This window comes from Sminthopsis crassicaudata, chromosome 2 (assembly GCF_048593235.1).
Source record: "Sminthopsis crassicaudata isolate SCR6 chromosome 2, ASM4859323v1, whole genome shotgun sequence".
Taxonomy (NCBI): Eukaryota; Metazoa; Chordata; class Mammalia; order Dasyuromorphia; family Dasyuridae; genus Sminthopsis; species Sminthopsis crassicaudata.
The window spans coordinates 478888810-478960898 of NC_133618.1; the positions used below are offsets into that span (position 1 = coordinate 478888810).

Genomic DNA, 72089 nt, shown 5'->3' on the forward strand with positions numbered 1-72089 from the left:
GTATCAGAAGCTTAAGGCTTTTGCCTTCCAAACTCCTCTCCTATTCTTCACAATCAAAATTTTGATCCAGAATATGCCTTGTTCAGTCCTACCATGCATGTTATAACCATAGAATTTCAAAGCTGGAACAGAATTTTGCCATTTATTCCAACATGAATAGCAGTCTCTTGACTAATGTCCTTAAGAAATAGCCATCTAATCTATATTTGAAGATTTTTTGATGGGGAACTCACTACCTCATAAGGCAGCCCTTTCTGGTTTTGGATAATTCTAATTATTAGGGAGTCATTTCATTTCTGCTTAGGTAATTTCAGCCTGTTGTTCCTAATTCTTCTCTTTGGAGATAAGCAAAATAAATCTAATCTTTCTTCTACATGACAATTCTTCAAATAGTCAAAGGCAGAAACTATGTCCTTTCAAAGACTCCAAACTAAATATTATGCTCCTAATTCATCAAAGAACATCACTGGATAATTTACTTTTGCTAATTTTAATATCAATGCCTCATCTGTCCAATGCTAAACAATTAACCAGATCTTCATCTATAAGCAACATTTTTTTTCATATTTTTGTCAGCACATTAACAATTTGGGATCCTTAAGACTATTTTTATTCTTTATTTTGTATTTTTAAAGCAATTTACTTTTCTCAAAGAGTTCACTTTAATTATCCACTGGGCAAAATCCACATGGGCAAACCATACTATTGTTTTCCTTTTCTACATATGTATAATCTATTTTTAACATCTACTTTAATACTACCTCATTTGCTATCTTGTTTTATGTGTTTGTGTACTGCCTTCTCAACTAGATTGTAAAATTCCCAAGAACAAACACTGTCTTTTTGTAGGGCTCAACACATAGTAGGAACTCAGGAATGATCTGTTGAATTTAACTGAAGACGATTTTAGTAGTATAAGTACCCCTTTCTGCATACTCCCACTCTAAAACTGTAGAATACATTTTAAAAAGAAAGGCAGTTTCCATAACTCCTTTAATTCTTCATGTGTCTGAGAGTTATTAGCAATTTGTCTTTTATGAATACGGACTGGTTCTCTTAAGGTGTGGTTCTCTTAGTGTACTCTTGAAAAGGGGGACCACGAAAAGAAGTCAGGTCTTCATCTGTATTTGCATATAGAAATGAAAAAAAGACAAACTTCATTTCTCCTGCAGGTTTGGATATGACTCAGCAGGTCTTCAGTTCTAACAGGTGTGATGGACATGATTCCATATGTTCCTAGGGTATTCTGGATAAATGATTTCAATACAAATCAGCAGTCTATCCATTAGCATAAGGTAATTCCTTATATCAATCCACTTTTCTCATTTGGCTACTGAGTCTGTATCCCTGGAACAGAAGGCATACTTAGCTTTAGGACCTTGTTCCTGAAAGTTGCTCATACTTTCTCCTTCTACAAAGGAGTTTGAGAAAGATGATTAGTCTCTTGGGAGAAGGCTCAAGTAGTTTATTGCCATGTCTTGTGCACAGTGCTGCCATTTGTGACAAATCACTATGTAAAATTGGAAATCTACCTTGACTCCAACTGTAGGCAAGAAAATGCTTCCAAACCAGGCCCTTTTGCTTTTCTCTCCAGCTAACCAAACTTATAGGTTCTTAGTATAGCCAGCATTTCTGGGGGGCGAAAGAGGCCAAATTACTGCTGTTGTAATGAAGATCCTGGCATTGATTGTAATGGAAAAATTGTATTACTGTTCTTGGGATTTCGATTTTTGTTGTACATGGTGTCTACAGTATTTATATTTAACTCAGAATCTGTACTCTTTCTTATTCTTTTCAAACACAGCAGGCAGCTATTTAACATGACAGTGCCTCACTGCAGGATCAAGTTAACTTTAAAAAAAAAAGATTCTTCTGGACAGATTCACTTTATCTAAAAGACAAGATGATTAAATTTATAACTGGGCTGTTACTGATCAATAAGGATGAAATATGAAATAACTTAATCTATCAACCAGAAATGGGGAGCCATGTTTACAGGTACCTTATTTCATCATAGCTTGGAGGTATCTCTGGTTTACTTAAAATCCACCTGACTTATTTTTACATTTTTCTTTTCCTTCCCAGTTACTGGAATTGGGGTATATTTCTGTTTCAATAAGAAGAGGTTTACAAATATCTAGCTAAAATCTAAATGTATTATGAGATTTAGATTTTTAAAGGAATCCATAGTAGATCTTTTTACATTGTGAATAATTGGGTTCATAATATATGATTTCCAAAATCTAGATTTTCTTTTTAAAAGGGAAAATCTTATGTTCCTAAACCTATTCAAGGATTTTGGAAACTTAAAAGTTTTTCATCTCCTGATCCACAGAGAATACAGGTATATAATCAGCCAGACCACCTTTTCAAATTGCTTCTTCGATTCAAGAGAAAAGCAAGCTGAATCTGTGAATCCAGCTTAATAAAAGACCTCCAACTATGGCTAAAAATCAGTTTGTTTAAATATATCAGGGAGGAATTTGTTCTTAATTTGCATTAGTCTTCTTGGAAGTCCCATTTTCTTCAGACCCATGAATTGTACTTATTTGCACTTTTTTTTTTTTTTTTTGATAGAAGGACACTCTGCTAAGAGACCTAGAGTAGACAATCTCCAGGAAGCTCTTTTTATAGTCAAGTGGCCACTACCTTGTTCACCTGGCTCCTGGTCTGAGCCCTGTGCTTGAAACTTCAAAGAGAATAGGCATCTACACATAGAATTCAGGTGATATGGGGATTCTGACCTGCAGAGGTGAAGAACTTTGAAAATGCATACATTGCTGTAGAAATGTTATTTCAAAGTCTTTTTTTATTCAACTGTTATTCAGCAATATACAATACAGTTTATAAACAAATGTCTTACCTTGTTTCCAATCTTTATTTAAAAATAAATATTATTGACAGTGAATATTAATTATGATAAGATGTGCCTTTTTTTTTAATCAAAATGTCTCCAAAGAAATAATTTACTTGAATCCAAAAGAAAAAACTCAACAGAAAGGGGAAATTAAAAAATAAAACATAACAAAAACCTAAATAAAACAAAATACAATCATCTACTAAAAATAGTCCCCTTCATCTGAAAGGCTTGGATCCCACATTTGTACATATTGTCGTAAAGATAACTGCTCAACAGTTCGTGCAAAATGAAGAATCAGGAAGAGTTCAGAAAAGAAAATGACATTGAAATAGAGAAATCATTGAAGCCGTGCATAGAGCAGGCTTACACATCATCTTATTTGGAAACTAGATGTGTTTATTTTAGGTGGTCTACTTTGTGTAACTTCCCCAAAAATATGATTTTTTTTCCATGTAGAATTTTTCATGCTTCTCTCAGTCTTTCTCTGTCTGTTTATGGGACACAGAAGTTCTTACCAAGGATTGAAATAGGTTCATTTTGTGTTTGGCTGAGGAATATTGGATACCGAGGTCCATCAGTGGTTTACTAACAAGTGTATAAGCTTATGCAGTGCTAACAGGAACATGTACAGGAATGGGTCTGTAGCATAAATAGGTCCCGTACCTACAAAAGAGAGAAATGAGCAAAAAGTTAATGTCTTATTTTAGACAGATGTGGAAACAGAAATAGATTAAAGGGTCTTATGCAATTAGGAACAAATCTCTCTTCCTTTGTAGCAGCAATTATAAAGATTTGGCTAAAGCAGGGTACAGAGCTTGATGTCACAAGCTTAATTTTATTTTTTTAAGTTTAAAAAATTATTGATATCAAAAACTTATTTTTACATTTCAATCAGTCTATCACTAAATATTTATTAAGCACTCTGTGCCAGACACCGTGCTAAGTGCTGAGGCACAAAAGGAGACCAGTTTTGTCCTCAAGAAACTCATATGTCCTTCCTTGCCTTCTTACTGAACCAGTTCTTATAAATAACAAGAATAAAAAAGAAAAATATATGCAGCAAAACTAAACATCATATCAATCAATGGAGATATTTTTTCTTTTTTATTTTTTTTTAAAGATGAAAATGCTATATATATTGTGATCCACACTCAGTCTCCACAGTCGTCTCTCTGGATGCAGATGAGCATTCTCCATCACGAATCTACTGGAATTGGCCTGGATCACCTCATTGTTGAAGAGAGCCACGTCCATCAGAACTGATCATTATATAATATTGACGTCAGGTACAATGATCTCCTGGTTCTATTCACTTCACTCAGCATCAGTTCATGTAAGTCTCTCCAGGTCTTTCTGAAATCATCCTGCTGGTCAGTTCTTACAGAACAATAATATTCCATAACATTCATGTACCACAACTTATTCAGACATTCCCTAACTAATGGGCATCCATTCAGTTTCCAGTTTCTTGGCATTACAAAAAGGGCTGCCACAAACATTTTTGCACATATGGGTCCTTATTAAAAAGGGAAACTTTTTAATGATTTCTTTTGGATACAGGTCCACTAGAAATACATGCAGATACTTTTTTTTTTGCTGAAGCAATTAGGGTTAAGTGACTTGCCCAGGGTCACACAGCTGGGAAGTGTTAAGTGTCTGAGGCCAGATTTGAACTCAGGTTCTCCTGACTTTAAGGCTGGTGCTCTATCCACTGCCCCTAATGCAGATACTTTTTCATACTTGTCTCCTACCTTTGTCATGAAAGATGGAGGCACAAGCTTATCTATTGACTAGTGTAATTCACGGTTAGATAGTCCTCGACTGTTTATAAGGCACCTTCCTCATGGCACCTCTAGGAAGTTGGTGGTGAAGTTATTAGTATTAGCATTTTATAAGGTGGTGCAAAGAGCCCTGGCTCTAGAGTCTGAGGATCTGGGTTCAAATGCTAGCTTAGTCCCTGGCTATCTGTATGACTTTTGGGAAGTCACTTCCTCTCATTGGTTTTCTCATCAATAAACTGATGGAGATTGAACTGGATAGCCTCTGTTTCCTTTTCAGCTTCCAATCTATGGTAGTATGAATTGAGGTTAAGAGAGAGGAAGTGATTTGCTGAAAAATCACATAGCTAAGAAGTCTAGAAATCAGTCAATAAGCATTTATTCAGTGCTTTGTACCAATCACTGTACTATATACTCTGGTCTTGAGTGTAAATTCTAATGGGAATAGAATACATAAATATCTTTTGTTGTTATTCAATTGTGTATGCCTTTTTGTGACCCCATTTAGAATTTTCTTGGCAGAAACACTAGAGGGGTTTGTCATTTCCTTCTCCAATTCATCTTGCAGATGAGTAAACTGAGACAAACAGGGTTAAGGGATTTGTCCAGGATTACATAGCTAGTAAGTATTTGATATAGGATTTGAACTCAGGTCCTCCTGACTCTGGGGCTGGCATTCTATTCACTATACCACCTAACTGCCCTTAAAAACATAAATACCTAAGTATATAAAATATCTAGATATGTACAATATTTAGAGGGAACAGCTAGGTAGCAGAGGATAGAGTGCCAGACCTGGAATTAGAAAAATTCATCTTCCTGAGTTCAGATCTGACCTCAGACACTTATTTAATCTGTGACATTGGACAAGTCACTTAACTTTGTTTGCCTGTAAAATGTAGTTGGAGAAGGAAATGACAAACCACTCCAGTATCTTTGTTAAGGAAATCCCAAATGGGGTCATAGAGACTTGGAAACAACTGAAAAAAAACTATTGAATAACAATACTATATAGAAAGTATTCAAAAGTAATCAGAAAGGAGAAGACATAACAATTAGGGAGCACAGGAAATGTCTCCTGCCAGTGGAAAATGGGATTTGATATGAGTCAAAGAAAATCAGAGATACTAAGAATTGGGAGATAAGGAGGCAAAGTAGTCCAGGCTCAGGGGGCAGATGGAGATAGGTCTAAGGATCTGCAGATAGGTGAGGGTGGTTGGAGTTTAGCATGCATGGAGGGGAGTAAGGAATAAGAATGTTGGAAAGGGAGAAAAGCATCAAGCCATGAAAAGTTTTTAATGCCAAACAGAGGAGTTTATTTTTGAGGTAATAGGGAGTGACTTCAGTTATTGATGGAATATGCCATGATCAGATTTAGCTTTAGAGACACACTTTTGAAGCTGAAACTTGAATCCTGGTCCTTCTGACTTAACTCCAGTGCTCTTTTCACTATAGCTCTTTTCTTCTTCTTTCTAAATACTTCCCATTTGTTAAGATCCAACCTCTATGAAGTCTTTACTAATCTCTTACTTCTCTGAACATTTAATTTACAGTGTTCACCTTGGTACCTAATTTTACTGTTACTTGTTCTTTTTTGTTACATTTGTATGTATCTCCCTAATAATACTGAAAACTCCTTGAGGACTGGGGCTAACTCTTATTCCAGGAGCATAATGGCTGTTCAGTAAATGTCTGTTTATTAATTGGTAATCTAGATACCATTCTGATTTCCTTTATTCTTATCAATACAAATAAAGTAGATGGCCTATCATTTCCTGGATAACCATCAATTTTGCACTACTGAGTCTCATCTTTCTCCCCCACTCCATTTTTGTGTATGGAAACACAAAAAAATGAACTACATAGTCTCTTTCTTTAAGGAGCTAACAGGCTAAAGAAGAAGGTAAGATGAATATTGACAACTAGGTGGTGCTAGGCCTAGGTGCTAGGTGATAGAGTACTAGGCCCAAAGACTCCATTTCCTGAGTTCAAGTCTGGCCTCAGACACTTATTAGCTATATGTCCTTGGGCAAGTTGCTTAACTCTGTTTGCTTCAGATTCCTCATATATAAAATGAACTGGAGAAGGAAATAGCAAAGCACTCCACCATCTTTACCTACCCCCATTTTGTCCCCCCAAAATACAAGCTCACAAAGGGTTGGACACCAATGAAAAATGATTTTAAAAGATGCATACTTTTGAAAGATGTTTAAAGTTTTTTGGAAAAATTAATAACCAATGAAAGAATAAGTTTAAAAACTACAACACTTATTAAACATTTACCACATGAAAAATATACCAAACACTGGGCACATTATTAGGAATTTTGGCTAATTTTTGCTCTCAAGAAGTTTAGAATCTATCAAGCTGCATTTATTAAATACCAATTATAAATCATGCATTGTACTAGTTGAGAGAAATACAAAGACAAAAGAGAAACAGTCCCTGATTCCAAGACATTTATAAATAAAAGAAATTTATAAGCATTTTCCCCTCCTTGTTCACTTTCTATCCTAAAGATAAGAAGTATCAATAGATGATGTAAAAGTTATAGATTTATATATACTTCCAGTAAACAATCACTCACGTTTTTATGATTCTTCAACTTTTCCCTCCCTCCCTCCCTCCTTCCCTTCCTTCCTTCCCTCCTTCCTCCTTCCCTCTTCCCTCCCCCCTCCCTTCCTCCTTTCTCCCTCCCTCCCTCCCTCCTTCCTTCTCTCCCTCCCTTTCTTTCAAGTGTCTGAAGCTGGATTTGAACTCAAGCTTTTAAACATTTTATATCTGTTATATCATTGGATCCTCAGATAGGCATTATTAGATCTATTTTATAAATGAGGAGATAAGATATTGGTTAGGATGTCTTTTTTTTATTATTGTTGATGAGGCAATTGGGGTAAAGTGACTTGCCCAGGGTCACACAGCCAGGAAGTATTAAGTGTCTGAGATCAAATTTGAACTCAGGTCCTTCCGACTTCAAGGATGGTGCTCTATCCACTGCGCCACCTAGCTGGCAGATTTTACTGTGAGATTGCACAGCGTGAACTTAGAGGATAGTAATTTCAGGTTTTTTTCTCCCATGCAAGGATGCTGTAACTAGGTTACCAGAAGACAATCTAGAAGGGGATGGGAGATTTAAGGGTAGGATAATGCTGATTAATGAAGATGTAGTTAGCACTGATATAGCAATTTGCAGAGCACTATATATATACTACCTCTTTTGATCCTTAAAACTTTGAAAAACAGGTGCTATTATTACTTCATTTTACAAAAAAGGAAATGAAGCAAACTGAGGTTAAGTGACTTTTCCATGGTCCAATAGCTTGCAAATATCTGAGAGGATTTGGCCCTAAGTCTTCCTGATTCTAAGTTCAGAAGTCCATGTGCTGTGCCCCCCACTAATTTAATAATAGCTGGCATTTATGATGTACTTTAAGTTTTGTAAAACACTTTACAGTTGTTGTTTCACTATCTTCACAACTACTACTAGTGAAGGAGTGATATTTCTTCATTTTACAAGTGAGGGAACTGAGTTTAAGTAACTTGCTCAGAATAAATGCCTGAGGCAGGATTTGAATTTAGGTCTTCTTGATGACAAGTCCAGAGCTACATATAGTGGATCTGTTGAAGTTCTTCCTGAGAGGCTCTTGGGGAAATGCTAGTCATAGCTTGGCTTCTCCATTAGAAGAAAAGCTTTCTATCAGTGGCCACCAGCTAAGTCAACAAAAATAAGTTTTTATTCAGGAAAACAAAATATATCCAACTGCAAAGTTGATAAACTAAAATAGTTGTTACTCATTTTAAAAACAATTCCCGACTTTATTATAGTCCCTTTAAGGTTTCTTATAGTGTGGCATGCGGTAGTAGAAAAAGCACTAATCCAACAAGCATTAGAACTCTTAATTAAAGACCCAGCTTTGCTTCCACTTCACCATATGATCCATGCCTCAGTTTCCCCATCTGAGGATAAAACCTCCTGCCTCACTCAATTCCCAAAGTTATTGGGGCTGAGGGATTGAAATGAGATCAAGTTTAAAGACTTAATCTAGTTTAAAGCCAAAGAAACACAGAACATTATCATTATTTGTTTGCAGTTTGCTCGCTGCATTTGAAATTCGACTTGATTTATATCAATTCACTTTGCATGCAAGTTCTCAGGAACAGTTCCATGCAGCTGTGTTGTTTGGGGGGAGTTCTTTATCAGCCTACACTTAGTTGGAGGCCCAAAGCCACTAAGAGAGAGGAGTTCCCATCAATATCTTAGAACCAGATGGAAAAGATGGAAATGAGCTTCAGTTAGCTAGTGCATCCTGCTGTCAGTACAGTGGAGCTTTCCAGTGGAGCGCCTAATGCTTGGCTGAGTCTATTTTTAAATGTTTCAATCAATGTGGATTCACCACTTCCCTTAAAAGGCTGAAGCTGAAACCGAGCCTGACACAAGCTGAAATGACATTCAGTTCCAGTGGTGCAGTGGGGGAAAAAAAACTCTCTACCTGTCCCCCAAACAAACCACTGGGCTTGAAAATTGAATGATATTTAATTATAATGACCTGCTTGGTCCCAGAGAAGAGATGAGAAAATGTGCCTCTCCTCTTCTTTGCAAAAGAATGTGAAGCACTGAAAACTCTTGTTTAGAACACTGATTCGTTTTACAGAACTCACCTTCAAAATAAGGGATTCTTTTTTTTTTCTTTGTCATAAGAGATGTCTCCTTGGGTAGGGAAGAGATTAGGGAAAGATTCAGAAATGAAGAGGATATGGATTGGACATGTGATTTAATTGGTATAGGGATCTATTGGACTTGGGACAAGTCATTTAACTTTTCAGTTCACTTAGTCCTAGACTTAAGTTTCTAAGAACAAGTTTCAGAGAAGGTGCTAAAGTTTTTGACAGTAGTTTTCTCAAGTGGGAGTTTCTTATACTAAAGAAAAACAAACAAAAAAATTGCTAAAGTTTTAAAGAGCATTCTGCTTAGAGTCAGATGACCTGGGTTTGAGTAACTGGGAAAACTGGCAACACTGGGAAAATCAGTGTTATAGGCAGCTCTCTAAGACTGAAAGATTCAGGGAATGTGCTAATTTAAACATATGCACAGCATTTTTGCTAATCTTAAAGCACTATATAAACACTAGATATCATTATCATTATTAACAACATTAATTTAGTGGAGGAAGTTTCCTCACCTGGGAGTTCCTTATATTAATGAAATGTTATCTATCTATCTATCTATCTATCTATTCATTTATCTAAATATCTATCTTTCCATCCATCCATCCATCCATCCATCCATCCATCTTTCCATCCATCCATCCATCCATCCATCCATCCATCCATCCATCCATCTTTCCATCCATCCATCCATCCATCCATCCATCCATCCATCCATCCATCCATCTATCTACTTTTCTATCCTTCCATACATCTACTTTTTTTTTTAAAGAGAGCACTGGGTTTGGTGTCAGATTACATGGATTCGAATACTGGGTTTGTGTGATCTTGAGCATATCATGTAACTTTTCTGGATCTCAGCTTCCTCTTTTGTAAAATGAGAATTGTTTAATTTTATAATCTCTGTGTTTCCCTTGAGCTCTTAAGTCTGCTCTTACATACCACATTGAATCATAAGTAAGCAGGTTTTGCTCTCTGCTTCTTCTTATGATCTTTATGAGAACAGAATTGGCTTCACAGTAACTATAAAAAATTCCCTTTATGTAGAAATTTCAAATTTTGCCTCTGACAGGAATATCTTCCCTTATCAATAGCCTCCTTGATTTGGAGAAGGTCTAAATTTACAAATTCTTTTGAGGCACCTGGCCTATAACCCCGATATACTTTGAGGTTCAACATCTCAAGCCCCAACATGTGGTGAACCATATGCGGAGTCCTGAAATACTAGTATATTTCAGAGGTTCAACATCCTGTGTATCCCAACATTTGATGGGAAGGCCCATCATTTTGGTGGCTAACCCCATCAGAAGCAACCTGGATAAGTCATTTTGCTTATCAGTCTGCTTTCAAGCAGGAAAATTCAGGAGTCATAAGTTTTTCATGTAAAGGCCAAAGGAGACAGCAATTGCTTTTCCCCACCTATTGTGGTAATTCAGTTTCAGTCACATCTGACTCTTTGTGACTCCATTTGGAGTTTTCTTGGTAAAGATATTGGAGTAGTTTGCCATTTTCTACTCCAGCTCATTTTACAGATGAGGAAACTGAGGTGGATTAAATGATTTTCTAGGGTCATACATCTTTTAAGTGTCTGAGGCTATAGATTTGAACTCATGAAGATGAGTCTTTCTGATTTTAGGTCTGACATTCTATCCACTGTCACTCTTTTCACCTAAGCCTCCAGGATTTTTTACATTCAACCAAAATTCCTTACAGGATTTGCTCAATCAGAGAAAAAACAGAATTATAGAATCTCTGAAGTGAAAGGGACTTCAGGAGCCATCTTTCCAACCCATACCTGTCCAAGAATCCCCCCCACCCACTAGATTCTTAACAAGTGGTCTTTTGGCCTTTACTTAAAGACTTAGAATGATGGGGAACTTCCTATGTTGGAAGCAGCCCATTCTATTTTAAATGAGGTCCATTCTTTCTTTACATCAACCCACTGCTGCTTATTTTATTTAGAGGTGAAGGGAAAGCAGAACACTAATCTTGTGTACCCAATAGCTCTTCAGGTATTTGAAGACATTCCTTCTGTAATGCTGGAGAAACTAAGGCAAGATAGAGATTAGAGAGTATTTAATAATTTATTTAAAAGGGAGAGATTTACTCCTTTCTCTATTTTGGTTGCCTTTGACTCCAGATTATTAATGTCCTTCATAAATCTCTCCTAATTCACTTTGGTTTATTCTTTAGACTAAGTATTTTTATATAATTTAATTCAATATGTATTAAATGTCTACCCTGTATGAGACAATCTATTGAAATGGATAGAGGGGCCAGCCTTGGAGATAAGAAGATTTGAGTTCAGTTTTTGTCCTTTACACATACTAACTGCCTAATCCCAAGCAATTTATTTAACCTCTCAGTACTCTAGGCTCACTAATACTATAAGTTACAGATGAGTTGCCTGTCTTCATCCTAGAGGAAGTTTCCAAGCTAGGAATTTCTTAAATCAATAAATTTACAGATGCAAAAAACAAAAACAAAAACCCACAGGAAATAAATAAAATGGACATTTGCAAGTCACTATGGATAGGTAGTTGTATCTATACATATACATACATACAAATATGTACATACAAAGATGTCAACAAAACAGTCCTAGTGATGAGGTCCTAGGTAGCTAGATGGGCTTTGACAGAGAACCTGAATTACAATATAAAGTCTGGAAGTCTATCTCAGCTTTAAATGAGTCTTTTGGCTCTTTTGTTCTTTTGTTCAAGTGAACTTTCTGTTGCAGTCCCACCCCTGGTAGAGATATTTAGAAACTCTACTTTTGCTGTATCAAAAAGTCAAGTTATGATGTCACCCTCCCCACCCCAGGTTATAGTTCCCCTATAAAAGATCTGCTCCTACTGTAAGTCATCACTAAACTCATTTTTAGGATTAGCTCTTCCTAATAGTGTGGCAACTTTCCCTTAAGGGTATGGTGTCTTTGCTTTAACGATATCTTCTTCTTGGTTATTGCTAGGGAACTTGCCTTCTCCTTTATTAATTACTAAAACCCTTATTCTTATTAAAAACCTTATGAATTTGGCCCATTTTTAGCAACATAATAAAATCATTGTCTCTTGATTTGGAGGATGTCTAAGCCTACAAACTTTTGAGATGACTTGTGCGATATTAGCCCATAATCCCAATATATTTTTGGAGTATCACCTTTAGGCCATCATTTTGGTAGGTAACCTCAACATTTTGGTGGCCTGGTATGGGGAGAGTTTGTATCCCCTTACCTCCTACTTGTCCTTAAGGAACTTTTATTCTGTTGAACTTTATTACTGAAAAATTTTCTAGCAAACCTCAATTTCTCCTACAAGCTGAACCACTCATTTTCTTATAGATATTTATTCTGGGCTATTGTCTCATCCCTAAGCATTCCAACTCTGCCACTAACTAGTTTTATGACTGGGGGCAACACTTCACTTTTCAGAGGTTTAATTTCCTATCTTTAAAATGAAAAAACCCTTAGATTAGCTGCTTTTTTAACTGTAATATGAAAGTCTCTAAAGTCCCTTCCTCATTGTAAAATAACAGGCAATATCTTACTGTCCTATTCAGGTCTAAAAGTCTATGATTTTGAGTGATTCTCATCCTTTCTAAGGCAATGTCTGCCCATGTTGTGACAAAGCACTTCACTTGACCATATGTTTTGTCCTCATTTGGATGTTTCTAGACCCATTCACAAATGTCTGCCAAAGAGATGCAAGGACAGGACAAATCCAAATATGAGAATGTTCCTTTTAAGATATTAATTTTTTTTTAAGACAGTCATTTTTCTTGAGCCTTCTTCCAGCCTTGCTGTCCTTAATAGTCTTTCCAAAAGCTCCCAGAGAATATAGTTGTGGACTATCGTTATTTCAAAGGCCTTTTAATAAGAATGGATTGAATTTCTATAGCATTTTACAATTCACGGAACAAAATTTAGAATTACTAACAACCCCTGGATGTGTGAGAGTTGGTGTTTCCAAAGCAAATTGTAGCCAGCCTCAATACCCGAGTGGCCAGACCTTCTGGATACAGAGTTCTTTATGTACCAGAGAGATGAGCACAGTAGCTTTGTGGATGTCAAATTGGAGCCCTCAGAGCACCTCCTACTGAAGCCAAGGTTTGTTGCCTCTTGGTATTTTTTTGAAGCCTCTGTGTAATAGGATTGTAGTTCTAGCCTTAGGAGACTTCTCAAAGACTATTTACTCTAACTTCTCTCATTTTACAAATTAAGAAACTGAGGCTGTGGGAAGTGAAATGGTGTTATCACCAAGGATACCCTGGTGATAAGCACCTGAGACTGGATTTCAACCACGGCCCTGCGTTCTTTCTCCTAGGCCATGCTATATACTTTTCTTTTTGGGTAGTAAGAATAAAAAGGTTCTGTGACCAGCATTTAGAGGCAAATAAATTCACATTCAGGACAACAGTATTACACAGCAGTGCACAGCATATTTTTATTTAACTCCTGTGACAAATGAAAAATGGCCCTTCTAGATGAGAAGGTAATCTGTCCTATGGCTGAAAGAGCTGAAGGCCATATCTGCTGGGAGAACCTTCACTTGGACTTTTTAAGCAACTGATTGCAGACTGCTTGTTTCATACCTTCAGCATAAATGATTCCAGATTTTCAAAAAATGCTCAGAGATTTCCAAAAGACCTGGTATAAATAACCAACAAACATAGCAATCTGCACAGGTCAGGGATGAAAAGCATTAAAAAGCTGTTACCTAGTAGGAAATAAGAGGTCAGGTCACGTGGCACCTGAGGATGAATGCAGAGTGGAGAGCAGATATTTTCTGTTTAGGATTTGGGACTGGTCAAGCTAAAGGTCACAATACCTTATCTCTAATCAACCATCCATAAAATAAACTTGTGACTACTTACATTTATATTAATTATTTTTAATGCTTATTAAATCAGAAAAATAAAAATGTCACTAAGGTTTCAGTTCTTCTGCCTAAGTAATTATCAGAATTCACTGTCCACTCTCATTTGCAACTAGGAGGCACAGGAAGACAAAACTTGAGTTCAAATAGTGAATATGCACTTACTATGTGACCTTGGGCAAGTCAATTAATTCAGTTTTCTTATCTTTAAAACAGGGATAATAATAACATGTACCTCCAAGGACTATTGTAGGGATCAAGTGAAATAATATATGAAAAGTACTTTTCGAAGTACTAAACAAATGTTAACTATGATTATTATTGTTTTTTAAGTTTATGTGAATAGCTCATTCTTGTGTTCAATTTTTTCAGTTGTGTCAATTCTTCAAGACCCCATTTGGAGTTTTCTTGGCAAAGATACTGGAGTGGTTTGTTTGCTATTTCCTTCTTCAGCTCATTTGACAGATGAAAAAGCTGAGGCAAAGCACGTTAAGTGATTTGCCCAGGGTTACATAGCTATTAAATGTCTGAGGTTAAATTTGAACTAAGAACATGAGCTCATTCTTTACCTGATAAAATATCATATAAAGAATAGACTATTTGATCCAGTAATAAGAGCCATGGGCTAACAGTAAGGAGGCTGTGAGAATCAGGTTCTGGGTTCTAGACCTGGCCAGTTGTATGACTTTTGGTAAATAATGGATCTTTCTGGGTCTCTGTTTTCTTGCTTTATAAAATGATAATGATAATACCCCTCTTTCATTGATAATACCCATCCTATCCTTAGGATGAAAGAGCTTTTCCCTTTCCATAGTTAGTGCTTAGAAAATGTTGAATTTGAAACATATAAAGGATGATACAGATAAAATGTATACAAATAATTTTACATATATACCTATGTATATATAGACATATGATTCATATATTATGTGCACATATATAAATATATATCATATATATATATATATTTCATAGGTTTATAAATTTAGAACTAGGAGGCACCTTAGATTCCAGCCCCCTCTTTTACAGAAGAAGACATACATAAAAATTTACTACCTTGCTCAGAGTCACATTTCTGATAAGTATCTGAGGTGGGATTTGAACCAGGTCTTATTGACTCCAATTTGTCTCTGTCTCTGTAACTACCTCCCTCAAATCCCAATCTCTCCTTTCTTCCTTTCTCAAAGGTTTTCTGGGTGTTTGTCTCTCAAAACATTTTCCAAGATAGAAATGTTAGAGGAAATAGGGGGCCTGGTTCCTTTAAAAACATTTCTCTACAAGTAAACCCCACAGATCTCAGACGAATGGAAGAAGGCTGCAGCAATGTCTTGCTGAGTCACCCATAGTTATTCTGGAGGCGTGTGTAGGCGCTGGACAGTTCTCCACTGATGACTTTCCTTTAGCTTCCCCAAATCCAAACAGCACTAAGTGCTCTAAGGAAATCTGAAATCTCACACTGCAGCAATTCAGAAGTGCCAGAGGTCACAGCAGACCTCAGATGCTTATCAGAAATGTGACTGGGCAAGTTAGAGAACTTCCTCTCTGTTTTTACCCACATGCTTGTCGAATGATGCAGGAGGAAGCCAGTCAACTTTGTTAACCAGGTCAGCTTTGAGTTTATGTTATCTAATTTCAATTGAGTTGTCATTGCAAGTAAAACAATTTCTTTATTCTCCACTGATTGATTTGACTGCACTTCCCACAGAAAATATCCTCAAATCTCCTATACCCAAGGGTATGCTGGTAAATGTTTAAACAATCAACTCTCCAAAAAAGAAAAAAAAAAACTGTTCATGACACGCTTGTAAGCTCGATCTGTATTGTTAACAGGCTAGAAGTAGTCAGCTCTAGTACATATCTGCCTATATCACTCCCCCTTACCTCACGCCCCAACTTGATCGTCTCAATAGATGATCAATAGATTACTTTCTGCTTTACTGAAGAAATAGAGACCATCAACTGTCTGTTCCCTCTTCTCCCCTATAAAACCCTTAAATACATTTTCTCCTTTGCTTCAGGTTCTGAAGAAGAGACACTTCTGACTAAGGAAAAGCATTCCTTCTCTCAAATTGTCGATCTGTCCTATATGTTGACTTCTTTCCTTTTGCCTATCAAGTATGCCAAAGTCTCTCCAGACACAAGAAAAACAAAAACCTTACTTAACCTTGCCATTCCCTTAAGCTGTTGTCTCTTCTTCCTTCTACAAACTCCTAGAAATAACTGTCTACATTCATTTTTATCAATGTTCTTTCTCCTGATATCTTATAAACGCCATATAATCCGATTTCCCACCCCATTAACAGACTGAAATGACTCTCTTCAAGGTTACTAATGATCTTTGTATAGCTAAATCCAAAAGCCATTTCTCAGGCTTTATACTTCTTAACATCTATGACACTTTATGACTCCCTCATTCTGGATACTCTCTTCTCTGCTTTGTGAGGCTGCTCCCTCTTGGTTCTCTCTGTGTCTGACAAATTCCTTCTTAGTCTCCTTTGCTTCTTTATCCTCCAAGACTTGCCTTTTAACTTTCAGTGTTCCCTGAAGTTTCATCCCAAGGCTTCTCCTTTCTCTATCTCTCAATAATCTTATCAGTTCCCTTGGGTTCAATGATCATTTCTATGTAGATGATGCCCAAATCAATATTTTTCAGCCCAAATCTCTTTATGAGCTCTAGTCCTACTCTACTAACTGCCAATTACATATTTGCCACTGCATCTGAGATCCCACAGGCATTTTAAATGCAGCATTTATATTAAAAAATTCGTTATCTCGTTTCCTAAACCTACCTCTTTTCCTAACCTCCCTATTTCTGTTGAGAGTTACTCCATCCTTTCAGTCACCCATATTCACAGGCTTGGAGTGGTCCTCTCCTCATTCCCTCTTATAATCCAATCCCGCCTTGACAAGTCAGTTGTCAAATCTTGTCAGTTTATCTCCATAATATGACTCCAATCCATTCCCTTCTTTCTAGTCACATGGTCACAACTCTAGTTTTGGCAGCATCACTTCTGGATGATTCCAATAGCCATCTAAGTGAGTGATTCCCTACCTTGAAATCTTTCCCTTACCAATCTATCTTCTATATAGTTGCCACAGTGATCTATTCAAAGCATAGGTTGAACTGCAACATTCCCTGATGCTTCTAGGATAAAAATGCAAACTCATTTCTTTGTCATTTAAAGTTCTTCACAATATGGCTCCAGTTTATCTTTCCAGATAAACATTACACATTATATCCCTTCATGAGGTTCAGCCAAAATGGCTTACTTGTTCCTCCCATATGAGATTACTTCTCCCATTTTTCTCAGACTCTCTTTCCCCTATACTTAGAATGTACTCCCTTTTCACTTCTACCTTATAGAAACTCTCTTTTTAGCTGCTAATCCCTAGCTAGCTAGATCCCAAATTACTGAACCTTTACTTTGTATATGTTTTCTATTTACTTATTATACTTATATGTGTATATACATGTGTGTGCATATATATATATATAATTTCTCCCAATAGAATATGTTTCCTGAGGGTAGAGAATGTTTAATTTTTATCTTTGTATTAATAGTACCTACAACAGTGCTGGGCCCATAGCAGCACTTAATAAATATTTGTGGATTGATTTGCCTAAACCCACTTTTCCCACACTTCTTTATTTCTGTTGATAATAACACCATTCTTCTAGTCACCAAGTTTTCTACCTTGTATTCACCCTTTTCTCTTCACTCACTTCATCCCCCTCCATATTTAACCCTTTGTTAAATCTACCATTATAATATCATTCATAGCTATCTCTTTCTCTCATTCAAGATGTCATAAACATTAATATCAAGCTCATATCATTTGCTGAACCTTACTTAAGGGTTGATTTTGGGTATCTTGAACTCCCTTAGTTCTCTACTACTCATGATTTTCTAAGTAGGTGGCTTTTCTGGATACTAGTCTAAATGAATATAGTGTGGACTTTGGAGTCAAGATGATCTGAGTTAAAATCCTGCCTCACCCACCTATTAGCTGTTCAACCATAGGGAAGTCACTTAAACACCTTCAGCTTCAGTTTTCTTATCTGTAAAATGGAGATAACAATAGCACCTAACATTAGGTTGTTGGAAGGCTCAGGTGAAAATAACATATTTAAATGCTATATAAATGCTAATTATTATTAAGTGATTTTTGCTTCTTAACAAACCAAAAGGAGGAAAAGGAGGATAAAAGGGAAGAAGGAGGAGGGAGAGGGAGAAGGAGAGAGAGAAAAGAGTGTGTATGGGGGAGGGGAACTGGATAGAGTTGTTCATACTTAACTTTTCCAGTTAAAGAGATGAACAATGAAGTTCCTCCTACTCAGACTTTCTTAGAATTAGGCACAGAAACAGTTTATATTTCCTAGCGCACCAAACATAGCAGAATGATTAGGACAGGGGCTGTTGTATAAACATATTCACTTAAAATGTTTTTGCTGGATTTTAATTGTTGCTTCAGCTATTTCATCTTTCCTGCAGTGGGTCTTGGATGCCACTGAAGTGTGCAGGAGGTTTATTTGTCATTATTAAATTGGAAAATTAGACTATGTGAATGATGAGGGTCAGTCTTCTGAAGGCTCATTATCTGATTAATTTTATTATATTAAACAACTACCACCATTTTGCTAATGATTGTTAAAAAAAAATCAAAGCTTCCTCCGTTTAAATGATATTAATTCTTATCATCTTCAAGATGATAAAATACAGGCTGAAATACAGAAACTTTTACAAGTTGAAACAGCCTCCCAAAGGGTGAAAAGTGGGACACCACAGCCCTGACCTGGGGTCCACAAAAATGTAACACTTGAAGCAGCCTCTGACTGGGAGCTTCCCTTTGAAAGCCGCCCAGCAATAGCTGAATTCGAACAGCTCTATCAGTAAGTCTTCTAAGAGGAATAACTTCTCTTGATGAACATTAAATAGAACTTATACTCCTGGTCAGCATTGACCCACAGTCAGGAGCAAAAGCACTTTTGAATGATTCTTTTCAGTGGCTGAGCTGGATTTGTATTGGGCCAGTTGTCCAAGCTCCCTTATCCAAATTCCAAGAAATCAAGGGTATGTATTTGAAATATACATAGTTGGGCCGGGGGCATAGTTGAAAATCAAGAAATAGAGTTAAATGGTGGCTTAGTCTCATTATCATGCTCTAATTAATCGTTGCCTAGATGGTCTCCTTTATCAGGTATGGGCTCCCATCTCACCTCTACTGCTCTGAATCCCTACCATTTTTCAAAGCTCCGTTGAGTTGACACATTCTGCATGAACTCTTTCTTGATCCTCACACTTTTGAGGTCTCTCTGCTTCTGTCTCTTCTTTCTGTCCCTGTCTCCTCATTCTCCTTCTCTCTCTCCCTCTCCTTCCTTTTTCCTCTCTGTCTCTTTCTCCATCTCTGTCTCTTTGATTGCTCTTTCTCTGTCTCTCTCCCTCTCTGATGTTTTGTATATATTTTATACTTATCTATACACATCAGACAGCTAAGTAATGATGGAGCACTGGGCCTGGAGTCAGGAAGACCTGAGTTAAAATAGTGCCTCAGACACTGGCTTTGTGGCACTGGGCAAGTCCCCATTTGCTTTAGCTTTCTCATTTGCAAAATAAATTAGAGAAGGAAATGGCAAACCAATCCAATATTTTTGCCAAGAAAACCCCAAATAGGGTCATGGAGAGCTGACACAACTAAAAAATACCACACACACACACACACACGCACACACACACACACACACACACACACACACACTACATTTTCCTAGTAGAATATAAGTAATTATGCTGAGGGCAGGAGTAGGAGTAGTAGTAGTAGTAGTAGTAGTAGTAGTAGTACTAGTAGTAGTACTAGTAGTAGTGTTAGGAGGGTTTATTGTTAACAAGGCCTAGTCAGCATTAATTGATTTCCCTCCCTTATCCCCAAAGCATCAAGAATAGTGCTTTTAAATTAAAACACATCTAATGGTGAATGGTTTACTTCTGGAGGGGAACAAAGACATGGCTAATTCAGATGGCCAATAATCTAAGAATAATGATTTCTTCTTTTAGAATATGAGTGTTTTAAAATTTTTGAATGTAAGGATTGTGATGTACCTTCAATAAAACAAGGAAGATGACCAGGAATAGATAGCATCACTTTTCGATTGATACACCAAAGTGAATAAAGTTTGAAGCCTCTCAAACTTCCCCTAGAGCAGGGGAGATTTGTTACTTAGAGATTCAAACAGCTTCTCTGGTAGGTTGTAGGCTTCAGGTAAAGTGAGATAAAATTGGGATTTTTAAATATCTGTAACCTAAATAAAAAGGGCTAATGTGAAGAAGCTTGAAAACATTTTTTTCAAGATTTAATTTAGATAAAGGCCTATATTATGGAATGTTAACGTATGCAATGGAGATATAGTACAAAGGAAAGCTTTTAGCAAAGTCTCTCTTGCTATACTTGTGGACAAAGTGGAGAACTATGGACTGGTAGAGAGGACAGTTAAAGGAACTCAGAATTGGGTTGATTACTGGAGCCCATGAGTAATCAAAAGTAGACTGATGACGACCATCCCTAGGGGATAGCCCCAAGAATATATCCTAGATCTTGTGCTCAACTTATTTTATCAGTGACTTAGATCAGTGAAAACACATATTGCATACCTTGTCAAATTTTCAGATGGAACACAAGTGGGAGGGATGACTAAGCAAAGGAATACAGAGTTAGAATATAAAAAGATGCTGACAAGCAAGAATGATGGGAAAACTAGGATGAGGATTAAACTAAATAGGGACAAATGTAAAATTTCACACTTGGGTTCAATAAAGTAACATTGCGAGGACAAGATGGCAGAGGTATGGTTAGACAATAGTTCTTATGAAAAAGATCTAAAGTTTTAACATAATACAAGCTCAAAATGAGTGTGATATTGTGTGAAGACCAAGTTAGCACCCTACATACCTTAGAATCAGCCAGAGTCAGGATAAGCAAAAGACCTTGATCTTTATTCTTGGCCTTTTGGGGTAGCAGTCAGGGGAATGGGCACAGGAATCTCTACACCTTCTTTCTCTCTCTCCACTGCCAAAAAGTGACCCCAGCTTGTCTTATTCCACCCTCTGATCCCTTTCCCAATTCTCTGTCTATACTCACAGATCAAGCCAGCACAGAAGAGTTGGGCAGGGCCATTCTCCAAGCTTATGTTAGGGTATTGGCCAATTGGTAATTAGCCTCAAGTGCTTGGACCTCAGTGCAACTCAGTTTCAGCCCTTTACAATATTGTGGCTGAATAAAGGCTCATGTAATGGTAGGTCACATGAAGAAAGGCAAAATATCCAAATTAAAGAAGGTAATAGCTCTCTGTGGCAAAATCTGGGGTGCTGTTCCCGAATATCTAGAATACTGTTTTCAGCTGTGGGTACCAAATTTTAAGGACAGGGTCCAAAGGAGAATGACCAAGATAGTAAGAGAACTAGACAATATACCAGACAGGTATATATATTTAAGGACAGACAGAATGCCTAGGGAAGGGAGGATTTGGACAAAATTGGAGGGGGGGAATAGTAAATGAGAGGAGGTGAGGATAGAATAGCTACTTTCAGACATTTGGAGTATAGTTACTGTTATATAGAACAAAGATTAGACTTATTTTGCTGGGCTCCAGAAGGCAGAACTAGTTGTGGCAGAAAGATTTTGACTTCACATAAAGAAAAATTTCTTAATAATTAAGGCTGTCAAAAATCAAGGTAGGTTGCTTCCAAGGTAGTGAGAGATGGATGGATGGGCTTAGATGTCTGCAATATTGTAGAGGTGATTCTATGTTAGGTACAGGTTGCAAAGATGGACTCTGAAGTCTTTTCCAATGTTGACATTCTGTGATCCAGTGACCTTTCAGAAGCCTTTAATATCACATGGATTTTCTACAGAGCAGGTCCTCAGACTAGCCTGCTGCATTCATTGTTTGCTGAAGGCAAAGGAAATCCTTGTTTTCTGAAGTGGAGAAAGATCAGGAAAGAAAGAAAAAGGACATAGATAAGAAGAGGAGCTATTCTAGAAGCCTGGTTACCACCATCTGGCATGAGTCTTTAATGTAGTGGCAACTGGGGGAATTGGCAGTGGAAGGAGAGACAGCAGTCTAGGTATTTCTGCTGAGCTGAAGGAATCTCTTTGCTGGGGCTGTTTTATTGTGGAATTGCTAAATGGCCCAGAGGGCAAAGGTGGAAAGCATATAGGAAGAAGGCCAAGTGATTAGAAGCCATTCTCTTTTCAGAGTGGACAGCTTTTCAGAGGATAAGCCTAAGTACACTTAACATAGCACCTCAGGATATTAGGAGGTGGTTCCAGCTGGACTTTCCAATGCTCATGAAGTCCTTGAGCCAGTCCAGTGATCTTTCCTGTCTCTCTTCTTCCCCCTTCACACCCCTTTATATATTGCCCTCCTTCATCTAGAAACTACTAGGAAATGCAGGTCAGTTTTAACAACTGACCAGGGACTTTTGACAGGAGAGCAATTTATGAAAGAGACTGAATGGAAATGAAACTTTCTTATTGAAGCACTGCCAGGCCTGAGTCCCCGAACCTTGTGTACCTAAGCTCTTCCTACTTGGACCTCAGAGTCTTCCTCAGAAGAATTACTGGCAGTGCAGACACTTAGCTGGTACTCCCCAGGTTTGGAAGATAGGGCTTGCAAGGATTTTCCTTTTGTCAAAATATCCTTGTTGATATTTTAATTAAGGCCTTTTCATGTGTATTTGTTAAAGGGGAGTTGGGGAAGGGACAGATGAGTATTTAGAGAATTTGGACAGAATTAATTTCCACCACAGAATTAACAAATGCTGTTAACTAGGGCAAAAACTAGGAGCAATTAGTGCAATGGGTTTTTAAAGAAATTAGGGAAATATTTGGGAGAAAAGTAGAGCAGAGTATAAAAATGGGATTTCAGAGTTGTAGATGGGCTCTTCATCTGCCCTGCCATTCTTTTCAATGCCCCAATATAACCTCCTCCTTATAAGTTAGACAATGCTGCATTTTGAAGCTTTTTTTCTATTGATCACTTTTATTCCCCAAGCTGGGCAGTGGCTGAGCCTTCTTGGCTCTCAGGACACATCGTCCTTTTCTAACGCTGTGTGACATCACCTCAGTGGTATTCTTTCCTGATGATGTGTTTGTGGACATGACCCCTTAGTCCTACTGGGCTGTCCTCTGGTTTCCTAACATATGTACAAAAATCAAAGCCTCAGTATCTAAGTACTGGTCAGGATTGTATTTCTATTTCACTGGGGCTCATCTTTAGACATTCCCACCTCTTTTATGTCCCATCCCTTCTCTCCATAATCATGGAGCTTTTCAGAGTATTGTCCTAGGTGCCCTTAACATAGTACCTCAGGATACGGGAGGTGGTTCCAGCTCGACTTATTCACTGTCACTAAGTCCTTGACCCTAGCCCTTATCACCTTCTATCTGGACAACAGCAATTGTCTTTTAACAGATCTATCCATTTCAATTAGTCTCAAATAACCTACCTGATTCATTTCTATGACAAATAAAACAAATTAAGCTTAATAATTAATTAATACTCTGATTAAGTCAGTTTCTTGCTCAAAAGTATTCCATGTGTCCCTACTACCCAAAAGACCTTCAAGTAGAAAGGGATTCAATCCAAATTCCTCAACTCAGCAATCAAGCCCTCTATAGTTAGGCCCCAAGCTACATTTTGCAATTTGCAATTGTTCCTTCCTTCCCTTCCCACTTTCCATCCTATGAATAGAGGATGGATCTGGAAGGAGTCTTCACTTTGTAGATGGAAAAGATGAAACCAAGAGAGTGGAGTTCCAGGGTGCCATAACTAATAAGGGTCAAGCAGCATTGAAAGCAAGCCTTCTGACAACAAGTCCTGGACTCTATCCACTATGTAAGGAGAAGGAGAAGCCTTCAGAACCTGATATTCTTAGACAATCTTCCCTCTCAAGAAGGAGGGAACTTGAGACCTAGCCTGCTTGGGCATCTAGCAGTACACAGAATACTGGGCCTGAGGTCAGGAAGATTCATTTTCTAAGCTCAAGTCTGGCCTCAGACATTTTCTAGCTGTGACTCTGAGCAAGTCACTTAACCTTCAGTTCCGGTAAAAAAAAAACAAAAACTAGAGATGGCAGTGGCAAACTATTCCAGTATTTCTGCCAAGAAAACCCCAATGGGATCACAAAGAGTCCAATGTGACTGAAGAACAATATCAGATGAGATTGTACATGTTCACGGTGGTATAGCTATAGTCAAAGCCCCCTGCTGGCCCACTTAAAAGCTTATTCAGGGTCCCCTGAACATGCCTTGAAAATTCTCCCTCAACACTTTTGTCAACACTATTAATTTCATCTGAAATGTCCTTCGCTTTCTAGGCTTGTCTAAGTCCTACCCAATCTATAAGACCAATCTCCAGCCACACTTCTCCTAGAAAGCCTTCCTTGTTCACTTCAGACCTCAGGGATCTCTTCCTCCTCTTATCTCCTGTGATACTTTGTGCTTCTTGTTTTCCCTTTAGCAAATGTCTTTCATTATCTCTTTATATAGAGTTTTTTCTCCAAGATGTACTGTGAACTTCTTGAAGTCTGGAGCTGTTTTTGTTCTAGTACTCCATCCCTTATCCCTACTCCAAAACAAATACGTTGCACTTGGTAGGTGCTCAGTCTTTGATGATGAAGTTGTCTGCTGAAAGGCAGAACCAGAAATGAGACAGGAGTTGGACCACTATTGGGAAGTCATGCCTGGTTAGAGCTTGAAGATTCTTCCCTCCCTCCCCATCCCCAAATTCCCTAGGTCATTTTAAGGGGAGGGATATAAAAAGACTAGTGAAAATTTTAGTATTTAACTTTTACAATGGCTTTTTAATGTGGCAAACTTTGCCACTAATTCTCTTCCCAATTCCTATTTCTTTCTTAATGAGCTCTTGCCCCATAATGATCTCTTAATGGTGTTGCTTAATGAAAATGGTAAACAGGCTATTTTCTCAGCCCAAGCAAGTTGATTGTATCATCATCATCACCATCATCATTATCATCGTCAGTGAATATTGATTAGGTCTCCCTGGGCCTTGTAGAAGGGACTGTGGAAATAGGAGGACCTGATGGCAGATGTCAACTTGGGGTCCTAAAACTGAAAGATGCTTATTTTATCAGCTGTATAAACTCACAATTAGTAAAGAACATAGAATGTAAGAACTGGGAGGGAACTTAGAGATCATCAGGCTCAAATGACTCATTTTGCAGAGGAAGAAACTGCAACCTGGAGATGAAAAGGGGCTTGTCCAACATTGTTAAAGTCAAGACCACAACTAAAATCCAAATTTCTGTCTTCCAGTTTGGGGCCCTCCTCGTGTTACCCTCAGGCTTTGCTCTCAGAAGGTCTCATTACCAATGCACTTGTATTTTATTCTAAAGGTAATAGGGAGTCATTGGAGTTTGGAGTAGTGGAGTAATCATGTTTTAAAAAATCACTCTGCAGCTATATAGAGATTAGATTGGAAAGGAAAGAACTTGGAGACAGGGAAATCAATTAGGAGATGATTTTAGTCATTAAGGAGAGAAGCAATAGGTACCTATATTCCTCATGTTAACTATTCTTAAAAATCTTTAGTATTTTTATATTGCTTGCTGAATAAAGTAAAAACTTCTAACCTTGGCCTTCAAAGCCATCTTCAATCTGACATTAACATATCTTTCTCCTTTGTGTCACAGCTAAATGAAGTAGTTCTCCATCTCTCTTATCCCATTTCTTTAGACCAGGGGTTCTCAAACTATGGCCTGTGGGCCAGATGCGGGCCCGCCGGGTTATGGCAATTGGGCTGAGGGGTGGAGACAGAGTGTGAGGTTTTTGTTTTTATTATAGTCCGGCCCTCCAACAGTCTGAGGGACAGTGAACTGGCTTCCTATTTAAAAAATTTGAGGACCACTGCTTTAGACCTTTGCTCACACTATGCACCAGAAATGGAATGGGCCGCCTTCATCTCTTCTTGAAGTACTTTTCTTCTAAGCTTACATCAGCTGCCATCATCTTAACCCTTCAATCCCACTCCCACCTGAAAGTGATCTCTCTTTTCCCACACTGTTCATAACATTTTTCTTGAACCTCTCCTTAGCAGCTGTCATATTCTCCCATGGATCTTTTTTTTTAAATGTCTTTGTTTAATTTTCCCCCAATTCTTTTTTGATTATAAAACTCCTTGAGATTGTATCTGTGTTTGTATTTCTAGTGTCTTGCACATGGTTGGTGCTTAATAAAAGTTTGCTGAATTAATAATAATAATAGCTAATATTCACATAGTGCTTACTATGTACTAGAAACTGTGCTAAGCACTTTACAATTATTATCTTATTTGATCCTTACAACAATCCCTGGAGGTATTATTATTATCCTCATTTTACAGATGAGGAAACTGAGGCAAAGCTAGATTAGTGACTTGGCCAGGATCACATGGCTAGTGTTTGGGGACAGATTTGAACTTGGGTCTTTTTTACTTCAGATCCAACACTCTATTCTCTGTGTTCCCTGGATGTTGAATTTAATTATTAATTCAGATATGTACAAACTGACAGAGATGAGCTTTCATCTTAATCCACTATCTTTTATTTGATTATTTTCCAGGGGAAGTGACTTTAAGAGCTATAGGCAAGAATGACAGAAGATGGCAAGGCAGGAAGAGCAAGGAGAATGTAGCAGTGACCTGAATAAAGTGCAAGGTTCTTTTCTGTTTCCACTGTGGCCAAATAACTTTTGTCAGTGCTCAAATGCCAACTGGTTTCTTTTCTATAAGAGTGAGTAGAGAAGCTCAAGGAATGACTGCCTATTCTTTAAATGATCAGGGAGAGAGAAGTGTGCTTTTAAATATGGTAGAAGGACTTCACTGCAAAGGCAAAGAAGAAAAAGCATGTGAGAGGAGAGAAGAATTATGATTTGAGTCATGGAGGTTGGAGCATTAGAGGAAGGGGGAAAAGAACCATTGAATCTTTGGAGCTAAGTAATATAGATAGAGTATCTTTTCCAAGATGAGTGAGCTGTGCTTTTGAAAAAGAAAGCAGCTGATTGTGCTCAGAGTAATAACAGATCATTGCTTGTGTCACCAAGTGAAATAGATCATCCACTGCAGTCAGAGAAAGAAGGGATAACATTGGTACCCTCCTGAGTACTGAGATGGCTATGTATTAATTTGACATTAACAATAATGAATTTTGCTTTCTATAGTGGGCAGAGATCTGGGAGAGGATGGAGAAATTAGGATCTGTCCAACATTATAACTACCACCCATTTCTGATGATTCTCATGGTCACAAATGAAACTTCCAGAAGAAATCTAGAAAGTATTTCTAAGAATTATGAAGACTTGGGTAAGAAGCTAAAAAATTTTGGAGTATAGGTATATTTTTCATCACCACTGCAGATGTAAGGCAAAGGCTTTCAGAGAGAAAGGAAGATTTGGCAAGTGAGCAGCTGCTTAAGAAGATGGTGTATGAGAATGAAATTTGGCTTTGTTAATCATGCTTAAAATAGAGGGATGAGGAATTTTTGGCCAGGTTTTGGGTACACGAAATCAGGGGTAGTAAAAATGTTTTTGCTTAGAGTCTTGCAAATTTATCAAAAGGGACTTAAACTGTAAAGGAAGAGGAAAAAGTACCCATGTTTATCCACTATATTAAGTAACACATAAAGCAATTATGACATAGAAAACTAGTAAAACAAATTCAGAAAAGGATTCCCTAGTAAAACTCACAGCCTCAGATCCACAAATGTAAAAGCAAAGTGAACCAGAAACTCTAATGCAAAGAGGCAAATTTTAATTAATTGACTAACAAACATATTTAAAAAGAATTGAGCTCATCTCCCCACTACATCTACTCCTTTTATTTACCACATTTCTCCAAGTCACTGAGGCTCATAACTGAGGAGTTATCCTTGATGCCTCACTTTCACCTTCTATAGCCAGTCAATAATCAAGTTCTGTTTTTTTTCTCTTTTTAACATCTTTGATACATGCAATTTCTGTCCTCTGATATTGCTGTCTTCTGATACTGTACATCTCTTAGCACCTCATGCCTACCCTACTGCAATTAGTCTGCTGATTGGTCTCCCTGCTTCAAGTCTCTCTACTCCTACTCAGAGCTGCCATTGCATCTTCCTGAAGTGTAAATTGGGGTGATACAGCCCTCTATCACCCTTCTATTTAATAGCCCCTATTACTACTCCAGGAGCAAATATAAAATCCTTTGTTTGGCATTCAAAGTCCTTAATAATCTGATCCCTTCTACTTTTCTACCTACCTTTTCTCTTGTCCTCTTTGCTGTCTCTTAAGTGATAATGCTCTGTCTCTTTCATACCTAGAATCCTTTCTCTTCTCAACTCTGCTTTTTCCAAGACTGAGCTCACTTTCTTAAAGAAGCCTTTCTCATACTCCTTAATTTTCCTTCTTAGCTTACTCCCAATTTATCATACATACATATATGTGTTATACATGTATATATAAATATACACACATATAGACACACAATTATATGTTGTCTTCCCATTCAACTGTCAGATCTTTGAAAGCAAGAACTGCTTTGTAAATTTCTTTTTCTTTTTCTTTGATATTACCAGTACTTAGCACAGTCCCTAGACCTTAGTAAATGCTAGTTGACTTATTGGCTGATGTATAAAAGTTAAATTTATAGTTTTAATGTTATAACAATCAAACTATCAAATGGATATTTTATAGAACTCAGTATAATAATAAAAATTCATTTGGATGAATAAAAGTTTTAGAATAGTGAGAGAAATAATAAAAAAGTAGGAATGAAGGAGGAAGAACACTTGCATATTTTAAAACTCTATTACAAAGCAGTAACCTTCCAAACATTTTGGTATGTGTTAAAAATACAAAACTAGATCAATTGAATAAACTAGATGAAAGAGAATCAGAAATAATGGATCTCAACCCAGGTTTTGATAAGCTTTAAAAAAATTTATTCCTTAGGAAATAGCTCCTTGATTGGACAAGAACTATTGGGGAAATTGGAAAGCTTTTTAGCAGAAATTAAACTTATACAATATCATGTATTATATTCCACTACAAATTAAAAATAGATATACAATTAAAAATAGATATATAACCTAAATATTAAAAATCATATAATGACAAGTAAGAAAAGAAAAACAGTTCATAGTCTTTTCACTGCTATGGGCAAGAATGTAATTTTTAACTAAAGAAGCAATAGAAAAAGCATAGAAGGTAAAATAGCTAATGTTGATTATAAAGGACTAAAACACTCTGGCACAAACAAAATTAATACATCTAGAATAAGAAGGGAAACAGTCCAAGTGAGAAAATATTTTTGTATCACATTTCTTGGATAAGTTTGGTATCTGAGATTAATAGACATATAACAGAAATATACAAAAGACTAAAAGCCATTTTCCAATAGAAAAATGACTAAAGGATATTATGAAAATTTTCAAAGAAATTAAATACTATTAACAATACTATACTAATAAGACAGATATAATTCACTAATAATAAATATGCAAATCAAAATAATCCTGAGTATTTACATTTTACCCAGTAAATTGGCAAAAAGAACAAATATTAATGGGAATAAACAACATTACAAAAGTTATAGAAATACATGCATTAATTGTTGATGGAACTGTGAATCAGTAGAACTGTTCTAATAAATAATTTGGAATTATGCAAATAGAGTAACTAAATTTTCCTTTTCCCTTGCCCCAGAGATTCCACTGCTGGGTACTCTAAGGAAACATTGATAAAAAGTATGGCTCTAAAGACACCAAAATAAATTTTGTGGTAATTAAGGGACCAGAAACAAAGATGCCCATCAGCTGGGAATGACTAAACAAATTATATATGAATGAAATAAAATATTACTATGTTATGAGAAACAATGAAACAGAGAAACATGGTAAAATTTATATGAAAGTAAAAGTAAGCAGAACCAAAGAAACTATAATATATATATGTATATATATATATATATATATATATATATATATATATAATATGATTACAATAATGTAAATGTAAAGAAACACCACAAAACAATTGGAAATGAACATTACAAAATTATAAAGAACAAGGGTGGACTCAAAAAAGAGATCGAATTAGCCACCCTATCCCCCCTCTGTTGTACTAGAGGGGTAAAAAGTGAGGTTTCAGGGATATAGAGCACTGGATATAGTGTTCTACAGATATTGATCAATTTTGCTAATTTAAAATTATTTTTCCTCATTTCATTTATTTTTTATTCTTTGTTATAAAGGATGGTTTTCCTGATGGGTAGTTAAAGAGATATAGGGGAAATTTAGGTTAAATAAAAACAAAAAGACACTAATAATAATAAAAAAAGATATACATAAAAGATAGAAACAATTTCATGGAATAGAGGATCACATGGTCCTGATAAAAATAACAGCAGAAGCATTAAAGCTTATATCTTGTGGTCCAGAGCTAGCAAACTCTGGGCTCACATGAATAAGTTCTTATCTTGGATGTTAATCTTCTCCCCATCTCATATTACATATCTTTGATTTGTATTCTTCCTTCCCCACCTTCCTGCCCCTAGCCTTCCTGCCAAACTTCTGGTATTTTCTTTCTATCTAGAAGAAAGGAAAATAAGAAAAGAGAGGTCTTTAGGTTACTACAAGAGGGAAGTTATTCCAAAAATGTAATATTCCATAACTATGAAAACCAATCAATTCATTTGGAGGAGAATCCATTATTAGTTAAATCTTTCTCCAGAAGGCACTAAAGTACAAGTCCTTATCCTTCATAGGAAGGGCTATCAAGTTATGTACAATCTTACCTCCTGGTAAGTTCAACAGATATATCAGAAAACTCCTTTGATCAACATCAGAACTAGATAAAATTGATAAGGAATATTAGGGACAATAAAAAAGAGTTTTTAGAACTATAAAATGAAAAAGAAGAGGACCAAAAATAAGAAGGAAAAGATCACATCTTGGAGAAATGGGATGATGATAACTGAGTAGGGCACAACTCTTGTCTTATTTTACTTCTTTTTTTCTCTGCTAAGGAGAACCATATTTTTATTGGAATGGGCAGAATCAACATGGCTAATAGGAAACTGATTCTCAAGAAAAGTAAGATAGTACTTTGCTGCCTCTGATGAATTCAACTCACCAACCTCAGATGAATTACATCCTGGAGTAATGAACAAACTGGTGGATGCAATTGCTGAGCCACTATCAATGACATTTGAAAAATGGTGTAACATAAAAGCAGCATAGGACTGGAGAAGGGCAAACATTGTCTTTATGTTGTTTCCCCTCCCCCCCCAAAAAAAAGGATAAGAAAAGAGACTGTAAATTGTAGAACAGTGAACTAGACCTTGATTCTGGACAAATATTATTAAAGGATAGTCAATGAATGTCTACAAAAGAAAGTAATAATCAGAAAAAACCAGTATGACAATCATACTGGTGTGATTAATTGTGTCAGACTAACCTAATTTCCTTTACTTACACATTTAACTTTTGTCTTTTGTATTCATATCATAGTAATTCCCCACCCTCTACTTCCAGAGTGAACCCTTCCTTGTGACAAAGAAAATCTGCTTTATCAAATCACATATGTTCAACTCTGGGCCCCACATTTTAGGAATCACACTGATCATTTGGGGAACTTCCAGAAAAAGGTGACCTGTCTTCTAGGGCTGTTGTGATTATCAAATGAGATAAAAACTGCAAAGCATTTAGTACAGAGCCTGGCACATGGTAGGTGCTTGTAAATATTAACTAACTAGCTAATTTTGATAGTCCTAATGCCTCTAGGATAAAACAGAAAATCTTCTGTTTAGATGTCAAAGTTCTACTGTAGCCCAAATCTACTGTCCCAAGCTTATTGGATATTATTTTCCCCCTTCTGAATTCTGTGATCCAAATTGGCCTTACCTTTGTTACTTAAAATAGCATTTCACCTCCTGTTTCCTACCCTTTACATGATAGATTCCATAATCCAGGAACACAGCTCTTCCTTTATCACCTCATAGAGTCTCACTTTCATTTAAAACAGAGCTGAAGTACCACCTTCTCCATAAATCTTTTTCTCATTCCCCCCATCAACTGCTACTACCAATTCTCCAAAACCAACTTTGCATTTAACTCATTGTATTTATATTTTTTAATAGTCATTCTGTATACAGTATACTTCTATATATTTATTTTACATTAGATTGGAAGCTCTTTGCAAGAAGCTATTATTTCATTCCTCATACTTGTATTTCCAGCACCTAGCACAATGGTACTTAATACATAAATACTTATTGATAGTAAAGGGCCATAAATAAAGTCATACTGTAAGAAAGGACTGAAAGAGATGAGGATGTGGAATTGGAGGAGAAACTAAAAATGAATAATAGTTTCTTCTAGTATTTGAAGAGTTGATATGTGGAGAGAGAATATATTTGTTCTCTTTTTTTCCCAAGTGGCAGAATGAGATCACTGGATCCTAGATTTGGAATTGGAAGAGACTATTGTAGTCATTTTTAATCCATCTTTTACAGATCAGGAATCTCAGGCCTAAATCAGTTAAGTTGGCAATAGGTAAAAGTTGCTAAGAGAGAGATCTAATTGAGATAAAAAGGAAAAAATAGCATTGTCTATCAGAGCTATAGTACAGGGCTCTGAATGTTTAATAACGAATGTTTAATAATTGCAGTGTGGGAGGGGGTAGAATGTATACACTTTTAAAAATATGTATACTTTTTAAACTATGCACACTTTGAATCTAATCTACATTATTCACATTTTTCCATTACTTCCTTAAATCTACACAATAAAAAACCCAATAAATTAAGCCCTGATTTGCAGCATTTGCTTTGAGGTATAAATGCTAACAAAAATTAAGCAGTCGGCTTGCTGTTTTGCACTGGTTCCTGCATGCTACCTAAAGCTACCTCTAAGAGTAATGGACTACTTCAGAAGGTAATGGGTTCTCCTTCACTAGAGATTCTGAAGCAGAGGGTAAACTTCTAGCCAGCTAGATGTCAAAGCCTTGGAGAGAGATAGACTGTTAGGGCAGGAGTTAGGAAGATCTGAATCTAAATTTAACCTCATACACTTATTAGTTGTTCTAACATGGGCAAGTCACTTAACCTGTTTCCTCACTATAAAATGGGGATAATATTGGTACTTGTCTTCCAGGTGAAGACAAGTTGGTAAAGATCAAAAGTGATAATATTTTAAAGCACTTAGCACTAATAATTGCTTATTTTCTTTCTTCTTTTTCTGTGTACCTTGTGTTAGGTACAAATTGGATTATAAAACAGATTATAAGATTATGTGGATGAGTTGGAGCTCCCCCTACAATTTTGAGATTCTGATTCAGGATTTAAAAGTTTCTCTATGGAATGCTAAAATCTCATCACACACAAGTCATTTATGCTCTCTCAGCCTTCTCTATAGTAACTGGAGACAGCATCAATTTTTACAGATAGGGAAACAAAGGTACAAAGTCTTGCTGAAGTTCTCACAGTTGAAATGAAGCCTGATGTTAGACATGAGAAGGGAGACTGACATTTCTGATTTCTACTAAACAAAAACCCAGTCTTCACAAAGACAAATTGGTCTGGGATATCTGGACTCTTTGTCCCTGGTATTACTTTGCTATGTTGCTTAGAACAATTCTGGACCTTGGTTTTCTCTATTAAAGTAAGAGGCAACTCATTGAAGCAAGCTAGAAAAAGAGGATGCACAAAATCTGCTGGGGATGACTGGCTGGGAAAATCTGAAAAGGAGTTGTTGGGTTAACGTAGCATCAGAGGACTAGAAGGTGAGGCATAAAGCAAAATACAGTCACTCTTCTTGTTGCAACCTGGGCTTTTTATTCCAACTACAAATCTGTATATGTCTTTCTATTTTACACCAGAGAGTTTCCTTTAGAAACACATTTTAACTGAAAAGGTTAACACATTTTAATTGCCCAGGGACATTGCTCTGAAAATTCTATAACATGTGCTCATTAAATAAAATTAGCACTGAGGAGCTGCCCAGGATATGTCATGCATTAAAATATGACTCTGTAGAATATAATGCATTATGAATTATTGCCTTGTGTACTTTTTTGTTACATTAGTTTCTAATGCAGATACAGTTATTCATCAACCTACCTGGGGAATTGATTTTTAAAATGTTTGAAATATTATATCCACATTAACTTTTACATAGCTAACAATAAACACAATTTAAGTCTGGATGCATCAACTGGAAGCTTTGTGATGGCCTCTATCCCAGGCACCGAGAGGGGCAGATTCAGTCATATATTTAGAAGAGGAACTCTATGATAATTGCTTTGGGAGAGGAAGAATGTAGAGAAAAGTAATGGGGGAAATACGGGAATATACTATTATTTTCTTTTGAGAAAAAATAATTTGTATTAAGGTCTATTGTTTTTTATAGCTGAAATTTCCTCTCACATCCCTCTACTCTCTCTCTCCCAGAGAATCATCTGGGATTATTGCTTTCTTTTCCCTCTTTCTCTCTTAAAATCCCCCCAAACATGGCTCTACTGATTGGTGCAGGGGGCAGAAACACGGAAGCACATTTGGGTTTCTAAGTCGAATTACCTACCCTCCCTTTATCAAGGCCAGATTAGCTTTTCCTAGACTCTGAGATTAATGCCTCACCATTAGGATCAAATTGCCTTCTGAGTTCCTGTCTGTAAAAATCTCCTCCTCAGCTCCCCTATTCGTGCTATTGTTCTTGTGCATAATTCTCCTGGTCTTCTTACCCATTCTCTACCTGTCCAAGTTGTAGCCAGGAACCATTTCCTGGTGCTCCACATTAAACTTCATCTTTCCCTTCCCTGATTTTCTGTAGTCCTTCCAGGGAAATCCGTTTTCTTGAGCAAGAACTAAATTACGTCTTTTGTGTTGTTGAGTCATTTTCAGTCATGTCTGACTCTTTGTGACCCTCCAGAGATACTGGAGTATTTGCCATTTCTATCTGCAGTTCATTTTACAGGTGAGGAAACTAAGACAAACAGAGTTAAGTGACTTGCCCAGGGTCACACAGCTAGGAAGTGTCTGAAGCTGGATTTGAACTTAGGAAAATGAGTCTTTCTGACTCCAGACTTGGAACTCTATCCATGTTGCCATCTAAATGTTCCTATCATGTCATAGGATCAAAAATTAGAATTGGATGAAACTCTAGAGGTCATCTCCAATCATTGCTCATTTTATAGATGAAGAAGAGTGGGAGTGAATTGGTCAAGGTCACAAAGGTAATACATAGGAAAGGTAAAGCTCTGAGTACAGGTTTTCAGTCCCCAGATGCAATGCACCTGCATCACCTCAGCAAAGCACAGGGCTCCCTGAGGGCTGGGACTGGCCCTTATTCCTTAACAGCAACTTGCACCCAGCTAGGCAATTCAGTTCAATTCAATCCAGCATTTATTCAAATCTACTGTGTGCCAGGCACAGTGCTAAGCACATAGCAAGTGCTCAACAAATGAAAAAATATCACACCTAGACAGCACTTTGAGATTTGCAATGTGTTGACCTCCCATTGATCCACTGAGGTAAAAAGGATAAGTATAACTCTATCCACACTTTAAAGCTGGGTGTAATAATATACACAGAAATCTGAGACTCTGAGGGATTTAGAGGCTTGCTCATGATTGCAGTCTAAGGTAGGATTCAAATTCAAGTTTCCTGCTCTTCTGAATTGAATTTAAATTGAATTTCCTTCTAATGCTTGAGCTACACCACCACACTACTTCTGATAAATATTATTTGGTTGTAAAGAGATCCCCTCCCTCCTCACAAAGACCCATGGTCCCTTGGGATATTATTTCCTATTTATACTTATAAAGATTTGTCTCCAATTTGCTCACTTGGGATTTAGAACTTAAGGAGCCTATGAGTGTTGTTCATATTTTCTCCCCAAAAGCTCCTCATCCCTTTTAATTTATTTATGCACTTATAGGAATAGTCAAATCCAGGGTTGTATTTTTTAAGGTGTTTGTTGGTGCTGCTTCCCTTCACCAAACCTTGCAAAACACCAGCCTACCCCAGGATGATATTTTAGCCACTTGACTTTGACTCGATTGCAGTCTTACAAGCCCTTTTCCCCATGGTGACACAATTGTCCTGTGTACTAGAAACACACCAGCCTCTCCACAGAGTATAGGTCCCTTTCTTGCCAAACAGCTCTTCTTTCCAGCTAGGACAATTGCTTCCCTGCAGATAACAGCCCTGCAATGCACACATGCACACACACAAACCCCAAACAAAACAAAACAGAACCACTCGTTGGCTAACTGTTGTTGTGACAAGTCAGGCAGCTTTTCTGGCAGCCCTGCTTTTCCCATCTGCACCCAATCTAGGCACCCAGAATAGAAGCGTGCAATTCTAGGGAATTTAATGTGGTTGGGGAAAAACACTGCAATAGTAAATAGCAGGATAGATTCTGCTGTAGCCTTCAGAGCTGTGTCAAAGCACAATTAAAGCCTCTAATGAAGACGTTGTATAAAACTAATACTCTGAATTTCCAACAGGGAGTAGGAACACCACCACCATCCCAATTGATGTGATCAATCTTTGAGAAAACAAAGATGACATGGCTCTCTCCCCCTTTTCCATGTCACCCATCCCCTATCACCAAAGGACACACTACAAAGGAAAATGCCAAGAGAGTTTCAGCCTTGATCGTGTCACATTGGAAATAGCACTGGATATAGGGTAACAAGAACATTGAAAATATGTCCAGGGAACTAATGGTTTCCCTCCACTCTCTATCCACTCAACTATCTCTCTCTCTCTCTCTCTCTCTCTCTCTCTCTCTCTCTCTCTCTCTCTCTCTCTCTCTCTCTCTTTCTCTCTCTCTGTATATATATATATATATATATATATATATATATATATATATATATATATTCATCCATCCATTCATCCAAACATCTATCCTTTATCTATCTAGCTATCTCTCTACCTTTGGACGGGACCCTTGATTTCATTAGTATGGAGAACTCCCAGAGAGGAAATTCCCTCTACCATTGGCACATCTTTGTTTCAACTTACATTTTAGTGAATTGTTTGGGATTCTTGGAAGTTAAATAACTCAAATGAGTCACAAAGACAGTGTATGTCAAAGGTAAGACTTGAATCCAGGTTTTCTTTACTTTGATGCTGGCTCTCTATTCACTACTCTCTGCTACGACATGTACTGTAATATAACTTCAAACAAATGTCTTTCCTTTTCTTAACAAAGTGCAAGGACTCATGCTTTATTCATTTTTGTCTTCCTTCTGGCTCCAAGCATAAAATTCTGTTCATTTAACTTGTAATAAGGAGGCTAGAATGTGAAATATAAGATTTTACATTTATTCTTATTTTCTAGACATTAGCAGTATACCCTTATCTAAAAGTCTCAATGGTTTTAGGCACTTCTCAATTAAGTTCAGACCTCATACTGAACACTGGGCTCTTGAGATCTCCCTTCCCCACATTTCTCTCACTCCTCAAAGAATGTGAGTTTCTTGAGATCATACTATTTTGTTTTACTTTTGTATCTTTAATGTCTAGCATTTAGTGGGCATTTTCTGAAAGGAAGGAAGGAGGGAGGGAAGAAAGAAAAGAAGAAAGAAGGGAAGAAAGAAAGGAAGGAAGAAAAAGAAAGGAAGGAAAGAAAAAGAAAGAATCTGACCAGATGCTCTTTTCAACTGAAGGACCAGTTCTTGATCTTGAAAAAATCACTTTTGAACTCAAGAATGAGTTGGGAATATGGCTGAGATATGCTGATAGGGAAAAATGTCTCCTATAACATACTTCTGTCTTCTTTTATCTCCTCATTCTTGTTTTGTGCTGTCTAAAGATAATGTGTGCCAGCTCCTCTAAAGCCATATGTGTCTGAAGTAGCATCAAATGTTCAATTCTGGTAACAATTATGATTGAAATTGAACTCTCAGCATTTTCTAGAAACCTTAGCTACCTGTGATAGTAGGTGGCTTAAAAGGTAATGCAATCAGTTTTTTGGGATTCGTCTTGTGGGATTTGAGGATATGAAATCCTATCACTTGGGTCAGTAGTAGGTGCTGATAGCTTTCTCTCTTTCTCAAGTACCATCATGCCTGTTTTATTTTTTGTAAAACTCCTTGTGACCTCCATCACTGAAGAAGAGAAAGCCCAACTTGGTAACACACCTTGGTAGCTCTGGCACATTTCCTTTCCCTGAAGGATTCCATCAGGACAGTGACAAGAATGGAGATTTCACCAGAAGCTCCAGGCCCCAGGAAGGCTGTTTACATTACACTTCATAATGAAGAGTGACCGATCCTGAGTTCCATCGGTAGGCAGACCTGTTTGCTCATAATCTCTTTTATATTGTCTTTATCCTTGGCTTCTCCAGGCCGAATCCAATTTGTTAGTAGCTATTACTGTGCTTTGCGTAATGGCTAACAAGGACAAAAAGAGAACCAACCTATTCTGTGCCATGGAGCTGTCATTCTCTGAAGTCTGGTGTCTCCCAGAAAGCACAAGGTGGAGACTGCAAGCCAAGTCCTTGCCACTGTCCACATGGAGACTGGACTAATCAATATCATATTACAAAAAGCACTTGGCCTCATTTATTCCTACTGATGCCTGGGGAATCCTTAATATGTTGAGCTTGGAAAGTGCAGATTATGCGCCTTTGATGAGATGTTCCTTTGGCTGGCTTGGTATTTAAAGACATTCTAGAGGAAGCTTGGAGCAGAGCTCTTTAACTTTTGTGGGCTGTGGGAGCTGACTGTTGTAGGAAGAACTGGATGAACTCCTTCCAAAGCAAGGTGGGGAGAGTGCTCCTTCTGTGGTAGTTAGGGGGACTAAAAGGAGAAGTAGATGCACTGTAAGAATCAGGTAAAAATCAATCAATCCATTACCTACTAAGTGTCTGACAGTGCCTAGACACTGGAAATATAAATACAAAAGAGACTCAAAGTACCCCAAAGGAGCTTTCATTCTCCTAGAAATTTACCATGTGTTTCCAGTTGAGCATTTACTTAATATATACAAAGGAAATACACAGTTATTGGAGAGACTACTAACAAATGAGAGAATCAGAAAAAGTCTCCTCAAGGAGATAACACTGGAACTGAGCCCTAATGGGAGCCAAGGTTTTCAGGGGGCAGAGATGAAGCAAAGGATACTAGCTATAAGCAAAGGCATGGGAGCAGGGAAGGGAAGTGAATGTATATGAGAAACTGTAAAGAGTCCAGTTTGCTTGGAGTGTAGAGTGTATGAGGGGGAGTAATGAGTAATTATCCTGGAAAGATAGATTAGAGCCAGCTTGTTAAATGCCAAAGAAAGGTAAAGTAAGTATATTTCTCATATAATATTCTCCCACAAAGCTAGCTACTTTGATAAAATTCTTGGTATTTTATAATAGTGATATTAAATAGATAGTGATCAGAGAAACTGCCCAGTGATTTCAAGTGGAAATTATTTGATTAGGAACCTCAAATATACATTCTTTAAAAAAGGAGCTTGCCCATGAGGATTAGCAGGAGTTCATTCAAACAGGTCTCCTTGAGAGGCAATGTGATGTATCAGAGTATTAGCCTTGGACTCAGGAAGATGTTTGGTTCAAATTCTGCTTCCAAGAGTTACTAGCTGCGTAATCTTGAGCAAGACACAATCTGTGTGAGTCTTCATTTCCTTTTCTGTAAAATGAAGAGAATAATACTGCAGTATCTACTTCACAGGGTTGTGAGGCTCAAATGGCATAATATATGCCCACTATAAACTTTAGTGGTATATATATATATATATATATATATATATATATATATATATATATATATACTTGTTATGATTAGAAATAATTACTATTTCTATTGTTGCTGCTGGATTACTACTACTACTACTACTACTACTACTATTACTACTACTACTACTACTACTACTACTATACTATTACTACTACCATCACCACCTCCACTACCACCACCATTATTACTACTTCTTCTTATCATCGTCATCACTATCATCACCATCATCACCATCTTAGAGGGGAATCTTTAAAGACAATTTCTAGATAGATCTCAGCTAACAAGACTCATCTCAAAATGAATTCTATTTATCCATCAAGATCCAGCTCAGACATCAATCCCCCATTGAGGGCCTCCATGATCAGCCAAGTCAAATATGGCTATCACCACCTACAAATATGCTATTTAGATTTCTTCAGTAGCATTTATGTACATACCTTACCTCACCCACTAGACTAGAAACTTCCTAAGGGCTAGGACTGTGTCTTATTTACCTATGTCTCCAGTGCCAGGATGGCATACTGTAGGAGACAAGTCCTTTTGTGCTGAATGAATGAATGAATATTCATTAGAATAAATGCCTCACATCTCATACCACCACTGTTCAAAGATAATGAAATGGGCATGGCTGAGCTTTCCAGAGAGATTTTCTGCATTTATCCTGAATTTCCTCTGCGGAATTTTTCAATATTTTCTTTCTAGGATATCTTGTTCTGCAGGTTTTTCTTTCCATGACCTTTGAGCCAAAATGTCATCAGAACTCTAATGTAAGCATGGGAATTTTTTTTAAGAAGTAGATTTCTGGTTGGACATAGTGTCCATTTCTGTAATCCCTTCTATTAGTGAGACTGAAGCTGGAGAATCACTTGAGTTCAGGGGTTTTGAATTGTAGTAAGGTTAAAGCTGATTGGGGTTTCTATATTATGTGTGGCATCAATATTGTAAGTCATTGGGATCTGGGATATCACTAAGTTACATAAGAAGGATTGAACCAGCCCAGCTTAGAAATGGGACAAATTGAAACTTCTGTGCTGATCAGCAATGGAATTGGGTCTATAATAGACCATTACACTTCCAGACTAGGTAATATAGAAACCCAGTTTAAAAAAAAAAGATTTTTGATCTCTAAAATATCCAGCACATATCTCTAGGCTCTCTATTGAATATGGAACAAGAGTGGTTACATAAACCTAAGCTGACCAAGCACCTGGGGGAAGATCATACAATAGCTATCCAAACAACCTGGATATATTTTACATTTTCCCCCCATTCTGTTAGTTTGGATGAAGTTAATCTCCACTGAAACTTCCCCACCTCTCCTCTTTAGTCCTGTGAATTGGGCTACAAGTGAAGGACAAGGTCCCATGATGATTTCTGTGTGTTGCCTTGGCACTTTCTCCAGTAGCCATGGTATCACTACTGGGCATTCTGCCCACTGAAGAGAGCTTTCACCTTGCCCACCATCTTCTTTCTAAACTGTTTATAATTCCCATGGCAACACACAGGCAATCCACCTTCATGGCAGGCAGACAGTAGTTGTCTCTCTAAATTTGTCATATCCCTGGTCTTGGCTGTCAATTTGCCATTATTAATTGAAATAATATAATTCTTCAGCTGAACTCCCAGTTTTGTAGTATTCCATTGACAATGTGGTTCTTCAGTCTTTCATGCTATTCATCTAAAGATGATCAGAAGCTCACAAACTATAGATTTAATTCCCATAGTCCATATTGAGAAAAGAATACTAGCCAACAAAAAGAATTATTGAATTATATATTATGTTATTTAAGTCCACATTTCATGTAATAGTGCTTTCCTTAGGTAGCTAAATTTGCTGGAAAGGAATTTCATGTATTTCCTTAAAAAACAATTGGCAAACAACAGATATACTTCAAGAAAAATAGTTACATAAGTATTATAATTCATCACAAAATACATTTAAAAATAGTGGAGAGGAGGTTTCCAAATCTTCACCATGAAACCTTTACCGATTTCCTAATACAGTCCTTGGTTTATATTTTTAAATGCAGATATTTGCAATGTCTTTTGGGAAGTGAGGCATGAAGCACATGTGTTTGCACATAAACTTTTAGTGCAAATATGTATTTGACTGAACAAGGCCCAGATGAGGCACAGAAAATGCTTTCTTGCCTGGCTGATGCTGGATTTGTGACAAGAAAATTCTGTCAATTCCTGTTTCTTTTTCTTGCCTGCTTTACCAAAGCATTTTGCTTAAGTCACAAAGGACCATCGTCTGTCTCTATCTCTGTCTCTGTCTGTCTCTGTCTCTGTCTCTGCTGTTGGGGAGGGAGGAGGTGTCCAACTTTGTGCTTTACTCATTTTAATTCAGGGCACATTACTTCCATGATGAAAGCTTTTCACTTTTTCTTGATGAACCAATTCTTCAACCCAAATCAATGGTTATAGAAGGGGTGTATTCTTTCTGAGTATTTTTGTAGATTTCCCCATTCTTCTTTAAGGAGATTAATATGTTTGTCATGTCACCCTTCTTCTCCTTTGCTTGACTATTTAATTAAGTTGCAACATTCCTTCTTATAGAAAGGAGGAAATTCAATTCCAGGTGATCTAGAAAGGTTTGGATCAGGGTTAACTACTAAAAAAAAGGCCACGGAGAGGCAAAATCTCCTACCTTCAACCAGCTCTGGTCTTTTGGTACTACAGGTTTCCTGTAGATCACAAAAAGAAGGAAAAATCCTATTTCAGAAGGATTGTGGCCTTTGGATAGTTTTTATCATTTGGGTGAATATTTAAAATGCAATTATCCTAGATAAGGTCATATTAGAAGTGTCACCATATATAATTTTTTGTTAATTGTTTTGAATAATCATACAAATATACATGTATATATAAAGAAAACAGAATACATTAATATTTATATATGTGTATGTTCCGCTTATCAATAATTTGTAACCTAGGGTATATGTGTATGCATGGGTGCGTGCATGTATATGTGTATTTGGGGGTTGTTTTCTCATCAGTCCCTGAGACCCCTGAAGAACAAATTGTATATCCTATAGCTTCTGAGTTGTGAAGAGCTTTGACCCTGGCTTGTTGCCCAGGGAAGGAGCTCTCAACAGAAAATAGGTACAGTAGCTGATAGCTATATAAAACAGTCCAATCTCCTGTTCCTCTCAGTTCTTTTTTTGTCCATCTTGGCCTGAATTTCCCCTCTGGAGCAAGGGGTTGGGGAGGAGCAGTGTATATCTTCTGGAATTTGTTCTGTACAGCTTTCATCTACAATCTCATCTGCCAGTCTAAAGATCCTCCTTAACAATTTCTATTACACCATGGCCCTTCTTAGAATGGCTATAGCTGGCCATATTTAAATCCAATTCACTCATCCTCCTGATGTTATTATTAGGTCCTCTTTTAAGAAAAAAAAAAGATGAACAACAGTTCAACAACAGTTGGTCACACCTAGAGATGACCATAGCCATTTGTGAAAACATACAGAAATCACAGTATTGTGAACATCTTAATATCGAAAGATAGTTTAGATGTTATCTAGTACAATTGTCATTTTAATTAATCTTTTGTATTGCATCCCTGCTTGAATACATCACTGAAGTCCCATCAAGGGAGCCTATCCATTCTTGGATTTTAAAGTCTTCCTCAAAATAAGACAATTTTTTTCCCCTTATAACTTTAGTCTATCAAGTAGTGGAAGTAAGGGAGTACATGGCATGAAGGAATCCAAGGGAATCCCATGGACTAGAATAATTTTAGCTTCTCAGATTTTGTGCTTTGTAACTTGTAGAATAGTCATTAAGAGTGATAACGCTTAGCAAATCTCCTTTTTTCTAGCTGAAGTCTCAATCTGATTGTAATCTGAGTAATATTATTGATAAAGACATTTTATTGAGGACACAGAACAGGATGTGAAGGTAGGATGTATTGTGCTATTTATGCATAGGAGAACTTAACACATAGACAATGTATGATTGGAGCAATAGTCTCAGTCTTTGTCTTCTGAGCTCTAGTTCTGCATTAGCAACTGCCATGTCCACCTGTATGATCCAAGCACATCTCAAAATCAACATGTGCAGAAAACCCCTCCAACATTTTTTCTCTAAACAAAACTCTTCTTCTAGGCTTTCTTGTTTCTCTACAGGGCATCTTCCCAGTTATACAAGTCTGCAACCTCAGAGTCATGCTTGTCTCTTCTTTCCCAATCACTCTTCAAGTAGAATCAGTAACCATTTTTTGTTATCTGAACCTCAATAATATTTCTCCAAAGTATCACCTTCTCACTATTCACAAAAGCTATCATTCCAGGGTAGGTATTGATCACCTTTTGCTTGGACCAGATTGGTCTTCTTTGCTTTAATCTCTCCCTTTTCCACTTCCATACTAGACATAATAGCTAAAATCATCATTCTGGGACCCAATCATGTCACTTCCATCCTTAAAAACCTTCCCTATTTCTGCTGAGGACATGATCTCGGACACAAAATATCAGAATCTCACTCTCACAGCCTTCAGGACAAAATATAATTTGCTCAGCATGATGTCAAAGGCCATACACAATCTGGCTCTTACCTGTCTTTCCAGATTTATTTCACACCATATTCCCATGAAATATTCCTGCCCAAATAATTTCTGTCTTTTCCATGAACTTGACATTTGGAGTCCCATCTTTATGTGGTCTCTCAGGACAGACATTCCCAATGCCTGCAAGACACTCTCTCCCCCTCTCAGAATTCTTATCTTTCTTCAAAGTTCAGAATAAGTGCCATTTCTTTTATGAAACACTTCTTGATTCCCTATTTATGAATATTCTCTCTACCTCAAGTTACCTTATATTTTATTTATCTCTGTACACGTAACTCTCAATAGATTATAAGCTCCTTGAGGATGAGTTAATCATTTTTTGTCTTTTTTTCTCAAGTAACTAGTAAAATGTGTTGCACATAGTAAATGCTCATTTGGAGAAATGAACTGAATTCATCTTTCTGCAAATATTTTCCTCTCCAGTCTGCCTTCTTGATTCATTTCCATAAAATTTTCTTTGCCATGGTATAAAAGCCTTTTCATCCTGGAAATTCACTCCACCTCTTGACTACTAACACTGGAAGTATTGATACATACACCCCTGTGATCTTTCCTTTTAATTATCTGATTCCTCCTTGACTCTCCATTTTAAGGAGGAAGTCATAATAATGTCTTTATTTGTATCCAGAGTGTACCCCTAACTCATTTCTTCAGAACTCCTTTCTAATATGCTATAGACCCTGGAAACTTACTTCACCCCTAAACTAACTAGACTACTTCTCACATTAAGTAACTTCTGTCCTTGCAGCTTTTCCATCTGATTCGCTAGTTCCTCTCAGAACCTGTATTTTAAGGAGGATGCCCACGTTGAAACTGGCTTGATTTCTCTTCGGACTGCTCCTGACTCTCTGGAATTTCTTTACCATGGTCCCAAGCCTGGCAGCTATTTTCTCTATCTCCTCTCCTATTTTCAGTTTCCTTCGGTGAGTAATCTTCCGTCATTATAATGCAAATTCCTTGAGTAAGGATTGCCTATATTTCTGCTTTTATTTATATTAACAGCTTTTAGCACAACACCTGTCACACAGTAAGTACTTTATAAATGCTTGCTGACTTGACTTGAACACATAGGCAGCCTATGGCAGGAGTAGATTTTGAAATAACAGTTGGAAATAGAGCTTCTCATCTTAGAAAACAGGATTTCAGAGCTGTTAGAGACCTTGCAAATCCTTTAATCCAATTCTTTATTTTACATGTGAAAAAGATATTTGCCTATAACATACAAGTAGTAAATAAATGGTCGACACAAGATTCAAATCCAGCACTGAATGTGCATAAACCACTGTAGCTCCTCAAGAGAGACAGTGGACATGATCTAGTGGATTTATTTTTTCTTCATATTGAACTATATAAGCCTTCACAAGGTTGGAGAACCCAAATAAGAGTACTGACTTGGATCCTTGGAGAGGCCCTTAGAGACACACACATAGGTAGTGCCTATGTGATTGACCATTGCCTTCGATTCTGGTTCTAATGACATGAATTCTTTAGACAATGATTCCAAGGCCAGGTTGGATATGGCCCTGGCTCATTTCCTTAATCATTAGTGCTGGAGTACTTTGGAAAAGGCAGATACTGATTAGGCTCATTCTGAGGATCCTGCCCTCACCAGAGCATTTAAGAAGCTCTCTTGGGAGCAGTCTCTTAGTAGAAAAGCCATTCAGTATGAATGATGCCATGCCCATTGATATCCAGGCCAATTGTTTTCAATTTCACCAATAGACTTTTGGATAGTTCCTATAACTTGCTACATTTCAAATATGAAGATAATATTCCATTCCACAATCAGTGGGGATGTGGACCCCGAGTTGTACTTGTAGCAATGGGGATGGGTACATTAAGACAACTATATCCCATAACCCTGTCCCATTTATCACCAGTGTCACTTATCTCAGTGATGACTAATTAGGGAGGAAATGGAGATATTCTAGTCTAGGAAGAAATAAAAATCTGTATCTTTGGCCTTATCAGGCATTGTTTCTCTCAGCTTCTGACAAATCTATCTTTCTAAAACATCACTTGTATCATATATATCTTGTGATCAAAACCTTTAGTAGCTCCCCAGTGGCCATAGAAAAAAGCACAAACTCCTTAACTTGGCATTCAAAGCCTTCCACAATCTGGCCCCAATATATTCCTCTGTTTCTATGTTCTACTATTCCTCAATACAAACCTTCTCTTCCCCAAAACTGATCTCTTTGTTCCCAGAACACACTTAGTATATACCTCAATGATCACAAGCCTGAGAGCTAGAAGGGACTTCAGAAATCAGATATTTCAAATCTCTCATTTTATAAATGAGGACACTCCTCCCCTGATGGGGCTGAGTTACACAGGTAGTAAGCAGCAGAGACAGAACTGGAACCTTTCTGATTGTAGATCTATTCCCACATCTGAGCTTAAACTACCTTTACTCCTCCTTGATCTCTTCCTTGCTAAATTCATCCACTAATATCCAATTCAAGTCCCATCTTCTCCATTTTTTTTTCTCCTTAAGCATTTTAGTCTCTCCTGAACTTACAGTATTATCATGAATCAGTAACACATCTGTCACATCACATAAAGCCAGCCCTGTGACATCTTATCAAGTGGTCTTATCATTTCACTTGTCACGTATGTATCTTGTCTCCTCAGCTAGTCTGTGAGTCCCACAAATGGCCCTCAGGACCATTTCTTCTCTTCTGTACATTGAAAGTTCTATAGCCCAGGGCCAGGTACAAAATAAAGTATTCTACACAGGCTTATTGAACAGACATGTCTTTTGTTTGTTCTCCTATACATAAGTTGCTGAGCTTTGTGTTCAGTCTCTACCTAGCTATCTGCCAATCACGCCATCAAAGCACAATTTTATCATCTTCCCTCCTCAAACTACCTTATGTAACTACTCAACCACTACTCTCAAAAAAAATTGGGGATGCAGGTAATCAGACTAGTCACAATGAATCAAAGATTGAAATAATTGGCTGGGAAACATCAGTAACTTAAACCTCTTTATGGCTTGAGTAAACACAGTACCAGCAGGAGGTAGTGAATGTACAAATTCAGATCTCCTCTAATTATCCTTCTTATGGCACTTTCCTATCCAACAGGGCTAGGAGACCTAGTGGGTAGAGCACAGAGCTGAAGTCCAGGAGATCCAAATTCAAATTTGACCCCTAGACACTAGTTGTGTCACCTGGACAAATCATTTAATCTTTATCTACTGCAGTGTCTTCAAATGTAAAATGACAACATCTAACTCCTGGGAGTTGTTGTAAGGGATCAACGGAAATATTTGTAAAGCACTTAGAACAGTATTTGGTACACAGTAAGTGCTTAATAAATCCCTTTCTTTTTTTCATTCCCTCTCATTTGATTTTCACAATAACCTGGAAAAATTGGTTGAATGGGTATCATTATCTCCAATTTGCAGATGAAGAACATGAGGTCCAGAAAGGTTCAATAAGTTTCAAAGATGATCTAGCTCAGTTGAGTGGGAGGGCTGGGCTAGAACTCAGATCTCCTAAGCAGGCCCTTTATTTTTGTGTTCTTCCCATCAAATTGCCTAAGTAAACTCAGCGGGGAGTTTTTAAAAATGCCCTTCAAATTACATTTAAACTGAAACACTGGGCAAAGTGGAAAAGATGCTTGTGGAGATTTGGCTGGAGCCTTCCCCATCTTTTCCTGACCCAAGGAATTTCTGAGCAATGCACTGTTTTCTTGGCAAGAAGGGAGTGATGACAATGGAGTTACCCTTGGGAAACAGAGCCTAATACTAGGCATTATACACATTTTGCAGTTCAAAAGACAGAGTTGTTTTGTTTTGTTTTGTTTTATAGAAAAGCACAAATTGAACTTTTGAAAAGCACAGTTTGAGTCTCAAGTTTGTTCTAAATATGGTATCCAAAAGCCAGAATATTCCTTGGCACAGGCAATAAGACTAGTACACAGTCAGCCTGGAAAAAGAAGGCTTAGACTCCCCAGCTGGCAACTGTGTTCCTGCTTTTCTTCTAGGTGCCTTGAAGTGGTTTCCCAAACAGGCTTCCTTGCATTATCACCAGAACCTGCAGCATCCTTATTACACTAAATACTTGAACTTTAATTAGAGATGATAGGTTGGAATCAGACACACGTTGATTGCATCCTTTTTTGTTGGTTGTTAAAATGCATCTGCACCTTCCCTCTGCCTGGGTTCTTCGCTCCTTCTTCCTCCGCATCTACTCCCCTCCTCCTTGTTACCTCGAAGTAAAATAACAGCAGCAACTCTCTGGGTGCCACATCGCCCCCCCCCCTTCTTCAACCAAAACTTTGTAGCAGAGAGTGGCGTGAAAAGGAGGGATTAACAATCATTTAATTTCAGAACTGATCGAAATCACAAGTCTTAGAGCTAGAAAGAAACTTATGGATGATCAAGGTCAAGATAGCCTCATTTCGCAGAGTAACTCCATAGTGGAGAAAGTGACGCGGGTCACGAAGGTTGTGAGCTGTAGAGCTGGGCCATCCCAGGGAAGCCTGACAAAGGCCCAGGCGGCCTTGCCCAGGGCAGGCAGGAAAGTGCCTGCCTGCCCCACAAAGGAGCTAAAAGGCTCTGACCCAGTGAATGCCAGGACCACTGTGAGAGCAGCGCCCCTTTATAAGGAAGGGGCAGGAGGGAGGCAGAACCCCGGGCCCAGGGCTAGCTGTCCCCACCCAATACTACCAAATCCCCGCCTGCAGAAACTGGCTTCTCTGCTGAATAATCGTGAGCCCCCAAACCTCAGGAAGCGCCGATAAAACAACCCTGCTTCAGCTGGCTAATGCCGGGTTAGTGCCAGACCTGGCGGACGGTAAGGGAATGTACTGGGGGGGGGGGGGGGGGGGAAGGGGGAGGGGGTCTGTACGGATCCGCGACCTTGAAAGTCTGTTTTTAATGGACCCTTCCCTTCGGTACCCGCGTGAAGTAGTTCCTAAGCACAGAACAGCGTTCCCACCTCCGGGAGCCCAGGGTCCCTCATCTTCGCCCAGTCTCTTCAGTCGCAGTCACTTTGTATCCCAACACGGCAAAGCCCCGACGCGCTCCCACAGGAAAGCGGTCCCCGCTCCCAGCCCCGGGTAAGGAGGGCGGCGCAGCCCTGAGTCCCCGCGTCTCCCGGCCCCTCTCCGCCCCCTCAGTCCCGCACGAGCAGGCGCCTCGGCCCCTCAGACGAGCCGGCCGATCCCGAGGGGGGAGGGTCCGAACTGAGCGCCAGAACGTGAGGAAGATACAAGTTACAAAACCATTCAAAGGGAGGGCGGCGGCCCGGGAGAAACGAGCCGAGGACGGCAACGGAGGAAAGAGAAATGGGAGGGAAAGGGAAGCATAAATGCGCAAAGTGTGGAAATGTGCACGTGAGAAAAAACGGGGATTAGAGCACGTTCGAGTTCGCGCGGGACAGAGAGTGACCGGTGTGTGGGCGTGAGGACGTTCATCGTCCCCCTCCCCCCCGAGGATTTAAGGGCACACCTAGCACATCTTGAGGCGTTCTGGGACTAAGCTCCCCTCCGCTCCGCGCCGGCTGGGGTTCTACGCACGCGTCCCGCCCCCTCGGTCCCTCCCCACTTTCTCCCACCCACCGCGCAGGCGCCTACGCGCTCCGTGACTGTCAGTCCCAGCCCCTGAACTGGACGGGCTGAGTGACCGTGACCGTGACCGTGACCGCGCCCGGCGGGGGTCGGGCTGACTCACCGGAGCCGTGCCTCTGGCGGAGGATGACCGCCCTGCCGGGCGGAGGAGAGGCGGAGGAGGCGGCGGTGGCCGCGGCTGCGGCTGCGGCTGCGGTGGTGGCGGCGGCACTGGCCGCAGAGGCCGCGGCGGCCTCGCTCCCGGCTCCCGCGGCTGCTCCCGCGGCGGCTGCTCCTGAGGCTGCGGCGGCTGCTGGGGCGGCGGCGGCCTCGGCGTTGGAGGCCCCGGCTCCCTCCGGGGGCCGCTTGTCCCGACCCGGCTCGGAAGTGGCCCGGCCGGCGGCCCCGTGGCGACGCGGGCCGCTGCTCTGGATGTGAGACACGGCCTCGGCGGCCTGCATGTCCGGCGGCGCGAAGCGCGACAGCACCCGCAGCAGCGCGTGGGCCCGGTGCTCCTGCGTTTCGTCGTCGCTGTAGTCCGACACCCGGCACTCGTAGACGCCTTCGTCCTGCCGCCGCACGGCCGACAGCCGCAGCCGGTGCGAGATGTCATTGCCCTGGACCCGCACGGTCTGCAAGAGAGGCGACACCGCGGGCCCGGGGTCAGGGGCCATCCCCTCACAGGCCGAGCCCGCGACCCCAGGGCACCGCCCCCCAGCGGGCCCAAGCCCTGACCCAGCCCTTCCCTCGGGACTCCCCCCCCCAGCCCGCCCCGAGTTCTCTCGCTAGCCCGATCCGCATTTGTCCCCCTCAAACCAGCCCAGCGCCCACCGCATGCATTAGCCTCCCGCCTCCTCCCATCCCCCACGTCTTTCACTGACCCCTATCTCCCACGCACAGGCCTCTCGCACCTGTCCGAGTATCAGCTCTTCCGAGCCCCCTCCCTTCTTTGGGACCCAGACAGCACTCCTTCAGCATAGCCTCTTCTGTCCCTACCTCCCCCCGCAGCTCTCCCGTTTGTGTTATTGCTCCCTCTCCCCACTCCTGAATATTTCTTTTCTATCGTTTCCCGATTTCCGTGGTCAGCATCCTTGCAGATCTTCCTACAGTACTTACTTCTTCAGTCTCACACCCCACATCCCACCGCACAGAACAAACCCGGCCTGATATTCCTTCATTTTCTTGTGTCTGCTCAGAATCAGTCCTCGCTCTCCTCATCTTCGCCCCTCTTCCCCTTTCCCATTAGTCTTCCACTGCGCTTTCAGAAAAGGCTGCAGTTTTCCTGGCGTATTTTTGTGAGCTAAATTATGTATCTGTTCCCTCACTTTATCCCTAGTTAATGCTCTTTCCAAGTTCAAAACTGTCGGATCCTAGGCCCTCTCACCTCTTAGAGTTCCACAGGAGAATGATGTCATTTGAAGAGAAGTAATTGCTTCTCTTCAGATCTCAAAATTTTTCTATTTTACAGTCCCCAAGTAGAAATCAGATATTACGGATTAGCGCCCCCCCCCCCCACAACATTCTAACACTCACAAATAATCAAATTTTCCAAAATTTTCATATTACTACAAAACAAGTCTTTCTGTTCCTTTAGCCTTTGGTAGATCATGTTCTGCCCCCTTCACTCAATGAATGATACTACTTCTAAACAATGCAATCCTTCCTTGCAACAATATATTCCAGATCCATAGCCTCTCTGTCTCATGTCTTTCCTCAAACATTGGTCAAACACAAAACTACCAAATTGTATTGCTTTCTACAGACACACTAAGATGATGTGTTTAAAAAAAAACAAAAACAAAAACAAAAAACTGTTTAGCAGCACAGAAGAGAACAATTCTTCTGAGAACTGACAGAATATTCTGGGAAAGGGAGGCAAATGACCTGAGCACACAAGTGGTTGCAAATAGTAGGGTTTTGACATTTGCTGGGAGAAAATAAAGGCCAAGAAGTGGGCTAGCAAAATGAATGGTATTTAGCACATGATCTGGCATGAAGGGTTTTTACAGGTGAGAGCAAATCAGGGAGTGGAGACAAATGCCATGTTCTCTTGATTTACAAAAAATGAAACTTGACTGGAACAAATAATAGCAGATGGAGGCTTGACACTTGGAAGCAGCAGAAAAATGCAAAATTACAAGAGTAGCATGAAAGCAGTTTGCTCTACTGGTGAAATAGGCTAAGGTGAAAGAATGTTAACTGTGGGAAGAAAATCCACCAAGAGGGGTCCCCCACACACCATAGCTGTTGCTCTACACTTACGCTGATTTTGGTTGCATCCTTATTTGTTACCTAAAATGCAAAGAGGGAGAGATGTTAGGCTACAGTTTTCTAGTTTATAGAATAGCATCTCTCAGGTTAAAGGAGATCCTTATCCCAGCTGTTCCACTCTCTTCAGAGCAATTTCTCAAACTAAAGGTTTGGGGGGCCTGAGGCAGAATCTAATTGTGTATGCTGAGTATAGATAGGGACTTCTGTATGGGCCATGTAGCAGGTTTCCAAGGGCAGATGTGACTTCAGTGTACCTAGATTCCTACTCTTGTAAGCAGGATTCCCCAGCTGGAGGGGGATGAAAGAGGAACTCAAAACAGCAATGCTGCAAAAGAGCCTTAAGGTTGGAGTATGGAGAAGCAGGAGAAAGGGACATTCAGTTCAGGCCCCAGGGTTGTATATGTAAAAGCTGAACCAGGTTCTTCCTCAACAAAAGGTTTTAAGGGGAATTGATGTAGGAACGGGAGGGGGGTGCCAATTAAAAAGTGCCTTTGCATTCCCAATTGCAACTATGGTGATGGATCAATTCCCCTGCATATTTTTCTTCTGCCTCTCCACCCCTAATACATTGGTGGCTTTAATTTAAAGGATTATCAGCTAGATGGGGATGGTTGTATCTGGGGAGAACATTTAACATTCCCACAATACTGGTATCAAGACTCTCAGAGCAAGGGGACTGAACTCCAGTCCAAGAAGGTTGGGAAAAGAAAAACAGTTGGGAGAGGAGGAATTGCAGAAGGCCTTATCTTCTAGTGGATCTTTTCTGGTGGGAGGTAAGGGAAAGCATCAGTTATTTGTGAGATAAATTTCAGTTTCAAGGTTGGGCCTTAGCTCTCTAACTTAAAAATTCTGGGGGGTGGAGAGGTTCAGCTTAAAATTGCTCCAGTTCTATACTCCAATCCTTGGTTGGGATCAGAATCAGGCAGATTCTGTATTTTTTCATTGATTAGTGTGATTATATATGTAATATGTTTTGCATACATAAAACCTTTATAAATGCAGTCATGCTTATCTTTGATCCTTGGATATCCATAACTGAGAAGCTTCAGGTTCATTCCCTTATATAGTAACCAGGCAGGGGAGGGCCTCTGCACTTCGTAAGCTTAAGAAAAAGGAAGGGATACTGCTCTTGGGAATTTTTGCGGGGAGGGTGGTCTGAAGTGATGGAAAAGAGTCCCGGAGGGTAAAGGGGGTGGTTACGACTTCACCATCAAACAACTCCCTCACTTACGTTGGCCGGCTGACAGTGGCCATCCCTTCTCAATACACAGTACACAGCAAGAAGTAGGGATTTTACTCTTGGTTTTGTTGGATTGATAGATTTTGTTCCCTCCCCCACCCTTCTGTTGTCCCCACCCTCTTCCCCGCGGGGCTTACGGAAGGGGCTTGATTCTTTTACCTTGTTTCTGCTGCCAGGGACACTGAGCGCTAATTCGTGGGCCAGCTCCCGGGGCGGGTCTTTAAGATACCACCACTGGATCTCCAGCGAGTAGGAGGTTGATCCACTCGCCCGGAAAGCACAGGGCATCTCAATATCTTCTCCCTCCCTAACAGTCACATCTTTGGGGACTTCGGTGAATGTAGCTGAGAGGGAAAAGACAGAAGTGACAGATTGGGGTTGGCTGAGCTGAGGGCCTCTGAGAAATCTGGGTTCGAATTGGATAAAGGGAGAGATGAATCCAAACAAGCCCAACTCGGCAGTGGCCAGAGTTAACCATTTCCGAGAAGATAGTATAAGAAGTCGGGCGCAGGTTCGGGTGGCTTGCTTTGGGAAAAGAGAAGGTAAATCAGGGCTCCTTCTTACAGTTTAGCCATGGGCTCCTGTTACAGCACTATTATGAGAAAGGAATCCGGGAGCAAAGTTTAGTCATGCATCTCTAGAGGAAAGAACACTTTGCAAGGAAACGTGGACACAGTCATTATTCTCTTAGAGGATCTGACAGGCTGTAGAGGGGGCCAGGATTGGGTGGGGGAAGTATCTTGGGTCTTTGGCATCCGTCGAAGGTTTGACTGGAGCCATGTCTGCGCCACCCCCCCCCCCGGGCCCCGTCTTTCCTCTGCAAAACCTCTCTGCTGCCCTTATCCGCAACTGCGTTCCATTTCCTTCCCCCCTCCCCCCAGTTTCACCTCAGTTGCCAGCCCCAGATCAGCAGCGGAAGATCTCTACAGCCCCTCACACGCTGCACCAGACCCCTCCCCAGCCTTCCCCAAGAACTGAAATCTCTTCCTCTCTGTTAGCACAGAGCCTGGCAGCCTGTAAGGCACGGGGAACCTTAAGCTCTCGGCTTTTGCTCTCAGCACCAACCGGAGCTGAAGGGATTGAACGGCTGTGAAAACAGATTTTGCTTGATGGAGCCCATCGGCGCTTGCACTATTTTTATGTAAGGATGTAAAAGCTGCCTTTAAGAAGTGCTCAGTCCCTTCGCAGTTCAGGTTCTTATTCTTACCCTGAACAGGCGGGCTGCTCCTCGGCACATTTCTACCTTTGCTTTTTGAAAGGGGTGGGTGGGGAATCTTCCAAATAGCCCTTCGAAACCCGGTCTCCTGTGCCCCCTCCCCCAGGCCGAATCATGGAAAGTTTGGGACTCACCGTTGGCTATGAGGAGCAGCGGGGCATGCAGCAGCAGGTATCGGAGGGCGCTGATCGGTCCCCGCTGTTCCATTTCACGTGGGGAGAGTTTGGAGAGCGGGCCGAGGGGACAAGCGGATGTGGGCGCCGGGCGCGGCTAGGACATCTCCAAATCCATGGCCCCCAGACCTGCTCGGACCCAGGTCCAGCTTGGGCGAAGGAGGCTTGTCCTCCTCTCCCCGCCGCCGCCTAAAGCCACCAATCAACCCCTTCGGTTTTATTTTCGGGAGAGCGGGAGAGAGGACGAAGCACGGGGGAGGGGCTGGTGCGCTAGGATGGGAGGAAGGATAAATTCCACAGGATGGGAGGCGCCGGTCGCCCGAGGGTGTGTGTGCGCGCCGGTGCGCTGCCAGTGCCAGTCCGTCTGTCCGCTCGCCTGTCTGTCCTTCTACCTGTCTGTATCCGTAGCTCGATCCCCAAAGCGAGTTAGTCAGATGGGGAAGAGGGTTTCACTGGGCTCCGGAAGATCCGCGATTCAGTATCCGCCAGCGAGGCAGGGGTCCCGGGCACCGCGCCAGGACCCATCCCCCAATGCCTCTCGGCTCGAACTAGCCGGGAGGAGGAGGGGTGAATCGGCAGCAGCGCGGGGGTCTCAGGCTTAGCGTTATGAACTCCGGCCGATGGGCTGCCCTGCAGGAAGAACTAGGAATCACTGACACTAGGGAGCCACTCAAGAGCCGGGCTCTTTGCCTTCTCTTTCTCTCCTTTTTTTTTTTTTTTTTTTTTTTTGTCTTTTTCTCCTCTCGCTTTTTTCTGCCCGCCGCCGCGCCCCCCCCCCTAGCCTCTTTCGTGACTCCGCCAGCCAACACTGCTCAGTCTCAGAACGGAAATCTGACGTCCAAACGTAACGCGTTTTTGGTGATAGCCGGTCCGGAGAAGCCAAAGAAGAGGGAGAGAAAGTGGTCACTGTTGGGGCTCGAGTATCCCTTCCCACCCTGCGCCCAGGATTGGATCCGTCAGACGTGATTTTCACTCCCCACCCCTGACTTCAACCTCTCCTTCCTCCCCCCCCCCCCCCCTCAAGCCGGCGCAGTGCATCCAGATCTCTAGTGCAAAAAGGACCGCCCCCCTGCATCCCAAAGGATGTCCTGCCTTGTGTTTCATTTTGGGGGGCCTTATCCTTGGTCTACAGCTCCCCCACCTCACTAACACATTGCGCCAAAAGCGCCCCGCTGCTCAGCGCCGCGCCTTCACCCGCTATCGGGCAGACCACTTCCCACAGGGTGGGCACTTTCTCTCCGACACCCCGTTCCAAATTGCCTAAAAATTCTGCCCAACACCCTCGGGACATTCCTGGTGACGTCTAGGGGGAAGCGTCCCTCTTTCTTCCGCAGCCCCTCCCTTCCCTCTTCCCCTAGCTTCCCAGCTCCCAACTTCTTACCTCGGTTTCTTTAGCAGGCTGACCCAAGCAGTGATCAAACCCCAATCCATGGCTAGAACAGGAGACCAGTTAGAAAAAGACAGCTAGGAGATGGGGGAAGGGTGGCGCGCAGGAAGCACTGGGACCATGGGGGTGTGCGGGTGCACCCCGAAGCCGAGGGCAGTTGGCGCTGGGAACCAAAAGGGATGACCAGGTCTCCAAGAGCTGAGCGGGCACCAGAAGTCCGCAGTGGATCACCGAGGAGAAGTGAGCTCGGAGCAGGTGCCTCTGTTGGAGAGAGGGAGCTATGACCGTGGGAGATGGGAGGAGGAGGAGGAGGCGCAGGAGAAGTGGGGAGGCCAGGAGGGAGGGAGGGAAAGGCGGAAGGGAGGAAAAAGAAAAAGCGAGAAGAGGAGGGGTCACGAGAGAGAACGGGGATGGCAAGGACAATGTGGAGTTTAACTAGTTGATTCAAGCTTGGGAACATTTCCGGGAGGGTTAGGAGTCAAGGCTGATTTCTTATTCCCCTCAAGTCCCCTTCCTCCTTTTAGCTCCTTGAACCCACGGTACACCAAAGGGGGATCCAGAAGAGGGGAAATGGGAATCACTTCCTTCAGGCCCTTTACTGACCTTGTTCGAAGCTTTAGCCCTCTCCTCTTCCTCCTCCCAAGAACCCCACCCACAGCTACCGCTCTTTGGAGACTTCCATTTGAACACCCTAACCAGTTACAGCCCAGATAACTGAACTTGGGGGCCAGAAGTACACTTGTTTCCACTCTCTGCCAAATAACTAAAAAGCTTGGAGACTGAGGAAATCAGGGAGCAGGAACACACTGGACTCCTTTGAGTTGTTCTCAATAATAACTCCGCAGGTGTAGGACCTTTTTCTCCTTTATCTTTAGCATCGAGTGCTCTTCTTTGCATGATAATTTCTAGCTTCTTGTCACCCGTCCTCCACATAGCAGGTATTTCATAAATGTTTGTTTGAATAAATTCAGAGAAACCCAGTAGAATGTAAGCACTTTGAGGGCAGGAATAGTTTTATGTTTTTTTTTTTTTTTTCTTTCTTTCCCTATGCTTATATCCTAACATAATGCTATCCTTACACAAGAAGGGTAATTAATGACTGCTTGTTGGATTGACTTGAATTGGTTAGATAGAGTCTTGATATTAAATCACCTTTACCAAGTTCTTAAAAGGAAAGTCGACATTTGGCAATGACAGAGGTCTTTGGTCCGCCTGGGGAAGGTATCTTCATTTCAGCTGAAGGTTAGGTGTAAATTCTAATAGATAATGTTACCCAGCAGTCAAAAGATAAATATGCCTTAGTTCACTGAATCCCTCCTAACAAAGGGAGGCCAAGACTAATACTTTGAATAGAAAGAACAAGGAATTGGAACTCAAGATAACTGAGTTTTTGACTTTACTATATAAAGCCAGGCATTTCCTTCTTTGGAACTTAATTTCCTCATCTATAAAATAAAGGGGGTAGGGGGGGAGTTAACTAGATTAAATCTAAGGACTCTAGCTCAAGGATTTTGAAAGTTCAAACTTTTGAATTTCTCAAGTAATAATACAAAAATAATTTTTTACCTTATATTAGATTTTATGACTTATCTAGCCCAGAATCTGATTCTAATCTGCCAGAGGAAACAGCAAATGAGATGCCTTCTATATCTACCTTCTCATTGATTACAAATCTACATATCTCTAACTCAATAGATCTCTATGACTATTTTTAAAATGCTCTGAATTTAGAGTCAAAAGAACTCAGTGTGAATCCTTGTTCTGCTACTTATTACCATGTGATTCAGCATAAGTAGTATTCTACCTTGAGCCTCATGTTCCTACTTTATAAAATGAGGAATTCTCAAGATCTTTCAGCTTTTATCTGTGTGTGTGTGTGTGTGTGTGTGTGTGTGTGTGTGTGTGTGTGTGTGTGAGACTTTCTTGGGATTCCTTGATGATCACTGATGCATCTTGGAAGCTTCTTCCGTTGAAGTTCCCTTTCCCTTAGACAGATGTCTCATACAACTCTCAGAGAAGGGTGATTTATGTCAGAGGCAACACACATGTAGTCACTTACTTATAGACTTCATTTTATATGTATATTCATGTCAGTTTACATGACACGGTTACTCTTTGTCTAGTTCTGGAATTTCCAACTGTGTTTTAGCAGTAACTGCTATTATTCTGATCACAGGGCTTGTGACATTCTTAATCAGATGTCAGAGCAAAGTTGATTTTTATTTTCTTGGACTTAAAAGGTAAATATATAGTAATAACTGACAATAATTCTTTAATTGTTAACACCATTTTATAGACAAGGAAACTAAACTGAGATACTAAGAGATAAACTGACATGTTCAAGGTAATATGGTCAGTGAGTGTCAGAACAAGGAATAGAACCCATTCTTGAATTCCCAGGCCAGGGTTCTTTCCACTATGGTAGGGTATAGAACTTAACAGTGTCTTTCTACTCACTATGATGATTTTCCCCTCCCTCCATCCCTTAAGTCTCCTTTTAGATCAGAAACTCCTCAAGAGCAGGGAGTAGCATTTCCAAGATGCTTACTATACCTTTCTTTAAATTGTTACTTTGACATATAAAATGAACAATTTAATTCAATTAGATAAATTGTTAAAACCTCCATTTTTATTCATTCCCAGCTCTTGCTTAGCCTTTTCCTACTCTGGGATGTCCTGTCTCTTCTTTGGTAATTGAAGCATAAAGTCATTCTTACTCTGAAACATTAAGGAAGGGTGGGAGGGAATGAATATCTAGCATGTTTAATCCTTCCCAAAGAAAAATATATGCAATGGATCCACACATCAACAACCTCAAAAAGGCCTTTTCTTCCTAGTGTTCCATGCTCTATATAATAGACACATTTCCCTCAAAAACAAAATAAAACAAAACAAAAAACAACTGGGTTTCACATATATATATATATTTTTTGTGAATTAATCTGGAAGAGCAGGGAATTGACTTAGGTGAAATTTAAGGTCCTTTACTGGTACAGTGGAAAGGGCACTAGATTTGGAGTTAGAGACTTGGGTTCATATTCTGCTTCTGACACTTGTTGCTACCTGTATGACCGTAGTCAAATTATTTAAACTCTTGGACCTAAGTTTCCTCATCTTGTACAATAAAGGAATTGAACCAGATGGTCTCTAAGGTCCCTAAATCTGTAATTTGTATTTCTAGGAATTTATCTTCTTTGTGTAAGTATTTCTGTATTCCCAGAGGCTGGCCCAATACATCCTATATAAGAGCTGTGCAACAGGTATTTACTGAATTGGATTAAACTCAAATTGAGAACAACAAGCTGCTCAGTGGATAGAGCTCTGGATTTTAGTCCCTGCTCTGTTATTTACTTAAGATGCAAACTTGAGCAGATTACTTAAACCCTCTTGGCCTTCTTTTCTTTATCTGTAAAATGAGAATAAAAATGCCTTTACTACTTAAATACCATCTATGTAAAGATACAAAGAAACATGCACATAAAGCATTTTGCAAGCATAAACACATTAGATAATCCCAGTAGTTTGTTATTGTCATTTGTGGGTTCAAATTTTCTAATGGTTTTTCTTAAAGTGGAGTCCACCTGTATTTTATATGTCTTCCTGTTGGGAGGTTGTTTGTGCAGTTGATGTCAATATTTCTGTATGGATGGATGCACTGGACTCTCAACGGTACTTTAGAGTGTGCTATTTTAAACTACTTTTAGCCTCTTAAGAAAGTAATCTTAAATTACAGATCAGAGTGAATATTTTTCCTGGAACTCACTTTTGAAAGGTACTTATTTTAATGTTAAGACCCAATTGAAGGTTTGTTGTTGGTCCCTCTTTCTTGCCTGACCTTTTCCATCATATCTGTACCATATACAGCAGCATTGATTTTGGCTAATGTATTTTGATTTTAAAAAACAGCCCATCAATAAACTTTTATATCAATAAACCCAATGCACTTTCTGTACTCCACAGATTAAAGGGACAGTTCAGATTTATTGTAGCTCTTATTTTAGGCCCATTTTAGCTACTGTCTTTCCATTACTGCCAATAGGAAAAAGAAGACAGTCCCCTAGGGAGCAATTTCCCCAAAAAACAATATTGGTTCTGCTGAAGGTACTTAGGCTACTAATTACCCCTTCTCAGCTGAGGATCTGGCCTTACACCTCTTTGAAAAAATGGGGATTGTCTACTTCAAACTTTCTTTTCTCCCCAATGTCAGTACAAGGAGGCTTTTCATTATTTTCACTGTTGTTAGTGACCCCTCTCCTCCAACACTGTCTTTATTTTGTATGTATCCTGTATTGAATTCTGTAATTATCAACATGTTGAAAGTGGCAGTCATGATATAGTGCAGAGATGTCACACCTATGGTCTGTAGTGAGTCCCCAAAACAGATTAAAATGTGATTGGGAAATGTTTAACAAAAATAAATTTTAAAAATGCAATACAAGATAGATAATGCTATTTTGTGTTTTTTTAAGTCATTTTATTTGAATTTGATATCACTAGTATATTGTGTTGAGGGCTGACTGTGAAGCCAGGAGGTCTTGGCTTCCAGTCTTAGCTCTTACCCATCCTGGTTGGGTGACCCTGGCAACTCACTTCACCGTTCCACAATTTAGATGAGTTTCTAACTGTCTAAGTTTCAGAGAAGGTGCCAGTCTTCACTGGTAAAGGACATTTCTTCTTCCTATTCAATGAAATAACATTCTGAGTTCTATTGCCTATCAATAGATAGTAAAAATGTAAGCTTTGTGAGAATAAAGACCATTTTTAAAAAAAATTTATACCCCCAGTTCCTATTGCTTGTTGATTGATAGGTCAATAACTTTTCTTAAGAGTGAAAGGAATTCTTCAGTGAGTCAGGAAGACCTTAGTTCAAAACCATTTTCAGACATTTGTATTACCTTGGGTAAGACATTTAACCCCGTCTGCTTCAGTTTTCTCATCTGTAAAGTTGGGATAATAATAATTACCTACATCTCAGGGTTGTTATGAGGATTGAATAAGAAAAAACATAAAGTACTTTACAACCTATAAAATTCTCTATAAAGACTAGCTGTTAATAATATTACTAGTAACAGTTATAGTAATAATTATAAACATATTTCAACAGAAAGAAGCAAGTTTTTGTTCCAATATTAATTTCCATATCACATTTTACCTTGATCCTTCTCTTCTCAGATAAGGAAAGTCTAAGAAAGCTTTGTTCTTAGTTGACAGGTAGGGAATAAACTGGGTCTATACCACTCAAATAACTGGATGTTTAAAAGTGAAACATTAAGTCAATCTACTAGTTATTTTATTTATCTGGTGTTAAAAAAAAACCTACCCTAGGAGATGAAAAAAGTGATAATCATTTATTTGTAGAAACCTCTTAAAAACTTAATGGAGCAAACCCCAATTCTGCTATATATTATTCATTTAATCTTGGGCAATTCACAGTTTTCATCTATAATAATAACAATCACTAACATTTATGTAGTGCTTACTATGGGCCAGATGTGTGCTGAGTGCTTTATAGTTATTATCCCATTTGATTCTCACAACAACTTTGGGAGGTAGGTACTATTAATTATTATCCCCATTTTATAGATGAAGAAACTGAGGCAGAATTAAATGACTTGTCCAGAGTCACGTAGTTAGGAAGTATCTGAGGCCAGATCTGAATTCAGGTCTTTTGGTCTCCAATGAGGAGGTTGAATTAGATGATCCTGAAAGTCCCTTCCAGCCCTGATCCATATGATTATGATCCTATAATCTAATTTCTATTGAATAACTATTATGTAGAAGACTTTGAACTAGGTGCTAGTAATGATGATGATAATGTTTACTAATATTTATATAGGGCTTATTACAAGCCAAACAAAAACGAGACAGCCCCTCACCTTCAAGGAACTTGGATTTTACTGATTCATTTAATTTATGTGGAAGACCTTGGAGATAGGAAGGACAGGGATTTTAATGCTCACTGAATAGAAACTGAGGCCTACAAAGCTGAAATGGCTCCCTTGAAGCAATACTGCTGATGAGTGACATAAATATCTTCTGACTTTTAGCCCTGCTCCTAAGAATTTTGTTGATTCATTGATAGATCAGTTCAAGCAAGGAAAAAATCTACTGACCAGTCATTTCAGCCAGGCTGATGGCTCCCTAAGCCTTTAATATACATGTCTATCATTGGGATGATTGAACCAAATTTTGTTGTTGTTGCAAGAATGAAGATATAGGTTGATTTCAATAAAACAGAGTTAGTGGATTCCTTAACGGTTTGGGAGGTGTTCTCCTAGGTTCTAAGTGTGTGTGTATATGTGTGTGTGTGTGTGTGTGTGTGTGTGTGTGTGTGTGTGTGAGAGAGAGAGAGAGAGAGAGAGAGAGACAGAGAGAGAGAGAGAGAGAGAGAGAGAGAGAGAGAGAGAGAGAGAGAGAGAGAGAGAGAGAGAGAGAGAGAGAGAACTTGGGGGGGGGAAGAGAGAATCAGTGCTATTGGATAAAGGGTATTTGGCCAATGGAGTGAAAGAGCCCTGCAATGCATCTTGTTGTGGCCTCTGTGTGTATGTTCATATTTATCTAATCATTTGCCAAAGTTAATCTCAATATCTATGGAGTTGTTTTTTTTTTAATATTCTCAAGGCTCTTGGGGTTTCATTTCCCACTAGATCTATTAGTTTAATTTAGTAGAGGACAGAGTGTGTACTTAACTAAAAATTGCTTTGACATTATAGAGAATTAAGAGGTTGGGGCCAGGCATATCTGAGCTTATCGATCTGTATGAGATAAAACTGACTTGCTCGAGTCACCCTAATGGTGAGTGTGGTGATTAGAAAACACCCAAAGCCAGCTAATAATTATCAAGTGTCAGATTGTAATGGACCCCAATACAAATGCCTTCTCTCATGCTTGGGGGAAGTCACAACCTGGGGAGCAGTTTTTAGGCTTCACGTCTTGCTACCAGAGTCACTATCTGTCGTAGGACATTCAGAAAATCAGAGAATTCAGGGCTGGAAGAGGTGGCAGAGAGAAGTCCTTTCTAATTCTAGATCTATGGCTTTATGAAATTTAGATAGAAAAAAGCATTTATTAAGCTTCTTTTTTATGCTAGGCATTGTGTTTAACCACAGGGAATACAAATACAAGCAAAAAACCAAGTTCTGAGCCATGGAAAGTTGACATTTGAATGGAGGAAGACAATATGAAGAAATCTGGAAAGGAAAGGGGGAAGGATGCTCATACAGAGACAAAGTCCAGAATTAGGAGGGAAATGAACAGGGATGACTTTGAACTTTCCGAAATATTGATCTTGGGTAGGGACTACCCAATTAGATAAGGGGGAGCATCAGGGATGGAGGTATCTCTAGAATGAGCTGGTTCCTAGCAATGAAGACCAGGGCTCTTTCAATTCTACCACATCATGTGTTGGTATTGTTTGTACTCATGCCACATAATTATAAAAAGTACATACTAAAATTAGACCATGGAGTATTTTTTCAAGTAATGAACATTTATTTTCTTTCTCTCCCACACTCTTTACCCCATTGAACAAAAAATAAAAAGAAAACTCTTGTATCAATTACACATAGTCAAGCAAGGCAAATTCCCACATTGGCCATGTTCAAAAGCAATGCGACTTTTGTATCTTGAGTTCCCTGTCTTTCTCTGAGGGAATAGGTAGCATGGTTTATCTTTGTGCTCCTGGCCATTGGAGTTTTGAAAGTTATTAGAAATCTGTGTCAGGATCAGAACCCAAATGTGAGTTAGTCTGAAGAATAGTGGTCTGTCCTCCCCTAACTCATTCAAGGTCAAGAGAACAGGGAAGAGTCATCTGGTTCTCTTTGGCCGGTCTTATTGGCTATAAACAAATTAAATTCAGATTTTATGAGAGACAAGAAGTCATATTAGATATTTGTCTTTATTTGTATAATTAGGGAAGTGTAAGGGTTAAAAAGCCTCTAGAAGCAAGGAATGCAGCTCAAGGCATGTGGGAGGACCTGAGGGATCAGAGATACAGGAGGCATAGACAAGTGCTACATGGAGGAGAGGCATAGCCCCAGGAGGCAGTGTCTGACCCCAGGTACCACATCTCCCTCCTTAGTACTCTCAAAGCCTAGCAAGCCTCCCTCCCTTTACGCCAATCCCATTATGCCAGGTTCCTAGAGGATCTCCGCCTTCCCCCAGATCCTCAGGGGAGTATAAATATGTGCCATCTAAGAATAAAGTTCTCTTTTGCTTCACCCCTACCTTCTGGTGGTCTGTCTCTATGTTATCCGGGTTGGTGCAGGAAGACAGGTAAGTGTGGCCTAGCCATGCTGTGCACTGACAGGCATTAAGAGTAGCTCAAAGGGGAGCTACAAGGTTAGTTGGTAATGTTAAGGGGATACTACAAAGAAGGAAGGCAGAGTGATTTAGGGGGAAAAAGTGGTGGCCTGGAAGTTAGGAGAAAAATGAGTTTGGATTCTGTTATAAGATCCTTATTCTTCGAGGTGCAATGGGAAGAGCTAGAAAAACTGAGTGTAAATCTCAGCTTTGCTACTTAAATTTTTGAATTTGGACAACATTTCCTCTCATGGAGATTCAGTTTCCTCAACTGTAAATAGAGAGTATAAATTTTGATGACTTCAAAAGCGCTTCCCAGCCCAGAATCTGTGATCCTAGTAGCTTCTGAAACTGAGGTCCCCAGTGGTCAAATGATTTACCCAGTGGGGTTATACAGCCAATGAGCAGCAGTACTGAGACTCGAAACTAGAACTTCTGACTCTCAAATTGAGTATTCTTTCCACCCCAAGGAAGATACCTTCCAATGTTAGCAGCATTCTTATGCAATTCTCTAGTCATGGCAGCTCCCAGTTCTTCTTTTTTTTTTTTAACTCCCATGGTACTCACTGTCTGTACCATTCATTTGACACTCAAGAATAATAGCTGACATTTATAGAGCACTTTGTGGATTTAAAAAGCATCTTGGCTGTCATTATCTTAGTTGATCCTCATAGCGAATTTATGAAGAATGCAGTACAGGAATGATTATCTCTATTTCACAGATGAAGAAGCCAAGTTAACAGGTTAAGGAAATTACCAAGATTATGTAGCTGGCAAGTAGTAGGGCCAAGACTTGAACCCAAGTCTTTTAGCTTCTAGTCTAGTGCTCTTTTGATTATATCACATTCCCCCATACTGCTGCAACTATTAAACAGCTTTTTTTCTGTATCAGTGACTCTTTAGTGAGAATGTAGTCTCCTTTGGGTCATGGATGGTTTCTTCTTCTTCTTCTTCTTCTTCTTCTTCTTCTTCTTCTTCTTCTTCTTCTTCTTCTTCTTCTTCTTCTTCTTCTTCTTCTTCTTCTTCTTCTTCTTCTTCTTCTTCTTCTTCTTCTTCTTCTTCTTCTTCTGTTTCTTCTTCTTTCTTCTTCTTCTTTCTTCTTCTTTCTTCTTGTTTGTTTCTTCTTTTTCTTCTTATTTCTTCTTTCTTCTTCTTGTTTGTTTCTTCTTCTTTTTCTTCTTGTTTCTTCTTCTCTTCCTTTTCCTCCTCCTTTTCTTTCTTCCTTTCTCTTTTTCTTTCTCTCTCTTTCTTTCTCTCTCTTTTTTCTTTCTTTCTTTCTCTTTTTCTTTCTCTCTCTTTCTTTCTTTCTTTCTTGCTTTTTTCTTTCTTTTTTCTTTTTTCTTTCTTTCTTTCTTTCTTTCTTTCTTTCTTTCTTTCTTTCTTTCTTTCTTTCTTTCTTTCTTTCTTTCTTTCTTTCTTTCTTTCTTTCTTTCTTTCTTTCTTTCTTTCTTTCTTTCTTTCTTTCTTTCTTTCTTTCTTTCTTTCTTTCTTTCTTTCTTTCTTTCTTCTTCTTCTCCTCCTCTTCTTCCTCTTCCTTCTCCTCCTCTTCCTCCTCCTCTTTCTCTTCCTCCTTTTCCTCCTTCTTCTTTTTCTCCTTCTTCTTCCTTTTCTTCTTCTCCTTCTTCTTTTTTTCCCTGTAAACCTCACAGGGCACATAGTGCAGAACATGGTACCAGAACATTCAATAAAAACTAGTTAAATTGAATTTTTCACCTGAAGCAAGAGATATGTTAATGGGACAAGAATGAAGTGAAATGTTGAGTGACAGAAGGAAACTTCTAGGCAGCTTCTTATATGTGAGATTGTTTCATGTATTATACCTTCCTAAGGGAGCAAATTTAAGGGGGAAGAGTGTGAAAATATGGCCCATTCTCTCTTGAAACAGGCCCAGAGAGAGGGGGGTCTGAGGTTTGCTGCACTGGTAATAGGCATTACCCTCTTGCCAGGTCAGGACACCCTGTGTTGTCACCTTGCCTGTAGCTTCCAGATGGAACCTTCTGGATATGGTGGTAGCAGAAGAAGAAACAGAAGTTGCTATTAAAAGATAACAATAGTTCAGGAATGTTTTTAAAGTGATTTCTTTAGCTCCCTTGATCCTCAATGTATCATTTTATCATGTCTGGGATTTGTCTTGTGTCTTAATTGTTCCTTGAACATGTGTCATTTCCCCCAGGAGGTAAAAAACTTCACAGTAGGAACCATATCCTCTCTTTTTCTGGGAATACACATGCCATTTCTACCTTTGTACTTCTGTTCTTTTCAAAGCCTCTTTCTCTTCCCTTTTTCTAAATACTGCCCATTAATTCTTCAAGGCCCAGGGAAGTCCCATTATTTCTCTGAAGTCTTCCTTGACTACCTCCATCCACAGAGACACCTCTTCCCTCCTTCTCCTTTCCTCTCCCGTGATTTCCTGTTGTACTTGGTTGTTATTCTTTGTTGTGTATACATGCTGCACACTCAACTTTTATTAGACAACCTGTCAAATTACCGGAAGTGGAGGGTGAGAACATACTAGAATGAGAAAAAGGTGTAGCATAAGACATGATCCCCAGAGATAACGAGAATTCAGGTGCTAGGATCCAGTAAAAAGGTTTATTGATTTAAAATAATCCTACGGACTAGACAGCAGTCACAAAGTGGATGTCAAAGCAGTAGTGCAAAGTTGGGGCCAAGGGGGCAGTGAAGAGATAAGCCTGGAAGAGGGTCACTGGAACAGTATCATAGATGGAGATGGAAGGGACCTCACAGGGCACCTAATCTGGGGATGTTGAAGCCCAGTGCCACTTCCTGTAGAGTGACACAACAACGAGAGTAGCACTAGGTATTGGACAAGAATTATTTTTCTAGTGCAAAATCTTTGGCTAAGTTGGCCATGTACTCATCAGTTGTGTACTAAAGCCTTCTTATTTTGTACAGCTTTATCTGCACATGCTATGGCCAAAGATATTCCTATATAGGAAAATTCTGGGCATGTTACTGAGGTCCAACAAATATAATGCATTGAGTTTCATGGCACTCAAGATTCCTTTTTAGGAGAGAACACCAGGATCAAGAAATTATAATAAATTTTTAGTTATCTAGACCACAGGGTTTTTACGAGTAAAGTTTCCTGCTATATGAGTTTATAATATTACTCTTGATTCTCAGGCCAATGATAGGAGCTTCATCTGCCCAGGGAACTCATTTACTGTGTCTTGCCTGGTACCTCAGAGACGAAAGGGACAACTCAGTCAGTCAATCAGTCAATAAACATTAAGCACCTACCACATGGCAGGCACTGTGCTAAGCACTGGGAATACAAATATGAAAAAGACAGTTCTTGCCCTCAAGGAGTTTGCAGTCTATTGGTGGGGTGGAGGGGAGACTTTATATATATATGTGAAGCTGGGGATGGAAAGGACAGCCTGATAGAGAAGTCCAAGTAGTGTAAATGGATGAAAAATGAGAGATAGATAGTGGGTGTTCTCTTTGAATGAAAGTTTAGAAGGAGCTCTCCAGATTGGAGAAGAGTCCCCTCAATTTGAGAAGTCCCAGGGCAGAAGGCACTAATGAGGTATGAGTATAAAGGCTCTCAGGATCTTGTAGGACGATGAAGTTCCTGTGGCCATTACAAAGAAATTAAAAGGAGGGCAGCCAGGTGGGAAGTAAAACCTTAGAATTTTACTCTGTATGCTTGGTTTCTCAAAGTTCTCTGAATAAGCTGTAGCTTCATTTTCTCATTTCTGAAGGGCAAGAGACAGAGATGAGTTTTTCTCTGAGACACGAAGGTGACAGCCAGAACACATTGCTGCCCCCCAGCTGAGCCAGCCATAGCCCATCTGGGGTGGTTTCAGGATCTAATACTCTGCAGTGATTAGTCATGTTGCTTGGCAACAGACCTCGACCAGTGGGGAGTTGGGTGCCAGCTCTGATCACAGTGAACAACTATTTAAAAAAAAAGGGACTTCAGATCTTGTGCAATATTGGGCAAGTCCCAAGTTCAGATAAAACACACACACACACACACACACACACACACACACACACACACCCCATATTAAAACCAAAAACAAGGATTTACTGATGATTCTTGTCTTTACCTGACAGTCATTCTCCACCTAACCCTTCACTGTGACAAAACCAATTAAGCAAAACACATCTGATATAAAAATTCTGCCTGTCATGGAAAAAAGATATTTTATCAACCAAACAGCAAGGATTTATTAAGTGCCTACTATGTGACAAGTACTAGGGAAGCAAAGACTAAACTAAGTTTCTGTTTTCAAGGAGTTTACATTTTGGGGGGAGAGTCAGACTGCATGTGAATAACATGTACATGTCCTGTTAATCTTCCATTTCCTTGATCTAGGCAAAAAGTATGTGGGATTAATTTATCTCTAGGCTCTTCATTGTTTTTTTTTTAAATTAATCAAGAAAAATTTATTAAGCTCCTACTATGTGTTAGATACAATGTTAAGCAGCAGCAATTCAAAAAGAGTTTATTGAGTAGGGAGGGTGACATGATCAGACCTGTATGTTAGGAAAATTACTTTAGTGACTGAATGAAAGCTGGATTGGAGTGGAGACAGACTTGAGGCATACAGACTCACCAGCAGGCTAAAGCAATAATCCAGGAGTAAGGTAATTATTGCTGTAATTAGGTATACTGTACTCTTGGTTCTACTTATTTTACTTTGTATAAATTCACACAAATCTTTCCACATTTTTTCTAAATTCTAGTTATTTATTATTTCTTACTATACAAAATATTCCAATGATGCTCCAAAATAATCTTTCTATAATAATATTAAATGTGAATGCACTAATGTTTTTGGGACATGGTGTGTTACTCTGCCATAACATCCTCCCCCTCCTCAGCCATTCTTCAGTTGATGAAACCTACTTTGTTTCCCTGGCATTGCAACCACAAAGATTGCTGTTGTCGGTATTTTTTTGTTTTTGTTTTTGCTTTTACTGCCTTGTTCTATATGCACACCCCCAAGCTTAACTTTAACCTCTCCCTTTCTCCTCTTTTGATTGCGGTGTCCCATCTTTTATGTGCTTCATCTGGTCTGGGCAGACTAGACTCTTCACTGTTTTTTCACATATGACCCTCATTTTTACCCTGTGCTTCTGCTCTCCTGAAATGCCTATCCCTTCTTTCCAAATGCAAATGCTGATCATCCATCAAGGTGCAGTTCAGATCCATACAGCATACCCTGGCCACTTTAGTTGAACTGATTTTTTCCCACCCCTGACTTCTTGTTACATTTAGCTTGAATCACAAACCTTTTTTATGTGCTGTAGTTTATTGTCCTTCACTTTGTTGCCTAAGTGAAAGTCTTGTCTCTCAACTTTATTGTGAGCTTTGTGAAGGCAGGGACTATACCTTAAACTTTCTCGTCTGTCACTGTGCTCTTAGCACAGTTCTTCTTACATAGAAAACTGATCCTAAACACTAGGTTGTTTTTTTTGTGGACAAAATAAAATTTTTTTCCTGTTTTCTTTTATTACTATCTGCAGACCTATAGGGGAAAACACTTGTATTGACCCATAAATTGGCTCAAACTTGTAGTGACTCTTGTTTATCTTCATTGTTATTTAACACTAGAAAGACCAGGGGCATCATTTGATACAATTAAAAAAATTTTTACTACAATTTAATGTAATTTATTCTATCAGTATAAATGTTCTTAAAATACAAATTTAAAAAAAAAGCAATTATCAACTTTGTTTTGAAATAACCCCCCCATTTTCTCTATTTTCTTTGCTTTATAGATTAAAAATAATGCACTGTCTCATTTGTTGCAGCTTGATCTTTTTAGGCATTCTTAAGTTCTGAGCTTTCTTGTCTTCCACATTTCTCTATGGAGTTATTTCTGGATTTTGGGGATGCCCCATGGAGTTGTTGGAGTTTTTCTGCATTTCCTTGTATCACACCAATGGCATTATAGCATAGTGGGAAAAGTATTGAATCTGGAGTCTGTAAACCTGGGTGGAATACTGGTTCTGTTACTGACCTTGCTCTGTGTTTTAGTTTCTTTTTCTGTAAAATGAGAGAGATGGACTAGATACTTTGCAAAGTTCTTTCTCTAAATCCTATGAACCTATTTATTTTTTAAAAAGATGCTTGTCTTTGTTGTTTGCAATGATCACCTGGAATGAGACATGTTAACAAACTTGTAGCATGTCTGGAAGAGTGGAATTGGAATTAGGAAAGAACTAGAAACCAGGCGAGGCTAGAATGCTTTAAAAGAACTAGGAATAAGTTTTCTAAGGAGAAGTATTTGATAGGCAACATGATTGTCTTTACTGAAACCTGAAGAGCTCTCTTAGGGAGGGGAGAAAGATTAGATGCAGTTCCAGGGTAGCAAAACTAGGATCACTAATTAGAAGTTGTTGCAGAGATTCTTAATTTGGTGACTTTATTATTTTTTAAAAATATTATTTGTTTAGTTTAAACATTATTTTTTTTTAAAATTTTGAATTCCAAATTTTCTCCCTCTCTCATCGCCTCCCACAACTACTGAGAAGGTAAGCAATATGATATCAATTGTATATGTGAAATCATGCGAAACATTTTCATGTTAGTCACATTGAAAAAGAAAGCAAGAAAAATGAAGAAAGTGAGAAAATTATACTTCAGTTTGTACTCAAGAGTTCATCAGTTCTCTCTCTGGTTGTGGATAGCATTTTTTCCTCACGAGTCCTTTGGAATTGTCTTGAATCATTGTATTGATCCAAGTAGCTAAGTCTTTCATAGTTGATGATCATTACAATATTGCTGTTACTATGTGTAGGGATCTCCAGGTTCTTTTCACTTCACTTTGTGTCAGTTCATATTGATTTTGCCATGTTTTTCTGAAACTATTCCCCCCCCCCATCATTTCCCACAGCTCACAATCATATGCTACAAACTTGTTCAGTCATTTCTCAATTTACGAGTATCCCCTTGATTTCCAATTCTTTGCCACAAAAAGAGCTGCTAAAAGTATTTTTGTATATATAGGTTCTTTCCCTTTTCTTTTGATTTCTTTTCTAGTAGTGGTATTGCTGGATCAATGCAGGGTAGTTTTACAGCTTTTTGGGCCTAGTTTCAAATTGTTTTCAAGAATGATTGGACCAGTTCACTACTCTACCAACAATTCATTAGTATACAGCTTTTTCCCTCATCCCCTCCTGCATTTGTCATTGTCTGATAGGTGTCGTATGGTACTTAAGAGTTGCTTAAATTTGCCTTTATCTAATCAATAGTGATTTAGAACATTTTTTCATGTAACATAGTTCTATACGTGGCATAAATTGAGAAATGTCTTTATATTTTTGCTTTCACCTAATTGTTTACGATATCTTTTAGCAAAATGTAGTTTCCTTGATTAAGTCTATTTTTGCTTTTGCTTTTTTCTAACATCATGATTGATCTCTCTGCCTCTTT

The 72089-nt window shown here is 39.3% G+C and overlaps 1 protein-coding gene across 3 annotated transcripts; it reads right to left on the reverse strand.

Annotated features, from left to right (window-relative positions):
* Positions 1 to 2663: 2663 nt before the first annotated feature.
* On the reverse strand, positions 2664 to 56897 carry VSTM2B (V-set and transmembrane domain containing 2B). 3 transcript variants are annotated; one of them, XM_074293285.1, is made up of 6 exons: positions 56369 to 56895; positions 54949 to 55818; positions 53758 to 53942; positions 52350 to 52379; positions 50212 to 50719; positions 2665 to 3523 (listed from the first exon to the last, which is right to left on the reverse strand). In XM_074293285.1, exons 2-6 carry the CDS (start codon positions 55019 to 55021, stop codon positions 3435 to 3437), a joined length of 885 nt encoding a protein of 294 aa, XP_074149386.1. In that variant the 5' UTR covers positions 55022 to 55818; positions 56369 to 56895; the 3' UTR covers positions 2665 to 3434. The 3 variants fall into 3 exon arrangements, with proteins under 3 accessions (XP_074149388.1, XP_074149386.1, XP_074149387.1); XM_074293287.1 differs by lacking the exon at positions 52350 to 52379 and having other exon boundaries at positions 2664 to 3523; positions 56369 to 56897; XM_074293286.1 differs by lacking the exon at positions 56369 to 56895 and having other exon boundaries at positions 54949 to 55974.
* Between the last annotated feature and the right edge of the window lie 15192 nt (positions 56898 to 72089).

What these genes read in the sequence shown, in the direction of transcription:
- VSTM2B (XM_074293285.1), bottom strand. Translation starts at nt 55,021, where the DNA reads ATGGAACAGCGGGGACCGATCAGCGCCCTCCGATACCTGCTGCTGCAT. An exon ending in GCTGCTCCTCATAGCCAACG is followed by an intron (nt 53,943 to 54,948) that starts GTGAGTCCCAAA and finishes TTTCCCTCTCAG; the next exon opens with CTACATTCACCGAAGTCCCC. An exon ending in AGGATGCAACCAAAATCAGC is followed by an intron (nt 50,720 to 52,349) that starts GTAAGTGTAGAG and finishes CCTCTCTTGCAG; the next exon opens with ACCGTGCGGGTCCAGGGCAA.